The sequence below is a fragment of the Lissotriton vulgaris genome, chromosome 4_1, assembly GCF_964263255.1.
Source record: "Lissotriton vulgaris chromosome 4_1, aLisVul1.2, whole genome shotgun sequence".
In the NCBI taxonomy this organism is placed as follows: domain Eukaryota; kingdom Metazoa; phylum Chordata; class Amphibia; order Caudata; family Salamandridae; genus Lissotriton; species Lissotriton vulgaris.
Window position 1 is genome coordinate 1,929,318,865 of NC_141691.1, and position 72,089 is coordinate 1,929,390,953.

Here is a 72,089-nt window from a genome sequence, read left to right on the forward strand (position 1 = left end):
TATCCAATCAGATCAAGGAGAGGTGAGCCCATTCCTTTAGTTCTTGTTGCAATTGGTGGAGAAGTGGAGGGTGGTTGCCTTGTATAAGTTGTTTATCTGAGGAGTGATTTTGATTTCCAAGTATATGAACTCCTTGGGCACCAACCTTAAGGGAGTAATAGAAGCCAAACGGTTTGGTCAGAATGACTGTAAATCCTGCCATTGGCTCGAATTCCTGAAGTTCGGTAACGCTGATCAGTTGGGATTTATCAAAGGGGAGCAGACTCACAATAATCTTAGATGAGTGGTCCACCTAATGGAAAAAGCTACCAAGAAAAAGATTCCTGCAGAACTAGTGGCCTTAGACATAGAGAAGGTGTTCGACCGAGGAGACTGGTCATTCCTCTTCTCCACTTTGTTGGAATTTATGTTTGGGGATACATTGGTTACACAGATCCAATCCAACTATGCCCACACTCACTTCAGAGTCCTGATTAAGGGACGGTCTCTGATTATTTCTCTCAAGAGCGGGGTAGACACCAGTGGTGCCCCCCTTTTATTTGCCCCAAGCATCGAACCCATGGCTGCCAGAACCAAAGCATCCCCCCTTATCCAAGGGATTCTCTTTTGATCAGTCAACCACAACATTTCGGTTTTTGTGGTTGACATCGTCTTGAGCCTCACCTCATCTCAAACTTCACTGTTAGCCCTTCAAACAAAGTTTGTAAAATACTCTTTTTGAGCAATAGAAGAAAACAAATCAAATCTCTTCATATTTTGTTCCATGCTTCACCAAATTCTGTAACTGCCCTTTTAGATTTTACCACTGCAAGCTATTGCAAACTTCATATATGTCCCAGATTTCCCGATCCATTAAAAAAAAAAAGTAATTTGTTGAAACCATGTGTTTGCAAGATAAACCACACATGTCCTACACTATTAAATGCCTTAATGTTTTTCACTGAAAACTAAGTCTAATATAAGACATAAGGTCTCCTAGGCCATTAATCTCTCTGTTTCTCCTCTATTGAGAGGTCAGGGTAGACTTGCTTTCTTAAATCTAAACACCATTGCTTCAGTCATTGTAGGTGCCTGATGTCGGCAAGAATGATGTTGCGGTCAGTTTAGACAATCTCTGATGCCCTTTCCTGCAATCCATATCTGTGATTGTAAGAACATGGGGTATTAGTTTGGTGGCTGCAAGTCAACCTCAGATAGTATGTCTGAAAAGTGTGTCAAGTTAAACACACAATTTCAATACCTTTAACCTGAGCTCGACCCCTTTGACGGTGCAGACAGGCTTAATTTAGGAACATGAGCAAACTAAAAAAGAAATGACAAAACACAGCACAATAGGAATCCCGCAACCTATTTCTGGAAAAGAAGAAAGATGTGTAAGAAAACTGACAGCCAAAAATTACAATGCAATAAGGAGAACCAGATATAAGAATGGTTGGTGCAAAAAGCATTACAACAAATAAGAGGTAGACAAAAACCAGTGTTTTCTCAGTTGTCTGTGACTTAGGTGTTATTTCAGACTAACTGTCATGGCTTGGAAGTAGGATAGACGAAGCAAACTCTCTGTTCAAAAGTTCGTACCTTTTGTCTTTGTAACGTTCTAATCTAGGACCCTGATCGATACTGTGACCTTATGCCCCTATACGGCTATAAATCCATTTATTCCCTATATTGGCATAACCGATCAAATGCAATATTCAGAAACTCGTCTCTGGCCTCACACGAACAGAGCCACATTTCAGAATCGCTTCCTCTGCCACTTCCTTTGCAGCTAATTAGTGCAATGACATAGCAGAAGTTACTATCTAAGATTCCTAGATTAACACTCCGAGTTCTTCAACAAGATACAAACTCAGCAACCTGGGAAAGCCCCGCTTGCTATTTTTTGATTAGTAATAGAACTCTAATGAGCACTGATAGACGATCACTTCCTAGTGACATCTTTATTGACGTCTTATGTCCAAAAACTTACGTCAAACAAGGCACCTTTCAGGTATAAATATTACCAACGTTGCCTTAAGCAAATGCTGAAGTTGCTGCTGTTATGCTGATGATACCATTGCTGCTATCACTACTGCTATCGCTGCTAACGAGCAAACAAATGGTGTGGTGAACTTAGGAGCTGAACAGCCGTCCCCCTGCAAGAGCCCAGCAGATGCAAGCTGCCCGCGGACGCTGCCCCTCCTCCTCCTCGACGCGCTGAGAGAGACGCTGCCTTTTCTCCTGCAGAGAAATCCAGCTCCAGCGTTTCCAGCCTACTCTTGCGAGTGACTGGGATATCGAGTTCCCTGAAGGAGATACCAGACCTCCAGCATTCTATCCCAGAGGTATGGTGTTGACTAAACCCTTAGAGAGAATTCTTGAAGCAAACCTTGGCAAAACCAACTTAACTAAAGCTACTTACTTACTCCCCTCCCAAGTATTAGGCTTAGGTCAGGTACACTGGGATAGGCGTAGTTAGAAGCACCAGTATTTTAGCCTAATGTATATATGAATGTATATATGTTTTATTCATTTTAAACCATTGTATGGCTAAGAAACCATATCAATGCTTTTACAGTATTATTTCGTAATACTCATCTTACTGTACGTACTTTTTATAATAACAAGTCTTGCAATTGTGGCAATTCATTTCTCTTGTACGAGAAGAAAGACTGTTCAATAAATGTTACCCTTTATTGAAAACGCCCGTCTCTCTATTCTCTACATAATGTGAAAGTAATCTGCACAACAACTGACTGAGTAAAATAACTGTCTATTGTTCACACGACTCTAGAGATTGACTCTTATCTGAGGAGCAAAGTTGTCATGTTGCACGGTTGTTGGAAAACTGAATCCCTTCTTGGCTGTGCCAGGGAAGCTGATCACTTCCTATTCAGTTAAGAAAGTTTCCAGTGACCTCTGAGCTAGTTGGTAACAAACCCAATTAAGTTTAGCATAGTCAGTAGAGGCCTGGAAGATCCGCACTTCTACGTCGATACTACTGTTTATGTTATTCCAATGCGCAGGGCCTATTGGGAAAATAGGAACTACACTACATGGGGCCCAAACGTTTGGTAAGGCGATAAACTAACGCAAGATGTTAGAGTAACTCAGTCGTGCATTTTTCACACAGACCCCTTTCTCCCGTAAATACTCCAATAGACGTCTGGAGTGGGTGAAAGGTTAAAATCCGCCCGACCTTAGTAGGAAGAGATTCCTATGTAAAGCTCTGGTTTATTCAACGTTGAAGGATACAGTGTTCCAAAATATTCTGCACCTAATCTTTGTCTCCTTGTAGACCTGCTCTGCAAAACCTGCATTTATAAAAGGTCAGTAGAAAACAACGGAACTGATGCCGCAGCTGATGCGACTCAGCAGGGTCCCGACGGGACTTCTGAACCAGGTGCAATTATCATCCCAGCACATTTAAGAAAATCTATAACGTTAAAACCTATAGAAAATGGACTGACCACACAAGGTGGCACAGTCGTCTTCGTGATAGAGGCACACGAATATCGGCAGACAGAGGTATTCTATTCATGGATAAAATTTCCAGCGGCAAACGCCGCAACACACGAGTTCCACTATTACAAAATAGGGGATCCACCGGAAGAGTACGCTCCTTTCGAGGAGATTGAAATCCCATTAAAATACCAAGAACACTTACTTTGGTTTAAAGGCGCCCTAAAACATAATGATCATATTACCAGGCTCGGTCCACTAGGTAGACCAGGAGCAACGTGGCCGGTTCTATCCAGCTACACACCACATCCGGACATTTCAAACATGTCAAAAGAAGAACTCTTAGTTAACATAAGAGAATTAACAAAAGCATATCGGGAGTTAGTAAAATTATTTATTAATAATTCAAACACTCCTAAGAAGAGCTGGGAAGGAAATAAACAATCCACTCCCAAGGAAAAAGTTTTCCAGTCCAGAGGAAGGTCTCCTCGACGGAGGGAAAGAAGTCCGACTCGAGAACACCAGTCTCCACAGAGGGAGCCCTCTGAGAAAAGATATAGCCTTAGAAATAGGGATAATTTGAAAAAACCTGATAGATATCAAAGTATTGATACACGTCCCTCTCGATCTTTTTCTCAGAAATCGGAAAGAAGAGGACGGTCAGACTCAGGAGAGCACACCAAGTCCAAAGACAAGGAACCTGCTCAGAGTAAAAAATCTCAATTTCCCAAAAAGAAGGTAGCCAGTATTAGAGTAATCAACCATGCCGAGAATACTGAGGACACAGTTGAAAAACGGGGAGTGGGCACAGACAATACTAGACAGTGCAGCAGAAATCAGTATAGCCCGCAAGATCTTGATGAGTCATCTGGAGACAGTGGACACGAATGAATACATTCAGGTTGAAACTACCGACACCAGACTTAGCGAGCCCCATTAGATATTCGAAATAACATTGCGTATAGAGGGTGATAAGACTAGGAAAATAAAGGGTCTATTTTGGGATAAACTCTCAAAAGGCTATGATATTCTGTTAGCTGAAAAAGATTGGCCCCCAGAGTTTGTCAGGGAGTGCCCTCGTGGCGAAGAAATAATTATGCCTGCCTTCTCGAATCACATTCCGATTCACAAAAAATATACTTATGCTAGGAAATGTGCAGTAGCCCAGGCACCAGCATTATATAAAAATCATATAGGATGGGATGAGGAATCTCCTCCTCACAAAATCCAGTTAAAAAGTGAACCGACTGCACAAAGGCAGTATCGCATTAAGCAAGAAGCTAAGAAACAAGTCAGGGAGATTTTAGATCAACTTGAATACCAGGGGGTGATTGAAACATGCACCTCTCAAATGAACAATCCTTTGTTTCCTGTCTCCAAACCAGACAATTCATATTGTCTAGTTTTGGACTACAGACACCTTAATGCATGTTGCAAAACTTTTGCAGTACAAAATTCGCATAGTGCTGCACTAATGAACAACATAGTGAGGAAAAATATAAAACGACATTAGACATATCTAATGGTTTCTTTTGTCAAAACATTGCACCAGAAAGCAGATATTTGACCGCTTTCTCCGTAATGGGGTCTCAGAAAAATTTCTGTAGGCTCCCACAGGGGTTCAAGAACAGCCCAGGACTATTCTCAGCTAGAGTAACAGAGTTACTACAAATATATGATGATGAGGCATTATCTTATGTAGATGATATCTATCTCACAGACGACGGCTTGGAGACTCACTTGAAAAGAATGAACATCATTATACTTGGGTTCGCAGCAGAGGGTTACAAATTCAACTTTAAAAAGTCCCGAATTGCCCATCTGACAGTATTATTTTTAGGATACGAATTATCAAGTGAAGGAAAAAGCCTAGCGGACAACTTCTTAGAGAAGTGCGCTGTACTCCAAGCTCCAAAAACGCTGAAGAATTTACAATCGATTCTAGGCTTTCTGAATTTTGGTAGAACTTACATTCTAAATTACGCAGAGAGGGTCAAACCTCTCTACGAACTAATTAAACCTGATTTTAAACAAATCACCTGGACTCAAAAACACACAGAAATTTTGAGATCACTGCAAACAGATATGTTAGCAAAAACAAAATTAGATACACGTGACAACACACGCAATCTTATAATCCGAGTCATCCCAGGAAGATGCGGATTCACGTACCTGACCTCTAATGAGGGAGAAAAGGTACCAATAGCTTACAAATAAGCATGGGCGAATTTTGCGAATCTGGCGTTCACGAATTTTGCGAATTTGCGAACTCGCAATCTGCAAAATTACTTATCGGGTCGCACGTTTCGCGAACTTGTTGTTTGTACGTGTCCAGCCTGTTTCTTCATCACTGCCACCCTCTGTCACCACTGCCACTCTCTGGTTCACCCATGCTACCCTCTGGCTCACCCATGGCACCCTTTGTTTCATCACAGCACCCTCTGGTTGACCAGTGTACATTATTGTGGCAAACCATAGCACACCTTCCCTGCCTCAAGTGACCTGAATGAATTTGGGACTGATTAATGTGTCACATAATTTTAGCTGGCACCTGCTTCCTTAGTGCTTCCTGATTAATGATGTGCTTGAACTTTTGCACCTGCTAAGTGCTTTAAGCTTTGCAAAATTAGTAAACAACACCTGCCCTGCCCCACCTGACAATAATGAATTAGGGGCTAATTAATGTGTCACTGAATTTGAAGTTCCAGCCTGGCACCTGCTTGTCTGCACCCTTAGCTGTAAATCAGGACCTTTGTGGCATACAGTAAGGGTCAGAGCAGGGTCACACAATAGTTGCAAGTAGGCAACCGAATTCTGGAGGGCCCCCTCAGGAAGCACTACAGGGAATGGTTACAAATCATGAGATTGACCTTTTGCACCTGCTCATTGGTTTTGCTTTTGCAAAAATCGTTTCTCGGTAATTTTGCGCTATTCGCGAGGCTCGGCGTCGTGCGAAACCGACCGCGGAAGCCGCCAATACGTGCGAATGAGCTTTATATTTTTTGCGACGTGTTATTGCGCGATGTTTTTTGCAGTATTTGCGAGCCGCTTGCAGCGCAACACACAAATTTACCCCAAGGTCGAGTACGGGCGCGGCCATTTTGTTTGCGTGACGTATTTCCATTTCCGCCCGCTATGTATAATCTCGCGAAGTAAGCGCATTGCGTGTACAAGTTCGCGCAAGATCGCGAGGAAAATCGCGTGCGAACTTACTTTCGCGCTCGTGAACGGGCGGCCATCTTGTTTTTCATTCATTTCCTGTGTCTGGGCATGGTGTTTATCCTCTTGCTATCTTTGCCATCCTTTGCTTGTTTTCAGTTTTTTTCGAACGCTTTTGCTTCTTATCTATCCCTCTCTTTTCCTAGCTGTATATTTTTGTCTTTTCTGCTATTTTTGTTTACTTTTAAACTACTTTTTTAAACTCTTTTCTTTTCTTCTTCCCTATCCTATTCCTTCTTAATTTTCTACTTCCAACCTTACCTGCCCAGACCATGGTGAAGCCAGGCGCCGTGAAGCTGCCCAGGCACTTGAGGGCCGCAGCGGCGGCGGGGAGGAGGAGTCCTGGACCCCGTGCCAGGACAGCATGCGGGCGATTGAGGGGGGAACAGGTGACGCGACGGGAGATCTTTAGCCCGGAGGAAGTGGGCGCGCTGGTCTTCTTCGTCCAGCGCCGCCTGCCCAGGACCATCGCGGCAGGCGGCAGGATCGCGGCCAGCTACAACATCCGGGAGCGCCAGAAGCGGTGGCAGAAGGTGTGCTGGAGGGACTACAGTGCGCACTACTGAGTTTAAATTATAAGCATTCAAACAAAACTTTTCAAATTAATCAGCTATGTATTTAATACATTTTCATATGTTTAGGCCATCAATAGGATCAAATGTTCATTGAATCAATTCATGTTCAACTTTCAATATACTTTTTTTGAAATATTTCATGAACCACCACCCAATGCATTTCGGGACGCTCTTGTCCCTTCGTCAGAGGTTCCAGTTGTCAACTCGTCAAGATGTGAGGGACTCTATCTTAACAAAGGAAAGACGAACGTCGTGGTTCAGCAACCATAAAAATATTAAATGTAGACGACTCTCTATCTAGACGACCCTGTATAACCCTTCTACGTGAGGTCGAATAATCCTCTGTGCCTATTTTCAATCCGAGCAGCTCCGAACTAACCCGCCTTGCTGTTTCAACGATGCCTGAAAATGTATTAAATACATAGCTGATTAATTTGAAAAGTTTTGTTTGAATGCTTATAATTTAAACTCAGTAGTGCGCACTGTAGTCCTAGCAGCCCATGTGGGGTTAGGCCTTATTTCAAAGTTTATTGTAAATGCTTGGCCGGCATTAATACAGAACAGCACACATATCGCAAATATCTAGAGTAATTTGTAGAAACATGTGCGACATTCATCCACATTTATACAGAATTTGTGCTGGGCCATGTCCCAACTCTCCGGGGTCCAGCGCACCTACAGCCAGGCCACCCACCGCTGGACGGACCTCCTGGACCGGGAGCGTGACCTGCTGGACCAGCTCGGCTTGGAGATCCCCGGGCTTGGTGAGTAGTAGTCGCTATTTCATCACTCACTACTATGTTTTCTCCTGCTCTGTGTTGTTGTATTGCAAATATTTGTTTTTTACATGGAGCAAGCCAATAATGCTGCTGACGATTACATTGTAGCTAAATTATATTTCAAAATCTTCTGTGCATTTCAGGTGCACTGCTCTCCTTCTCAGTGGCGTTGCTACTATGCTTATTTGTTTTCTATTTTGTGGTCTCATTGGCCTGAGTAACTATTATGTATGAGGGTACTTTACAGAACTGCGTAATGCTAGACACTAGGGGGCAGATTACATTTACAAGCTCCTTGCGCCACGTTTACGTTGCCTTGCGTGACGCAACAGCGGCGTAAACGTGGCGCATCCCTGCGAGTCATTTACAGCGTGACGCATCTAGGGAGATGCGTCACGTTATAAAGCCATGGGCCTGTGCCACAATGGGTGCGTTCCTAGTACGCAGGATGGGCGGTCCGGCGGCTGTGCGCCTCGCAAAAGTGCCTGGGTGAAATCTACAAGATTTAACGCAGGCACTTCTGCGACGCTGCTACGTCAATTCAATTCCTTATGCCTGCTTGAAGCAGGCGTAAGGACTGACACAGCATGTTAAGTATTGGGTGGCCCTGAGCATTACTGGAGTTGCATTGCGTTGGCGACGTGACTCCAGCGATGCGCCGCTCTTACGTGACGAGATGCGTCACGCAAGTGCCTACCCTTGCGCCAGGGCGCACCGCATTGTAAATGATGCGCTTCTGCCGTGTCGCAAGGGTAGTTTTGCGTGACGCATTTGATCTGGCGCATCTCTGGAGATGCGCCAGAACGCGTAAGTAAGTATGCCCCTAAGGGGCAGATTTGCAATTACCGTCGCATCCCTGCAAAGTAGCAGGGATGCGCCAGTAATTGTGCGGCCCGCTACCACCACCAAACATGGTGCGCCGTATTTGCAATGCGGAGCACCATGGGCCCAAAACTTCACCGAAGCTTTACTGCTGGAGTTGCGTCGCAACGATGGCGCAGCTCCAGCAATGCTCTGGGGTACCCTATCTCCCCAATGCTGGGTCAAGCCGTACGTCTGCTTCAAGCAGGTGCAGGGTTTGTGTGACGCATCATTGTCCTAAAGGTGACTGATTGAAATTTTGTAGATTTCCCTCAGCCACTTTTAGGATGTGTTCCAGTGCAGGAATGCCCTCCCTTGCGCCGGAACGCCCCCTGATGGCGCAGGGCTTTATAACGGGATGCATCTCCCAAATGCGTCACGTTGTTATATTATTATACGCCGCACCATGGCGCCTCTTTTGTTCAGCTGCTGCGTCACAAAAGTCACGCAAGAACGGAGCAAAAGAGCCCCAAGGGGCTTAAATCTGCCCCTTCCTTTGTACCCCTGACAATAAGAAAAATAGTGGCGGTGGATTGATAGTTTGACTATTTAAATGACTAGTTATGTTGCAGGCAACTGTTAGTGTTGTCACTGATCTGACTGAAATCACAATGGAGTTTGTCTGTCACTTTGCGTCTTGCCTGCGGACTGCTGCCTGCCAGTCCTAGGTGAACCTTTCAGTACTTTGTTTAGTGAGTTACGTGACTTTCGAAGTCGCAGGTCCGCAAATCAATGAAAACTAACCCTAATCAATATAATTTCGCGGAAATATTTTGTTATTGTTATTTTGAAATGTTTGATTTGGTTGACATTGACAAGCAACAATCATCCATGTTTTTTGTTCTTTCTTTCATGTTGTACGTCAGCTCCCCCCAGGGGCGAGGGGACACAGGAGCAGCAGGCGGCGGCGGATGCTGTTGAACAGGGCCAGGATCGGGCAGGCGAGGGCTCCTTTGCTGGCCCCAGTAAGTTTTCATTTTAGACTAGTACCTATTTTTCCTAGCGTTCCTCATTTGATTTTTTCAAAATCGTCTTTGATCTTCTTGTAGACTGTATCTAAATTCTTATCCTGCCTCTACTATGACTCCCTGTGGTATTACTAGATTATTCTTATTAGTCTGTCTGTGTAGCTAACTAAGATTACACGGTTGGCGAAACTCCCATTCTAGTCAGCAATAGCTCTATCAACTTAGTGCAGTCCTCTGGGATTGTCCATAATGTCTTTTGAAGTGTTCTATCTGCTTTGAAAATTCCCAACTATAAAATGTGAATGACCATCAAGAAAGAATAAGATACTACCTTTTAGTTTGGATAGGAGGACAATCCATACCACTACTGTTGCGGGGAAAATTCTTCTGCAGAAACAGAACTATGGACAATACATAGTGCAATGCTCATCAATTATAATAGGCGCTGTTAGAGTTTCCACATACCTCTGTGATAACAGACTTTGAACCCCCAATGTCCTTACTGACTGACTACATAGTGTGGCACAGTCATTTACCTCCCGAATTCATCGATGATTGATCCCCAATGATGATTATCCAACGCAGCTCAAGAGTACGGAGTCAGAGTCAAGAAGTGTCAGAGGCACGGACTCATGCTTGTAAAAATTGCAAAACCTTTCGCTCAGTCACTCTAGTCTGGACCAAAAAACACAGAGTCTATTTAAGTTTAAAAGCTTTATTAAAAGTAAACACATTTATTAAAATGAAGTCATAATAAAACTAAACGTTTAACTGATATTGGAAAAATGGTTAGTGCTGACGATTAATTGAAGACATTTCTTGTGGTCGAGCCGAGCTCTCACCTGGTTTCAACTTGATCTTGTTGTTAGAAGTCCATCTTCTGTCTGTGTGGAGAAAAATGGTGTGTGTTAAAAAGCCAGCCTTCATCAGTTGTGCCAAAAAGTGCAGCAAGACCCTGGAAAAAGGGACATTTTTTTTTACTTTAGAGTAGACAGTCACAAATTACATTGTTTTCACATGTCTTCATTCCTAGACCAAATACTAGTGAGTGGTTTATTCTAACATTCTTAAATGTACTTTGTAGGTGGAACATCTGGTGGCGGGGCCAGCGCGGAGGTGGTGGTGCTCGACACAGAGGCGGAGGGCACTTCTTCAGGGTAGGAGGCGGCGGCTGTAGTGCGGCTGTGAGAGTTGAGACGGTGGTGGTGGCGGGCAGAGGTAAGCTCTTATATATTCCTTACTTATTGAGATTGAAGACGTGGCTGGGAAGGAAAGAATATGAGATGCATGGCTGGGTGAATGATGAAGCAATGATGGGTGGAAGGACAACAGCCTGGGTGGGTGACACAGAAACTGTATGTGTCCATATACTTTGAATAGATGGATGCCTGGATCATGCTACTATCTGACTCTTAGATAGCATATGTGTATCTAGAGCAGGGGTACTCATAGTACGGCCCGCGGGCCGGTGGCGGCCCGGCAAGCCTTCCTTGGCGGTGCGCAGACCTTGCAGACAATCACTGCTCCCCCGGCCCCCACAGAGCAGAGGCTTTGTTGTATTTCACCTGTTAGCGCCCCTGCATCTCCACTCTGACAATCACTGCTCCCCCGGCCCCCACAGAGCAGAGTGGAGATGCAGGGCCACAAAGAGGTGAAATAGAACAAAGCCTCTGCTCTGTGGGGCCGGGCGAGCAGTGATTGTCAGGGTGGAGATGCAGGGGAGCTACAACAAACAAAGCCTCAATAATATGTTAATGGTCTTTTAAAGACCTGTTAAGTACTTTGGTGTGGCTGTCTGTGTGTGCGCGTTGAGGAAGCTGTCTCAGCCGGGGCTGAAGGCTGACACAGACAGACACACACACAGTGAGATGACAGAGGGGGAGGGAGAGGGAGGGCAGGAGGGAGAGAGAGATGGAGAGGGAGGGCAGGAGGGAGAGCAGGAGGGAGAGAGATGTATGTAAATGCTGGGTCTGGTGGCTCAGTGGATGAAGGCATTTGCTGCAGGGACCTGTGTGCAACCTCATGGTCACAAGTTTTTGTTTTGCTTTAGCCCCGCCCCCTCTGACTCCGCCCCCACCAGTGCAGCCCTCGGCCACAAACTACACTGGAAATTTAGCCCCCGAGAGAAAGTTTGTGAGTACCCATGATCTAGAGAGAGTAGACGGTCAGTGGATGAACTAAGTGTAACTTTGAAGAGCATGTAACACTGCACCCGCACGTCCGTTCCAGTGTAGGAAAGGCAAGGAAAAGAAGTTGTAATTTTGTCCAAATACTACCATCAATAGTAGCAGTAGTTTGTATTGCAAGCACAGCATAGATCCGGTTATTACGGTGGCCACTCCCTACCTCTCTTAATAAGTTTAGTAGTACTCAGTCATTCATGTGTGGATGTATCACTGGTCACTCAATAAAAAGCAAAGCACCTAAAGTCATCCCATATGTAAGCAAAAACATACCATGTGAAGTGATAGATAATCAGATTATTTATCTTCTTCATTTTCCATTTCTAGTACTCATTTGCACTGTAATGTGAAAGTTAAATTAATTAAGCAGTAGCCCTTGTAACAGAGTATTCTCAGTGCCACCCGCAATAGAAAAGTAAGAGCTTCACCACCTGCATGTACTGGACCGGTACCGTAACGCAAGTCTAGGTCACTCATCATGGCGTGCGTCTCTTTTTCTCGGATGCAAGTTCACTGCGCTGGCATTATGCCGGCTTGCAGAAGATAACGTACCAATTTTCCTAAACAAGAGACAAAAAGAAGAATAAGACTGGATTACTTTCATAGTCGACTCCAATGGAAGTCCATAGTGCTCGTAGAATTTGTTCCTTAAACTCCCACTAATGTTAGAGCAAGGATGAAGAAGTGGGAGGTTAGATAGATACTGGCCTCAATAGTTATGTAATGCGCTTGCAAGTTGCTAGTTGTACTGTAAAACAAATTTCTGCTGAATGATAGAGTTAATCTTAAAGAGCATTGGTTACAGACTATGTCTTTCTTTCTTCATATAGATGCTCCTTCCAAACCAACAAGGAGGAAGGAGCTGGCTAGAGCGGCCCGGCAACGGAGGATCGATGCCACTGTTGCTGAATATCGGCAGCTGGTGGCCCTGGAGGACGACAAAAGTGCGCAGTCGACCACGACAACAACGTCGGCTGCATCGGCCTCCCTGCCCCCACGGGCTGCCACCCAGCACAGTGCTCCAGCCAGACCGAGCCGGGCTGCCAAAGCCAAACGCCGACGCCGAGCAGCAAGGACAACAGCTGCCTCTCACAGCCATTGCAACTGCAAGGCACGCCTGCGCCGCAGTACCCTGAGGGTGTCCCGCCTTCAGCAGGAGCTCCACCACTTTACCAACGTGTTGGAGGGGCTCCGCTTAGAGCACGCCTTGCTCCGCGAGGAGTTTGATGCCCTGGCCCAAAAAGTCAACAGCATCCACCCATAGTGTCCCTTGCCCCTTTTTTAGAAACTTTTGGGGGGTGGGAATCGGGAGTTGGGTTTGGGACTTTTAAAGGACAACCGTTGGGGTTAGGGAGGGTCTTGTGGGAGATTATTTTGTTAGGGATATAAATATACTTTTTCAAACTTTATCTGAGCATACCTGTTTTTTACTGCTTTTGAGTCTGGTGGGTGGGGGTTTAACAGTAAGTTTGTTTTCCTGAATAGTCCTAGGACTTTAGTAGTACTATCGTCAATCTCTCGTCTCTCCTAATACTCCATTATACTACCTCCAACCAAACGCTTATCTTACCTGTAATTTGTGTTTGAAAGTAGGGCTAGGCCCAGGGCTGGCTCCACGGGAAACAGGGAATAAGGTTGGCAATCCAGGGCGGATGAAATTTCATCCTCATTGTGGTGGTACTAGTGGTGTGACACAGTGGCAGTTGCATGCCTATGGAAAAAAAGAAAATGAAACCTGGTTTGTCCTTACTGTAGCATTACAATGGTACGATAGAGAATATAGCAGGTGACAGTACACTAGACTACAACAGTGCCACAATGTAGCCTAACAAATGGTAAAGTATTTATAGTATAACTTGTACTTGCGTAGGATTTCTTTGACATTGGCTAATACTACAAGAAATAGTACTGAAGCTGAGTAAGTCTAGAATATATCCTCGGATTCCTTCACGAGCCTGTTGCTATGACCTTATCCTCCCCAGCAAGTGTGTGGAATTATTGATGTCAGTTAGTCACACATCAAGCAAAACCACACAACCCGGGGGAAGAGGGTTAGGGTTTGTAAAATGGATAGGAATGGGGGTTTCTTTTTGGGTAGGTTTTGTTGAGAGAAAAAAAAAAGCACAGCATGGACAAACAATTGAACATAGAGAAATTTTTAGTTACAAAGCTAACCATAAATCTTTTACGTGACATAAAGGAAGTGCATGCACTACTGAATGCATTGTTACAGAAAAGTAAGTAGTACTTTCGACAACCGTGAATGCCAGAATGCGACAGTACAGGGCTACATTAAATTAGGTTAAAAAAATAATCGAAGTAAAACATATAGAATGGCTGTAGGGATCAATTTAGAAGCAGAGAGAGATCCAAGAAATGCAGTCACACACACTCATTGAATAAAATAATGGATACTGTATCTGTATTGTTGTAGTTGTCCTGTTGAATTTGGTAAGTAAGTTGCATGCAGCAAACAATTCCTCTTATTAGCGGCACTCCTCCATTCGAGCTGACGCTTCGTCCATCAATGTTGGTGACCAGAAGACACCCTGTACACTGCCTGCCTGGTGGATGCTGAATTGCGGCTCGCTAATGTGAAGCCTGACTCCATCCTTTTTTCCCCATTGCAGACTGAAACCCGGCCTGTAATTATTGAACGAAAAACAGCACAGATAAATAAATATAAGGTATGTACGCTGTCTAGTGCAAAAAGTCACACTTTGATTTTCCTAATAGACAGTGCAACATTTTTGAAAGTGCGTACTCTGTCTGAGTCACTTTTTCAAGGATAAATAAGTATGGGCGAATTAATTTAGCGGATCTTTCCCCTCAAGCTAGGTGTACTGTAAACTGTGTTTTAGAGCTAAACTAGACCTTACCAGCAGTGCTTCCACCCAGACCCTTACTAAAGCCAGTTGCAAAAATGTAGAAGACCCCCAATCAGATCTCAAAAAACGAGGCCTAGAAGAAAACTGGTGACAAAACGTACTTCGAAAGTAAAAGTAGGCCCAAATACCCCCTTACCCACTGTGGATTGTATTCAAACCACTTGCAAGCAAGCAAAAGTATCCATAGCCAGCATCGCTCCAAAACTCGAAAACCCCCCCACCCAAACACATGCAATAGAAATACTGCTAACCCTAACGAGCCCTAAGTTAAGAATAGTGGCAGAGGCTTTCTTTAACTATGCCAAATCCCCCCTTTCCTACCATTGATTTTCTTCAAATGACTTGCAACCAAAATTACACATTCTCACGAGTGCTCTAAGACCCCAGAACTCAGTTGCAAAAATCTAGAACACCCCAAAACACATGCAATCCTGCTGCTAGGGCTAACCCTAACGAACCCTAAGTTACAAAAAGTGCCAAAAGGCTTTTCCTTATGGATTTTGTCCCAACCACTTCTATCCGGTATTAGACCTTCCCAGGAATGCCCCAAGAGCCGCCAACCCACCCGCCAAAAAGCACAACACCCCCAAACAGCCCAAAAGCAAAATCTCCTACTTACAATATTTCTCGGCCTTCGGTCCAAACGCGCTGTGTAGCTTGGCCATAACTCCGGTTTACCACCACAGATTTCCTGAAAAGCAAATGCAATCAAGATTAGAGTGTCCCAGCAGTGCTCCCAGACCCCGAAACCCACCCACAAACACCAGGAAGCCCCCCAAACAGGCCCCCGAAAACGCTACATTGAGCAAAATGTCAGAAATAGCACAAAAAAAATCCTTATGGATTTTGTCCCAACCACTTCTATCCGGTATTAGACCTTCCCAGGAATGCCCCAAGACCCGCCAACCCACCCGCCAAAAAGCACAACACCCCCAAACAGCCCAAAAGCAAAATCTCATACTTACAATATTTCTCGGCCTTCGGTCCAAACGCGCTGTGTAGCTAGGCCATAACTCCGGTTTACCACCACAGATTTCCTGAAAAGCAAATGCAATCAAGATTAGAGTGTCCCAGCACAAACCCCCACAAAGAGCACCTCAAAGGCAAGCAAGTCAGCAAAAACACAAAAAAAATTCCGCCTCGGATATGGTCCAAACCACTTTTATCCGGTATTAGAGCTTCCCAGCAAAGGCCCCAGAGCCGTCAACTCACCCGCAAAGAAGTAGAACACCCCCACAAGTGCTGAGTCTTTCTTCATTGGGCGTAAACCAGCCCTCTGCTTTGATGGAAATAGGAGTCTGGAGGAGGAGGATAGAGGAGCATGTTCTTCTGAACTTGTGAACCTGAGGAATGCAGACTGCGGCACCTTCAAATCAATAAGCAAATAAGTGAAGACAGTTCTGCTGATGGGCTTGTTTTTGTGATTAGGTGATTAAAGTTTGAATTATATTAACTGTGCACAACAAAGAAAGACAGACACACAGGAATAAAAGTGAATAAGGACGAAAAAGAAAGTTATTGATTCATTGTCTCATTTTCAGGGCTCGGTGTCACGGTCCACGAATAAGAATACGGCTTCGTCATCATACTCTGCGAATTCAGACAGGGTGAGCTCAGTGTCACCTGACAGAGAAGAAATTCCCTCATCTAGGTTGCTGTCCACCTCGTCTTCATCCGGCGTGCTTCCTCGTACTCTGTAATCTGGTGGTATGAGGTGCTGATTCATCTTGATCATTGTTAACCTCTCCACATTTTTGGGCGAGAGGCGGCTCCGTTTGGAAGTTACAATGCCACCAGCAGCACTAAAAACACGTTCAGAAGACACGCTTGCGAGTGGGCAAGACAAGTAGTTTAAAGCCAGGTTGGAGAGCTGTGGCCACAATTCTTTTTTCCCATGCCAATACGCCAATGGGTCAGCATTAACATAGACCTCTGTTGAGTCATTCAGATAGTCCTTCACCATCGACTCAAGGTGCTCCTCCAAGGTTCCTCCACTTTGCTTAGCTGTTGCTGTGACCTTTTGAGAACCAAACCCAAGCCAAGCTAGCCAATCCTCTTCAGCCTACAATGTTACTGTTGTGTCTGGTGGTGCAGATGATCCCGTTGCCGGTGTCTTTAACGGCTGAGAGGTCACTTGTGCCGCAGCCACAGGTGCAGAAGTGGATTGTTGTGACTGGGGATGGCCTGCTGATGCTGATGTACTGCCTTTTCCTTCAATTTTCTGCCGTTCTCTTTCAAACCTCTTGGCTGAGGAGGCTAGCCACTGTTTGTACTTTGTAACATCTTCATCAGCAAAAGGAAAGAATGCTTGGCCTGCCAGCGCCTTTTTGTAGCGTGGATCCAGAATAGTAGCACAAATGTAATGCTGGTGTGAGTGGATCATTTTAAGACGTTCATCACCTTGTAGGCGCTCTAATAATTTCTCCGCCAGAACAAAAGGGTCTTGGTTTTTTTCATCTTTTTGAAACACAGAACACACCTCCTTCAGTTGGTGCTCCAGCATGTACAACAATGGGATAGCTTTTCCCAAATTACAGTCCTCCTTGCTGACTGCACGCGTGAAGAACTCAAAAGGACGAAGCATGCGTGTCAGGCTTTTAACTATGTCCCATTGCGCCGCACCCATCCTCAGGTCCTCCTTCTGAGCTGTACCCTGTGTTAAGAAATCGTGATCGAGTACCGTATACTGCTCATACAGACGCTCAAGCATGTAGAAGGTTGAGTTCTAACGTGTTGCCACCTCCTGGATTAGTGCTTTCACTGGCATTCGATGTTCATATAGCAGGCTCCTCAGATGCTTCCGGGCCTTAAAAGAATGGCTGAAATGGTTGCACATTTTTCGGCAGGTGTCCACTACCCTGTACGCTGCACTGTCTTTATCACTCAAGAATTTTTTGACAACCAGGTTTATACAGTGCGCCAAACACGGCACTCTGAAATAGTCAACCAGCTCCATGGCCTTAACTACATTGGCGCCATTATCCGTGGAAACATAACCAATCTGGCGTTTTTTGGGGGACAGCCAGTCAAGGACCTTTGTGTTAAACACATCCAAAATGTTTTCTGCTGTGTGACGTTTCTCCAAACCAAACATGGCTAGTGTTACATGTTTCCGAGCAGCTTTAAAAACTTGGTCCGGATCAACACCTGCGTTTAGCTTTGCTTTAACCCCTGAAAAAGGGACCCAGTGTGCAGTGATGCACATGTAATCAGCGCCTGCGCCACTGGTCCACATGTCTGTTGTCAGATGTATAGTGTGAACAGCACTCTTCTGCAATGCTGCCCCAATCACCTCCAGAACATCTTCATGTAGTGCTGGAACCGCAACTCAGGCAAAATAGAACCGGCTAGGAACCTTCCATTTAGGGCAGAGCGCTGCCACTAATTCTAGAAAACCAACCCCTTCTACAAAAGAAAAAGGGAGAAGGTCCAGAGCTAGCATTTTAGCCAGGTTAGTGTTGTACAGACGCGTCAGTGGGTGGTTGCGTTCATATTGCGCTTCTGTAAACAACATCTTTTTAATGTTGCCCTGGACCAAGGATTTACGGGATGATGATGATGATATCTTCGACCCAGTTACGCTCGCTGATGAACTTTTTCGCATTGGTGTTGGTGTATCACTCTCTCCCACACTCTTAGTGTGGCTCACATGGGGTGTGCTGCTGACAGGGGTACTGGGAGTAAGTGAAGTGTTCGACACGTCTTCTTCCTCCTCGTCATCATCAGATGAAACATCATTACGTGCAATTCGGGCTTCCTTGATCGCCTGTAGGTGCGCAAACCATTGGACAGCGTGCTTTCTTTCAAGATGACCTCTCTGGCCTCCGGTACCATAGTTGGAACCAAACTTACCACGACTAACTGCAAACTTACAAATGCTACAAATGGCGAGGTTTTTCCTTTTTTGTGGAAACACTAAAGAAGTCCCAAACTGCGGACTTGAAATGTCTTTGGGGGCCGTAGGAGGCGGCGATACTGGTGGTGGTGGTCCTGCTGCTAATGCCAGATGAAGTGGAGGATTTGGATTGCCAAACTTCAGTACGTTTTGCACTTTCACCACCACTAATTGAGGTCGAGGTGGATGGAGGTCCATTCTGGCGACTAAGAAATATGGAAGCGGTAGGTGTTGGTGTACTAGTTAACTCCAATGATTGTGGTGTTTCTTCCATTGCCTCCTCGTCGACATTATCATCACGCGCAGCAGCTTCTCGGGCTAGGGTCAATATGTCTTTTTGCTGCATGCCCGCTGGGGCTGCAGTGACCTTTATGATGACTGGCTCGTCGTCGTGAGAGGCTTCATCAGCAGCAGTATCCGTCACTTCTTGTTGAGCCTCATCACACTCCATCGCTATGAGTTTTTCGACGACCTTCCTTTTACGCTTAGGTACCTTTGTCAGATCATGGTGTGCCTCACTCTCAGACGGCCGTGATGGTTCCCAATCTTCATCCAGATCATCAGAAGGAGGTGGGCTTGAAGAAGATGTAGACACCCCCCTTGATCTTTTCCTTGCTAGGGATGTGGAAGACAGTGAATGATCATCAGGAGGAGTGGCTTCCTCAAATGATACCTCGGTTTGATTGTAGGCATGGGCGGAAAATCCGTTCCGCTCGCGGATTTTGCGGATTTTCGGGAAATCCGCAATCCGCGAGATTTGCGAATTTCCTGCAAAATCCGCAAATCCGCGAGCAGCGGATTTTGCTCGCACTGCTCGCACTGTTCGCGTGAGTTCGCGCCCCGCGAATAAGTGCGAAATTGCAGAAATACGATCTAAGCAAAACTGAAAGTAACTACTTACCAGGTTCAAAAGTTCAGGCACATCATTAGTAGCCATTTCCTGTAGTGCTTCCTGAGGGGCCCCTCCAGAGTTCAGTTGCCAGTTGAAACTATTATGTGACCCTGCTCTGAACCTCAGAATAGTTACACATATGCCACAAAGGTCATGAATTACAGCTAAGGGAGACAAGCAGGAGCCAGGCTGGAAGTTAAAATCCAATAATCAGCCCCTAATTCATTATTGTCAGTTGGGGCAGGGCAGGTGTTGTAACTAATTTTGCAACAATGAAAGCACTTAGCAAGTGCAAAAGATCACTAATCAGGGCGCACTAAGGAAGCAGGTGCCAGCTAAAAAAATATTCTGTGACACATTAATCAGCCCCAAATTAATTCAGGTCACTTGAGGCAGGGAAGGTGTGCTTTGCTTTGCCGAAAATAATGTACACTGGACAACCAGAGGGTGTGGTGATGAAACAGAGGGTGGCATGGGTGGGCCAGAGGGTGGCATGAGTAGTCAGAGAGTGGCAGTGGTGACAGAGAGTGGCAGTGATGAAGAAGAGTGTCCCAAACAGGTTGGACACGTAGAAACAACAAGTTCGCAAAACTTGCGACCCGACAGGTAAGTTCGCAAATTGCGAAATTGTAAAAACCCTCGCGAACTGGCAGAAACACGGGCGAACACAAAAAAAAAAAAAATCCGCAAATTTGCGGGAATTCGCGGATTTTGCGGATTGCGAGTTCGCAAATCCGCAAATTCGCGGATTGCCAATCCGCAAAATCCGCTCATGCCTAGGATTTGATTGTTGATTTCCTGATGTGCCACTACTTCGGGAGGAACAACTATTGTGGGCACTTGTGACCCTCCATGCCCCTCTGCTTGCGCATCTCCTTGCGCTGCCTCTCCTTCCACATGTACTTGGGCTTGTACTTGCACATGTGGTTGTTGTTGCGGCTGTGGTTGTTCAACACTTGTCAGATGAGTTACAACAACCGGTGTTGATTCAGGGACATTGCTGCTACTTTCTTGCGATGAGCCAACATCACTGGTCGATGGTGATTGAAGAAGTACACTGACTGCCTGTGCAGCACTCAAGGGCTTTGACTTAAGTTGGCGTGGTGGTGGTGGTGGAGGCACTGAGCCCAATGGAGTGGGGGTGCTGCTCCCAGCTTGGTCCCCAGCAGATCCCGCAGCTGCTGCAGGCGTACTTTTTTTTTTACTCCCAAAAAACGCGGCGGCCGGCACACCAGCCTCCTTGGTAACTTGCTTCTTCTGCTCCTTACTGGCAACTTTCTTGCTTGAGGAGCTACGGAGAATTTGTTTTGGGGCCATCTTCTTCAGAGCAGGTCAGAACAGCAGGCTGCAGTTGCACGAGTTGCAGAGTTGTCTGTGGCCAGACGTGACGTCGCGTGACGTTATGCTGCACACACACACCGCTGCAGGACTTCTTCCTGGCACTGGTGATTCTCTTGAGTCTTGTGCACCTAAAAGCAATGGAAGACAGAGGAACATCAGTTCAGTTATACACCCCAAAAAACAAAAATCACAGAAAAATCAGCACAATCCCAAGCCATCCAGCCCCTCCATGATGTTTAAATTCAGGACAACCTACAGAAAGACTAGGCCCATGCACCACTCACTACCTCTGGGCATAATGGATGAAAGCTAGGCAAAATAGGTGCAGGCCTGAGAACACTGCCTGCATTCAAAATGGCCCCCTCCCTCACAGCACATGGCCAGGGCCTGTAGCAGCACTCAAAATGGCCCCCAACCACATGGCCTGTCTACAACAGGCCAAAAAAACGAAAATCACAGAAAAATCAGCACAATCCCAAGCCATTCAGCCCCTCCATGATGTTTAAATTCAAGACAACCCACAGAAAGACTAGGCCCATGCACCACTCACTACCCCTGGTGAAAAGGCCACAACAGGCCAAAAAAACCAAAATCACAGAAAAATCAGCACAATCCCAAGCCATCCAGCCCCTCCATGATGTTTAAATTCAAGACAACCCACAGAAAGACTAGGCCCATGCACCACTCACTACCCCTGGTGAAAAGGCCACAACAGGCCAAAAAAACGAAAATCAGAGAAAAATCAGCACAATCCCAAGCCATCCAGCCCCTCCATGATGTTTAAATTCAAGACAACCCACAGAAAGACTAGGCCCATGCACCACTCACTACCCCTGGGCATAATGGATGAAAGCTAGGCAAAATGGGTGCAGGCCTGAGAACACTGCCTGCATTCAAAATGGCCCCCTCCCTCCCAGCACATTGCCGGGCCTGTAGCAGCACTCAAAATGGCCCCCAACCACATGGCCTGTCCACAACAAGCCAAAAAAACGAAAATCACAGAAAAATCAGCACAATCCCAAGCCATCCAGCCCCTCCATGATGTTTAAATTCAAGAAAACCCACAGAAAGACTAGGCCCATGCAACACTCACTACCCCTGGTGAAAAGGCCACAACAGGCCAAAAAAACAAAAATCACAGGAAAATCAGCACAATCCCAAGCCATCCAGCCCCTCCGTGATGTTTAAATTCAAGAAAACCCACAGAAAGGCTAGGCCCATGCAACACTCACTACCCCTGGTGAAAAGGCCACAACAGGCCAAAAAAACAAAAATCATAGAAAAATCAGCACAATCCCAAGCCATCCAGCCCCTCCATGATGTTTAAATTCAAAACACCCCACAGAAAGACTCAGTGCACCCACCACTGAGTACCCCTGGGCAAAAGGCCCCAAAACAGCCCAAAAATCGAAAATTCCAAAATTGTAGTTGCAGCAACTGTAATGCCCCAAACAAACTCACTTGTGAAATTTCTAATCCAAAAGTGATCCAAAGAAAGTCAAAAAGGCCTCAAATCCAAATATCCAGCAGCATCCACAAAAAGTAATCCTTCCAGATCCAAATGAAAAGTGACCAGGAGATGGACAAAGCACTGGGAGGAGCCTGCTGGACAGGAACAGGAAGTTGAAGACTGTGGGGCACTTCCTTCCTCCCACCCCCCCTCCCCCTCCCCAAAATGAACTCCTCGCAAAAAAAGTGCAGGCAAATGTCAACCTGAGGAGTTATTCAGATAAAAATCATCATTTCCAGAAGGTTTATGCTGCTTGCTGGTGGATTTCTTGTGCAGAATTGCAAATTTTGTATTTTCGCGAGTGCGAGATTGTTGCTGCTCGCCGCATCTACAAGCTCGCAATTGCGAAGTACCGCGATACGTGATCACGGCGTACTCGCGTTGACAAACTCTCGCTGTGCAAGTTGGCAAGCCGCGAATACGTAATTGCGCTCGCCAAAATCCCGCTGGATCCCGCAGCAAGATCCAAAATGGCGCAGCACTCGCAAAATATCAAGAAAAACAACTCGGCAAACACTGAGTAAACACCGTGCGCCGCAAAATTGTATCACCAAGAAAAAAAAATCCGCTGCGTGCGAATTTGCGGATTTTTGGTAAATTCGCGAGCGTTCGCAGATTGCGAATTTACCGAAAATCCGCAAAATCCGCGAGCGGAACGGATTTTCCGCCCATGCTTACTTACAAATCACATTTGTACACAAAGGCTGAAATAAAATTCAGTTCAACTGAGAAAATTCTAACTGCGGTTCAGACTGCTGTAGCAAAAGAAAGGCCCCTAGCTCAAGGTAAAGGAATAATAATCGTTACACCTATACCGGCTTTAGAAGCAGTAACTAAAGCAAGCATTCCTAATGCTAAAGCTTTGCATCCGAGATGGATCCAGTGGGTTAACTCTCTTGCTGCAACAGACGTAGTTTACGAATTTGATCCTAACTTAAAGACACAGGAATATTTACAATATGAATATGAATGTCCTCTGCCAATTGAAATCCTGCCTCTCGAAGAATACGGAAGTATTATATATACTGACGGATCAGCACAATCCGCAGTTGGGGGCAAAAAAGCTTACACTGCTGCGTGCGCGATTGTTAAAGGTCGTTGGCACAAAGGAAAATTTAGACCAATGGTCACTGAAACACAATCTCTAGGAGATTGCTCAGCTCAACAAGCTGAATTGGTAGCATTTAAGATGGCGCTAGAAAATACTGATCGCGAATTCCCCACACTAATAGTGTGTGATTCTTATTATTGCGTACAATCTTATAATGAATACTTGCAGAATTGGGTAGAAAATGGTTTCAAAGATGCAAAAGGTGGCACAATAAAGCATAAAATGCTTTGGGAACAAGTAGTTCTTTTACAGAAAGAACTACAAAAGACTCATGTGATACACACTCTGAGTCATCAACGTGATGGCGTTCACGTTGCAGGGAATTCATTGGCTGATGAAGCCGCGAAGGCAGCTGTGCAAATGGCTTCCGTAGCTGCGATTACTCGGTCACAAACAAAAATAGACAGCGATATTCCACAAGCTGTCAGTGCGTCAGTAAAGAACGATAAGAAAACACTCCCAAAAGGCTTTCCAGAAAAGTACTTATACTTAACAGACTTAACAGATACGAATAATGTTCCTTTTGCTCGACTCCCTGGAGTGGGGGATAGAGTAATTCCAAACATGGAACACAGGTTAGGACTAATCAAAGCGGCACACGAAGGGTTTGCTTCTGCACACGCTGGCGTTTCCGCAACAATATCACTATTAAAACAGAGATATTGGTGGCCTCGCATGAGAATACAAACTAAAAAGTATGTATTGGAGTGCGAAATATGCCAAAGGATACAAGTATCAACAGTAAAACGACCAGCGCAGACTCCCCTTCTCATCTCGGATAAACCATTTGCATGTGTTTACCTGGACCACTGTGGTCCCCTGCAAAGGGACGGCAACTATAGATACATCATGGTCGCAGTGGATTCCTGTACGAGGTTCATATGGATGTGGCCCCAGCGCTCGGCTGACGCCAGAACGATTATAAAAGATCTGCGAGTCTTTATCGGCACATACGCAATTGCCATGTTCCATTCTGACCAGGGTCCTGCTTTCAGCTCGCGAGCTTATATAAGGAGGCCATGGCCAGCATGGGAGTTGGGTTGCGGTATTCTTGTCCGTCACACCCCGAAGGGAACAGTGTGGTTGAAAGAAAAAACCGGGACATAAAGCGATCTATAACAGCAAAGGTATTAGGTTCGGGTGCTGGGTGGGTCAAACATTTAATAAGTGTCCAAATCAGTCTTAATAATTTGCCAAGAAATTCTCTAAAAGGTTTCAGCCCATACGAACTATTGTTCGGAACTAGAATGCAAGTTCAGGACCTAGATAGTCAGGTATCAGTGGTACAAGATAAGAAAACAGACTTTGACATCAAAGATCGTTTGGCTGTTTTACAGGACTTGAATGAAACAAGAAAATCCTTAAGCAACATAAAGTTAAAGCAACAGCCAGCTACCACTGACGAGGCACCACAAGCAACAGCCCCAGCAAGGCCTGTCTGGATTCCAAAGATTGGGGATCTAGTCAGAGAAAAAATAGCGGTGAAGAATGAATTTGGGCCTTCTTACAGAAAAGCAGTACCTGTCTTGGCAGTCACCGGAACAAGATCAGTAGTACTACTGCCCCTTGCTGGTAAAAAGGAGAACAGAGTTGTATCAATCGACCTGGTAAAACCACAAGCATGTGGCCTATAATCAACAGTAGGCCCAGTGGACTCCCAAGAAACAACAGAATACCCAAACTTGCAACAATCCAAGAGGTTCAAACTGAAAGACTAATCACATTCAATCAGCCTGCAGTGCACAGAGAGGGACTATGCAATAATGCCATGGAACTCGTGCCTCTTCAAACACAGATTGAAACAGTTCGTCAAGAAACACCAGTCTACAATGTTGTGGCATCTGAATGTGCTACCGAAAGACAAATTGAAAGAACAATCCCAACAATTGACAGAACTGCCTCTGGTTATTTCATAAACTTCAACAACTTTTCCGAGGATCTAAGTAACCCCGAAGTGATGCCAGAAATAAAAAAGACTTTTAAAGAAAAAGCAACTGAACTCTTTCATCAACTGAAGGAAATGTACCTAATTTCTCCATGGTTAGAGTTCTGGTTCAGTCTAGGTGTATTTTTCCTCCTGCTTTGGCTCATCATGGTACTTTGTTTGGGAAAATTCATTGAGGGAAATATATAGTACAATGGACATAGCAAGTCAGAACATCAACCTCTTCCTCAAACCACACAGATCATCCCACGTGAAGAAAAGAGAACTGTCAACAGTAAATGTCAAAGCCATTCCAATACCTGGTGGAGTAGTATGGGAGAAAACTGACTATGAGATCTATGGTCCGGTCGAGATCCTGAAGTATCCTCATCAACTGAAGGTTTCCTTAAGTGACTTTGTAAAACCTAGTACATTCTCTGATGATTGGGACTTTGACAGTATTAATAATATGATGTCTGATTTAGTAATGTCAGCTAGATTCACAGAACATGATTATTTACAAGGTTCGTCTAGTTATGAACAGATGTTCTGTTTTACACATTATGGCGATCATTATTTGCATAAATCTGCACAGCCTAGAAATGTTTTTAAGTATAATCAATGGGAACATTGTGCTACACCACCTAAAAGCAGTTCTAAAACATTCTTTGAGAAATTCAAGTACTTCTCAGGGTTTAACACCAGTGATCCAGAAACGTTTTATTACAAACTGTTAGATAAAACAGGAATGAAAACAATGCTGACAAACACTAAATTGATATACTCAGAAGCATTTTATGATAAAATGAAGACATTTGGTTTTGATTATTGGAAAAATAACATTGAAACAAAAACTATCTGGGGTACGAAAGATTGGCAGGTACAAGGCCTAGAAGCATTATTCAGAACCTGCATGATACCAGAACAAATGATGTTTTTAAATGACACAATTCATCAAACATCCTGTCTTGGCCTAGCTAAGATCAAAGACCTAAACAAACCGTCTATTCCGAAGCCAATTCCTGAGAATGCAACAACAGATATTGAGATAGACGTAACTAAAATTTTACATTTTAACAGAACACATCCTGATTGGAAAAAGTGGTTAATCTGGCCTACTGACACAAACAACTGTCAAGATAGATTCCTGAATAAAACACAGGGGTTAAAAATGACCAGACAAGACCCTAGATACTCCCAGAGGCAACATCCAGGGATAGTAACAACATACAGTGTAGGGAAACTCTGCCTCGAATGGCTAGGATCATCCACACTGGCTGAAATTAAGCAACACTTGTCTTTACTTAAAGAGGGTGCTGATTTGCGCGATTTTATTAGGGGACCACGCAAACAGCGTAAGAAACGCTTCATAGCGGCCAGCACCTATGCTGCATACAACGAGGCTTGGAAAGTCACACAAATTGAAACAGCTGAAAAAATACGAGAAATTGATCGTATTAATTTGGAAAAATCACTTTCTGTAGTGGACAATGGGTTAATGACTCTGTCCTCCAGAATATATTTGTTGGACAATATTGTATCATCTGCCTTTGACATAAAAGACAGAGACTTGCTAATGTTACAGCATGGCAAGTCACAATTACGTTCTATTGTACAATTAGGCTGGACGCTGCAAAATCTTCGTTCAGGCTATGTGCCTTGGCGTTTAATCAACACAACGTCATTGTTTTCCATTTTCAACCTTACTGATAAACAAATCAGCTTGGCACAGAAAGGAGCAGACTATACAATCCTGAGCATCGAAAAACTTGAGAGATTACCATTGACAATGTCAGAAAGTCCTGTCATTGAATGGATAATACACGGAATTATCACAATTCCGATAACAACTTTCCGATTTAAAAAGTGCCTTGAATACATACCTACTGGCCAGTATGAACGATTGGGTAAAGGATATGTTAAGTCAGCATGGAAATTACCATACACACATTCATGCTATAGTGACAGCGACAAAAATGTATTTCTTAGTGGTGAAAACTGTAAACGTTCACTAAGCGGTATACTTTTGTGCCAGGGTATTAATTTACACGGAGCCTGTGAAGGTAATTCTAACAACCTTTCATGCCACCAGCTTGTCACACCTGCAACGCAGATAGAGCCTTTCTTTACGCAACTCGCAAATGGGAGTTACATTCTAAGAACGGATCACAGATGTTGTGGCCTTTTGCCAGGAAAAGCGTATCTCGTAAGAGTAACTTCCATGGTCAAATGCTGTATGCAAGCATTGTTTCCGAGCGGCCCTGGAGACATAGAGACTCTCATCTGGCCTCGTCTGCATTTCTCTTCTATACGAATTGATACTTTAAGCAAAATAAAGTCTGTGCTTTTGCAGACAACAGTGCCCATCACATCATCAAAAGAGACGTATGATCTCCTAGTTGCAAGGACAGCTATGGAGGTTCATGACCTTTTATCAACAAATTGCCCCGTGCATTTCGTATAAATGCTTAGCCAACTCCTTAACATGTCTAGTGCCACAGGCATCCCAGACATATTTAAGACCATTTTTACGGAACTGCTAACACCGTTTAAAGCCATTCTGGGAATCATTCCCAATTTTGTCCATTCAGTCTTTGGCGGCATACCCCTATTTTTGGGACTTGTAGCAGGGATTTTATTTTTGACCCTCCTGCTCCGATATGGCAAGCCACAGCTCAGACATGACTCCTATGAGGATGGAAGAAACAATCCTAGCAATCCGCTACCGGGACAGAATAACTAGAGTCCTTGGATTGGCCAGGCTGAGAGATCTAAACATGACCTGGTTCCTTTCATTCAGACCGATATGGCAATCCTGCATCTTACCTGTACTTCGATGTATGCTATGCGGAGATGAGTGCGTGTTGGACATCTGTCTTTCACTTCCATCAGCAGTACCAATGGATATCGATACTTTGCTCAGTCCGATAACGGCTCACACATTGTGTTGTCCCCAGCGGCTACCAATCCTGATGACGGCATTCGTTGAGACTTCTGTACTACGACTAGGTGGTAACAGTGGAGCGAGTGACAAAAGCAACATCACCCAGGTACGACCTTCTGTGAGCATTGCTGATGCAGACAGCAATCATTCTCACACCTGCCAAGTTACAGCACTATCGAATTTGGTCGAACTGTCACCTGATTTTGTAGACCAATTCTTTGAGAGCCTGTCTGATATGATGTTCTCACCCGAACAGAAACAATAACTTTAGAGAAGCATTCCGACACACAGCGTTCCCATGAACTCTGAATTCGGCCTTCAGTTTTGAACAACAAAAACTGCTAAAAGCGTTGGAACTCTATTTTCCCCGTTCAGCAAGAATTCTTTTGAATTGAACACTTTTTAAAATTTACCTTTTTTGGCACAAAATATTCTTTGCTTAAAGTAGACCTATTCATAGAGAACAGAAGCTCCGACTTTTATTTTTAGATAAATCTAGAGACATAATAACTTTACACCAGCCTCTAACACATTTTACTGCAATGCATTTATATGTGATGAAATTATCTCGCTCTTCTTTTCTGTATTCAGAGATTTTTCATGTGTAATTCTTTTTGCATAATCGTTAATTGATTACATATGCTATGATTTTTGAATGATTTCTATGCTTCAAAAACGTACAGTACCTATATTTTCAAGTATTACAAATACGCCTATTTCAAATGCATATATGTATTTTGGGGTGGGCAATGTTACACATGCATCTTATTGCACTAGTTTTAGTAATTTGATGGACATGAATTCGTGGAGTGGGTGTAGCGTTTTAATCTAGGACCCTGATCGATACTGTGACCTTATGCCCCTATACGGCTATAAATCCATTTATTCCCTATATTGGAATAACCGATCAAATGCAATATTCAGAAACTCGTCTCTGGCCTCACACGAACAGAGCCACATTTCAGAATCGCTTCCTCTGCTACTTCCTTTGCAGCTAATTAGAGCAATGACATAGCAGAAGTTACTATCTAAGATTCCTAGATTAACACTCCGAGTTCTTCAACAAGATAAAAACTCAGCAACCTGGGAAAGCCCCGCTTGCTATGTTTTGATTAGTAATAGAACTCTAATGAGCACTGATAGACGATCACTTCCTAGTGACATCTTTATTGACGTCTTATGTCCAAAAACGTACGTCAAACAAGGCACCTTTCAGGTATAAATATTACCAACGTTGCCTTAAGCAAATGCTGAAGTTGCTGCTGTTATGCTGATGATACCATCGCTGCTATCACTACTGCTATCGCTGCTAACGAGCGAACAAATGGTGTGGTGAACTTAGGAGCTGAACAGCCGTCCCCCTTCAAGAGCCCAGCAGATGCAAGCTGCCCGCGGACGCTGCCCCTCCTCCTCCTCGACGCGCTGACAGCGACGCTGCCTTTTCTCCTGCAGAGAAATCCAGCTCCAGCGTTTCCAGCCTACTCTTGCTAGTGACTGGGATATCGAGTTCCCTGAAGGAGATACCAGACCTCCAGCATTCTATCCCAGAGGTATGGTGTTGACCAAACCCTTAGAGAGAATTCTTGACGCAAACCTTGGCAAAACCAACTTAACTAAAGCTACTTACTTACTCCCCTCCCAAGTATTAGGCTTAGGTCAGGTACACTGGGGTAGGCGTAGTTAGAAGCACCAGTTGAGTATTTTAGCCTAATGTATATATGAATGCATATATGTTTTATTCATTTTAATCCATTGTATGGCTAAGAAACCATATCAATGCTTTTACAGTATTATTTCGTAACACTCATCTTACTGTACGTACTTTTTATAATAACAAGTCTTGCAATTGTGGCAATTCATTTCTCTTGTACGAGAAGAAAGACTGTTCAATAAATGTTACCCTTTATTGAAAACGCCCGTCTCTCTATTCTCTACATATTGTGAAAGTAATCTGCACAACAACTGACTGAGTAAAATAACTGTCTATTGTTCACACGACTCTAGAGATTGACTCTTATCTGAGGAGCAAAGTTGTCATGTTGCACGGTTGTTGGAAAACTGAATCCCTTCTTGGCTGTGCCAGGGAAGCTGATCACTTCCTATTCAGTCAAGAAAGTTTTCATTCGAATCGCCATGAGGATTGAAGCACGGAGGAGCAGGGAGGCCGCATCTTAAACTGAAGACTGCTTCATCATATCAAGAAGGTGAAGACTTGGATAAAGAGATTGTTGCCCTTTGAACTATATCTTCAAGGTCTATCTAATAACATAAAAAGGTCCAATGAGAAAGAGGACTTAATCCTGCTATTTACGGTGGCTCCTCCGTGCACACAGAGGCTTCATTCCATCGACAGTGAAGCCTGTGAAATATCAATAACACGAGACATACAATCCTGTATGGAAGGAAATTTAAACCCCTTTTTACACATTTAATCAGATATTGAGTCAAATTGTAGCAAAAGTCCTGAAGAAGGTGTGAAGATTTAATAAACACCGAAACGCCGCGTCGACTGTTTTGTTCACTTTTGACTGAATACATATTCACTGACTGTTTTGTTCACTTTTGACTGAATACATATTCACTGCCTCACCACCGCTGGTGGTTTTTAAATCCTAATGTTTTTATTATGTTTTAGAATGTAACCCATGTTGGGAGGGAATAAATTTTATAATTCTTTTTGTAATCGACTGAAATTGGTTTATTGAGTATACTTTCGCATGACCTTGTGTGAATGTCCATTTTTTGCCTTGCCTGTACAGGTTTTTTATTTAGTGAAATAGTATAGGGAGAACTATCCATATATCTCCTACCCCGCTTAGCATTATTTGTTTGGCCACTCTAGCCTACTACTGTCTTAACAGGGACTCTTGGTTTGCTGATACTAATACCCCCTTCCCTGGCATATACCTCAGGGGTACCTCCTTTTTTTAACTCTCATGATATACCAGGCCAGCTTCTCACACCTCACATTAGATGTCCTCCCAATAGAGTGCCCTACAACGACATGGCAACTTTAGGAAACCCTATTGCAGTTCCCGAGGTCGTAACACAATTACACAGGAAATTCAAAACTTACTAGAATTCAATAACACTACTGTTTCCACACTCTGGGTGGCCCTGAAGTCTATTATAAGGGGAAAGTTCATAATGTTCTCAGTATCAGATAATAAGATTTACAAAGAAAAATGGGGATTGGCTAGTCAGTCAGGACAGGGTACTAGAGCGAATACATTGTCGGACCGGGACCCCAAGGATACGGCACCAGCTACACGCCATGCTTACCTAACTCTTGGGTATAGGCTCAGACAGGGCTGAATATGCAACACCCAGATTGAAGCGTTCCTTCTATGGAGGGAGAGATAAGTGCAGACACGTATTAGCCAATAAATTAAGGGCCCAATATCAGCTGTCAAGCATTCACTCTCTGAGAGCATCCGACAGTGGTGAGGTCCTGGGCGATAAATCCATAGCCTCAAGATTTAAAGATCTTTATGCGAGGCAAGACCTCGACCAGCAATGCCCTGCCTCATATTTGCAGGGAATTAAGATGACCCAACACTCCCCAATGTAGGCGGCTTCATTGGACTTCCCTAATAAGCTGAAAGAGGTCATGTCTGTTGTGGCTCGTCAAAAACCATTAAAGTCTCCGGGGGCGGACGGCTTCCCTGCAGTGTTTTATAAAACTTTCTGCCAGGCCTTGGCTCCCATCCTCACCAGGTTGTTTAACTCATTCTCAGGCCCGGAATCTATCCCATCTTGACTGTTGATGGCTCCCAATGTAGTTTTTCTGAAACCTGGAAAGGATAAACAGCACGGCAGCTCATACTGTCCTATATCCCTTTCAAATGTGGATATTAAGCTTTTTACAAGAATACTTGCAGTGCGACTAGGCCCTCAGATGCCTGGCCTCATCAGTCCAGACCAAGCTGGATTGAAACTCAAAGGCAATGCAGTGACAATACGAAACACATACCACACTTATAGACAAAGATACTCACTCAGGCATGGAGACTCTGTTGCTAACATTTGATGCTGAGAAGGCGTTCAACCGAGGGCACTGGCCATATTTAGAACTGACCCTCTCCCACTTTGGATCCAGTGACCGTTTTAGATCATGGATTTTGAGCTGCTATAGCTCACCCATTGCAACAGAAAAGGTTAATAGCTTAGTATCGACACCTTTCAGCATTAGCAGGGGCACTAGACAGGAGTGCCCTTTGTCACCCTTGTTGTTATCTCTTTACATGGACCCCAAGGCCTAGCTGGTCCAAAACAAATTCTGATATCTCTGGAATCGCCTTTGGTGGGGAACAGCACTCCATTAGCTTATACACCGACTACATTTTGGTTTCACTAGCTAACCCAAGTAAGACCCTACCCACTTTTTTAGATGAACTGACCACTTTCGGCTCTGCAGTTGGATTCTGGTCAATGTCAGTAAATCCCAGGCCCTCACCTTATCAGTACTTCTGTTGACATTAGCCCAACTTAAGGCTCGATACCCCATACAATGGACCCAAACGTCAATCCCATACCTGGGAATTCAACTTGCCTCTTCATTCCACCAACATATTACACTGAACTACAGTTCCCTACTCCACTGTATCAGGGAGGAGTTAGCAAGTTGGAAACAGATTGCCATTCATGGCTGGGCCGAGTCCCAGCTCTTAAAATTGCTGGCTTACTGAGAGTCCTGCAAATCTTCCAGACGCTACGCGTGACACCACCAAAAAGGATGATATCCACATTGCAAAAAAATATAAATCAATTTTTCTGGATGAGTAATAGACCCCGAAAGTGAAGAGGCTTGAGTTATCAACATCTGACGTGGGAGGCCTAGGTGTACCCAATCTTCAGCACTACTTTTGAGTGGTGCAACTGTGCTACCTTCTAGAGTGGAATAGAGATCAATTGGAAAAACACTGGTTGTTCCAAGACAGGGCGGTAGCAGGGCTTCCCCTATGGATAGTTCCCTTCTTAAAGAAACCACATAGACCAAAGAGTCTGCAGGTGTCCCCTATCACCACGACAATGAAGGAGGTCTGGGTACAGGTGGGGACCCTTCGGGGCCTTACGTTATTTCCCTCATCTCTGACACCTCTGTTTGATAACACTGACTTCTCCCCAGGCACACAACCAGGGGCATTTAGAATTTGGCCTCAGACGCAATGTCATTCAGCGGGTAAAATCTTCAATGATGATGGGATAATCCCCTTCACTCCACTACGTCAACAATGCAGCCTATCGGAGACTAGAGAATGCATTATTTGCAACTGTGACATTGGCTTTTGCATCCTTCCAACCACCTTACAGTGCACAGACAGTTTACGCTCTACAAAAAGTGGTTGGTGACTAAAACTATAGATAAGAAGCTCATCTCTGAGCTATTCACCTTTTTCACCCTTGAGGAAGCTTGGGGGGTGTCTCAGGTATTTAGCAGTCCGCCCCCCCACCCCCAGTTAACCAATTCAATTTTGTTCTGGGACTTGCTGCTCCCTCCACCACTGAGACAGAATCCGGGAGGGCTAAAGTGTATATTGGGATCAAAAAGGCACCTCCTCTGTAGGTTTCTTTTATCACTAAGCTATAATATAATAAGCCTCCTCCTGGTCCCTTTCAAGAAAGTGAAGTTACTTGAAACTCCTCAGATTTCCTTCTTGGGTTACAAAGGGTCATATATCTAACCAGACCATCATGCAAAGCCCAACTCATTGTCTCTACTCCAGTTTTGGTATTTAACACCACCATAAAGTGAAGCACTTACCAGGCTAGCTTCAGCAGGCTAATAATAATTAGCCTACTACAGCTTCAGGCTGTCAAAGTATATTTTCAAAACCTGTTCTTGCATAATATACCAAAACATGGCACCTTTGAATTTGATTTTTAATATATATTAATGATAGTGTTTAAATTAATTTTGTAACTTTTTCTGAACCAAAGATACAAACATTTCTTTTAATTGTACTTTAACATTTCTTATGGAACAAGTTCTATATAGTGAAATAGTGTTTGTGGACTAGTCACTGATCATGCCAATCCTAATTTCTTACAAATTCCCATTTTAAACACTGGACTTCTTAACTTATAGCATGCAAGGCATGCATAGGGATGGCCTACATAATGGTTAAAAGTAGGGTTCTGACTTGTCAAATAAGATTATTTTGAGAGGTCGGCCTTCAGTTTTAAAAGCTTCAAGAGTTAGGCTACACAGGTATGACTGAAGACATATTTTCCTTCCCAGCCTAGTGGATGACACAATGTGTGTTGTGGTCCAGAAGCTGAATGTATCTGCCATGCACTTGATGTATTTATACCACTATATAGTAGGGCTTTACAGGTAAGCTAAGTGTGCAAGACGGGGATTACCCATTGGTATCATGCTTTAGATGTCAGAGCATGTTCACTGGTGTAAGAAATTGGGTTATTGGTTGAGGGGAATGGTAACCCTTGTCTAGCAGCAAGCACTATGCTTGCCATGGTGAACTACAAAACAATACTAAATTAACATATGCTTAACCCTCTGGTAGCGTGTAACAAAAGCAGTCAGGCTTACTTTAGAAGCAATATGTAAAGTATTTAAGCAGCACCCAAACACTAATAAAATGAGAACACTAATAAAATGAGAAAACAACACAAGAAAATTCCCACGCTAATTTAGAAAAAGAGTGGATTTTATTACATATAATTATAACAGAATCACAAAAATCCAATCGTTGAAAGTAGGATAGCTCCTAAAAGGAGAAACAGCCAGTCACAATCATCTGGTCATGATAGACTGGGGAAAAGTCACAAGTTAAGGCCAACCGTCTTGGAGCACGGGCCAATAAAGGGACCAGGTAACTCCAGCAAAAAAATTTTTTTTTTAACGTTTAGCTCAAAGAGTTCACAGTGGAAGAGGCTACAAGGAGCAAGGAGCGCATTCCTGATGGTCGTCACTGGAGCCCAAAGTGTAGGCCTTGCTCCATGAACAATTGTTATGGATAGTCGCGTTGGAGGTCTGTCATTGCTGTAGGGTGGTATGCAGATTTCACATTGCTGGTCATCGCTGGTGGTCGCTGTAGCACAAAGAGTCAGGTATGCCAGGTCTTCGTGTTGGCAGTCATCGTGGGCACCAATGTCTTAGCGTGAATCAGCCCATTTGCAATCACTAGGAGACCAAAACTTTAGGGTTTCTCCTTTTCTTCTAGAGGAGTGCACGGTGATGCAAGTGAAGGGTTCAGGACCCGAAGAGGCACAGTTTGAGGATCAGGAACTCAATTTAGCAGAGGCCAGCAGGGCTTAGGTAGCAGGTCAGCTGAGCAGTTGCAAGGAGGCCTCTGGAGCTTGTTGGATCACTGTAGCTCAGAACAGGAGTTCAGTCAACTGCCCCTTGGAGTCACTCAGGTGAGCCTGGGATGAAAAAACGAGGTCCAGTCATACTTCCCAGTGGCAGGGCAGGCTCAAGCAGCAGGTAAGTTATCTGGAGATCAAGTCAGGGTTCAAGCAGCTGGGCAGTCCTCTGAGGAACAAGTCAGCTCTTCTCTGTAGCCCACAGGTCCAGGAGTCTACTGAAGAGATGGTTCTGGAGGTCCAAGAATTATATCTGATGCCAGCCTCTGAAATGGGGCTGACATCCTGAATTCCCCCATACCTGGTTCTGCAAAGTATCCTCCTTCCCCTGCAAGGGCTCCAAGTAGTCCAGGGTGACAACAGCCTAGTGACAAGTTCCTTTCTGAGTGTAATGTAATGTAATGTAATGTAACCAGATTTATAAAGCGCATGGCATTCCAGCGCTAAAAATGAGCCACGCTCACAAGAGGGAGTGGACGGCAAAGGATCACTGGGGGAAGAGGAACATTTTCATGAGCTTCCGAAACCGCAAATGACATGGTTCGGCTCGCAGCTTCCAGGGAAGAGCATTCCACAGAGTAGCAGCGTTCACAGAGAATCGGCGGCCTCCTGTGCGTGCCTTCTTTACTCTCGGAATTCTGGCCAGACACTTGTGATCGGAACGCAGGGACCTATTGGCCTTGTAAGGCAGGACTAAACTCTTCAAAATAGAAGGTCCCTTACCTTGTAGTAGTTTGTGGGCGATGCACAAGGATTTAAACTTTATCCTTTCACGGATAGGAAGCCAGTGGAGCGATTTGAGTGCCGGTTTAGCTGAAGCCCTAGCCAAGGTGCCAGTAAGCAACCTGGCTGCGGCATTCTGAGTCTGTTGCAGTTTATTAACGGTGGCTTCGGGGGCACCCAAGAAGAGGGCATTGCTGTAATCCAATCTGGACAGAATAAGTCCTTGGATTAACAGCTTCCTTGAGGGCGGAGGGAGGAGAGTAAGGACTTTACGAGCCGAACGGAGTAGGCCGAAACAGACTCCTGCCGTTTTTTTTGCTTGGGTTTTGAACGAGAGATCCTGTTCCAACCAGACCCCTAAACTTTTAATCTCGTTTTTTGGGCGGGGAAGAGCTCCCAGACAGGTAGGCCAAATGGCTACAGGTATAGAAGTCACCTTATGCCCTAATAGCATAATTTCTGTTTTGGACCCGTTTAGTTTGAGGGAAGACTCACTCATCCAGGCATGTATTTTCGTCAGGCAAGAGTGAAGACTATCAGGACATTGGTCCACTTGGGAGAGTGAGACGACAAGTTGAGTGGCATCTCCATAACTCACTATTTTGAACCCAAACGGGGCCACCACATTCTCCAGGGGGGACATGTACACATTGAACAATGTGGGGCTAAAGGACGAGCCCTGAGGTACGCCACACTGGAGGGGGATTAAGGCAGATCGTGAGTTGCCTTCCCAGACTTGGAAGGTGTGATTAGTCAGGAACGATGTTAGCCAGACCAAGGCAGACCCCGCAACTCCCACATCGGATGGGCGCTGAATTAAGACACTGTGATTAACCGTGTCGAAGGCTGTGTTTTGATCCAGGAGGATCACTGCCACTGATCCTCCTGAATCCAGGATGCACCTCGCCTCCTCGATGACTGGGAGGAGGGCAGTGTCAGTGCCCTGGCCTGGACGGAAACCTGTTTGAGAACTCCGCAGTAGCTCATTAGATTCCAGAAAGTGGGAAAGTTGATGATTCACCATTTTTTCTGTGATCTTACTGAGTCCTGGAAGTAGTGAGATCGGCCGAATATTGGCCAAGTCCAACGGGTCGAGCTGCAGTTTTTTCAGAAGGGCCTTTACAATGGCCCCCTTCCAACTGAGTGGGCCAATGCCTTGAAAAAGAGAAGCATTGATTAGCTCAGTTGCCGGGGTAGCAATGGTGGTAGCAATCCGTTTAAGGATCCACATAGGAACCGGATCATTAGGAGAGCCACTTTTCATGGCGGCCAAAACTTTTAGGAATTCTTCCACTGAGACTGGGTCAAACGCATCAAGCTGAGGGCCAGGAACCAGGGACCGGTTACAGACATCTGCTGCGCAGTTAGATTGAGGCAGAGTAATTAAAATGTTTTGAATTTTAGAATCGAAGTAATTCGCCAGCTCATTACATTTAGCTCCTGAAATATCTGGAGCCAGGGGAGGGTCAGGCACCTTCAGTAATTCTTTGACAATCTGAAAGGTTTCTCTGGTGGAATTCGAGGAACTTCTAATCCTTTCTTCAAAGAATACTGTCTTAGCATTTCGGGGAGCGGCTTTGAATGCTCTAATAGCTGAGCGATATGCATCTTTGTTGGACCTGTCCCAGTCTTTCCTCCAGATGCGCTCGAGCTTTTTGCAACTTTTCCTCAAAACTCTAAGCTCGGGCGTATACCAGGAGGCAGAGTATACTCTCCCCTTCTTTTTCTCCATTCTTTTCTTAGGCAGAACTAGATCAAGTGAGCTAACAAGCCAATTCTTGAAATTTTTGTCTGCTACCACGGGATCCGGATCATATGAAGGGATGGATTGTTCAAGTTTATGAGTCCAGTTTTCAACAGAGAGCTTGGACCAAGCCATCTCTAAAATACGTACACTGGGGGTTTGCGGCGTTTCGGTCCCGACTTGCCAAGTGAAGGGGACCAAAAAGTGATCGGACCAGGGGAGAGGAAGGGAGGGGCCAGGTTCAAATGACAAGATGTTAGAAAAGACCGGTTCGAGGAGATGGCCTTTTTTATGCGTGGCACCCGTGTTAACTAGTCCCAGCTCATAAGATCTAAAATCGAGCTGGAGATCCGCCGCTACTTTATCCTGGGGATCATTAAAGTGCAAGTTAAGGTCTCCCAGTCTGGTAAAATTGGGAGCGGAGGAGGCCAGGACAGTCACTGTTTCCACAAGAGAACTCACAAAGTGGCTAGAACAACCCAGGGGGCGATACACGAGCAGGCCTACAAAGGAGATGGTAGGAGATAGTAGTAGGGAGAAGTGGCAGCTTTCGCAGTCAGAGATGCCGCTATCCTTCGTCCTGCAGACAAATTGATCTCTATATAGTATAGCCACGCCACCCCCTATGCCAGTGGGCCTGTTCTGAAAGTGGATCAAGAACCCTGGGGGGAGCGCACGTATGATATCTGCTTCTGAGTTTGATGTTAACCACATTTCCGTAAGGAACAGGATGTCTAATTTGAGGTCCTGTAACATAAAATTGATCTCAAGAGAGTGTTTGGGGAGGGATCTACAGTTCAAGAGAGCCATGCGCAAATGGGTGCTAGCTGGAGTTTCATGTTTCTTTCCCTGCAGAGTGGGACTGCAGAGATTACAATGGGTATACAAGTCTTCTGGCTTATGCATATAATGACAATCCAGGTTCTTTATTGGTCTAAATGAAAGAAGATCCCATCGTGAGTAGCTAATACGGTCACTTGCAGAATGGGGCATAGATTTTGGCCCTGGGCCCGGGCGGGTACGGACGGGCACAGACGGGCTTGCCTCTGGCGTGCCTCCGGCACACCCGCTGCGCCCGCCCGCTGCGCGGGCGGGAGGAGCGGTTCATGAAATAGAGCAGAGGTAGTACGTCAGGAACACTAGCCCGCCAACCTGCGTCTCCTCGCAATATGGTGCCTGTTCAACTGCGCCTGAGGATCACTCCCACAGCCAGTCCGAGCACCAATCGGCTCCTGGCAGAAGGGAGAACCCCTAAGAAGGCGACTAAAGTGTGTGAGGAGCAATAAGCGCAATTTAAAAACAACGCAAAAGTTAGCCCAAAAACGGACCGTGAATTAGAAGCACAGCAGTACAGAGAATAAACAAATAAAAAAGAGCACCACGCTTTCCTTCCTCCCGGCTTTTCGCCTCAGGAGCTACTAACTCTAGGCCGAGGCAGTTCTTTAAAAAGTAAGTGGTACAGGGAACAGTCCTGCCCCACCACTCTGGTATCACCCAGACCCCCAGTGTCTATCTGTCTGGAAGGAATGCACAAAGACCAATTGCAAAGTAATTCACAGTCATGTGACCCAGGACACAGACTCCAGGCACAAAATGGTTGGAACAAGAAAATGCCAACTTTCTAAAAGTGTAATTTTTAGAATTGCGGCTCAAAATCCAACTTTACCATTAAAGAGGGTTTTAAATTACAATCCATTTGAGTTCAAACTTGATATGCCTATCTGTTTAAAATCAAAAGTTAGCACATATTAACTGTAATTAGATAACCCAGTGCTATCTTATGGAAGTGATAGGCCTTACACTAATGACAAATGAATTTGAGAGTTTTCTGTCATGGCTGCCGGACTGGGAGCGTGTGAACTACAGGAATGGCCGCAGCATGGGGGACACATGCGCAGCAGCAGTCCAGACAGGTCAAAGCGCAGCTGTCCCCGCACAGCAAAACTTTGCATTCCAGTCTTTTCGGGTTGAGGCTCACCTTCTGGATCTTCATCACTTCCGGGGTGTCGGGAGTCTCTATGGCATCCTGCTTCCGCATTGTACGGCCGCTCGTCATAGTACACTATCCTCTCTGGTGTTCCTGGTTGTGGCGCCTTTGGCGTTCTGCCTTCATAAGACACGGTTCTTTGCCCTGGCCCTCTCTCCTCCTCAGTGTTCCTGATTTCGGCGCGCACCTTCTCTCTCCGGATTTCTTTCCTCTTTATTTACTGTGCACTCCTGCAAGACGAAAGAGACAAACAGAAATCTGCTTTAGTTCCACACAACGGTATTGGCGCTTTGCGCTTTGCGTCATAGTCATAGTACACTATCCTCCCTGGTGTTCCTGGTTGAGGCGCCTTCGGCGTTCTGCCTTCATAAGACACGGTTCTTTGCCCTGGCCCTCTCTCCTCCTCAGTGTTCCTGATTTCGGCACGCACCTTCTCCCTCCGGGCATATTATCAAGAACAGCGTTAAACATTATTGCCAGTTTAGCGGCAGAAAACGGCCGCTAAAGCGGCGATAATGGGTTTGATAATATGCCCTAGAGAATTCCAATAGAAGTCCATGTTCTGGTGTGAACATGGGCTTCTATTGGAATTCTCCCGGGCATATTATTAAGCCCATTATCGCCGCTTTAGCGGCAGGTTTCTGCAGCTAAACCGGCGATAATTGTAATGCCGTCCTTGATAATATGCCCCATAGTTCCTCTACTACATACTTACCTAAAGGTGTTGTGCCTAGTTTTTACCTAGTCCTAACGCAGCCTGGGGTTCGACGTGTGTCCTTATCCTTCCTTGTTTTGTTTCCCTTCTTCCCTAAGTTACTATTGTCACTTTGACCTCGTTGGGTGCAATAGGTGTTTTGGAGAACTTGTGGACCTTCCTTCAAGTCCATGACATTCCTGCCGAAACGTAGGTGAGACCTTGACAGACACGAAGTCAAAATAGAGAGGAACTTTTTCTCTTCCGCCCGGACGTCATGGAGATGAGTCAGGTGTCTCTAGCTGATTTAGCCCACATGTTGGGTAACCTTCAGAAGGAAACCAAAGCCCTGTCAGCACGGTAGATTCAATGCAGAGGGGTATGAGATCTGACTATGGGGTAGTTTTAGAACTGGAATTTCTGGTTGGCTAAGGCTTACGCCAAAGTCAGGCAGAAACCACCATTCTAATAGGGCAAGGGAGTCACACGCCAAGATAACCCCTGCTCACCCCCTTGGTAGCTTGGCATGAGCAGACAGGCTTATCCCGGAGGCAATGTGTAGAGCATTTGCGCACGCACACAACAGCAACAACATCCTAGGCACACCACAAAAGAAACTCCACACAATGGTATATAAAAATAACTTTTGTATTGTCAAAACACATTAGATAGTATCACACAATATACATTGTGCCAACTGGCACGGGCAATATTCACAAGGGATTATTTACACCAGGACAGGGCCACGTGGGCTACTGTCAGAATCAGGACTTAGTAGAACTAGCCCTTAGAATAACTGTCACACCAAATAACAATTATAGATCACAACCAGTAACCACTGGTAACAGGTAGGTACACACTACGCAATACTAATAACCATAGGCATAAATCACGCATGGACACATAACCTCTCTAGTATAAACTATACTAGGCAAAACAAACTTCTAAACATGAGCACCTTTAGAAGTATAACACAAGTATGAAGGCAAAGCACATTACGCAACAATCACATTTAGGCCTAAACAGTGTAACTACAGTAGGCAATCTCCTCACTATTCTAAACACATTAGACTCTGCCTCCTAAGAATAAATCACATTTAGGGGCTTAGATCACAGTGAGGTAAAATCTCACTAACACCAACCTCTATAGGTAAAACCATCTCTAGAGGTATCACATACAGGGTGCGTAAAACATACTAGATGCATTACATTTCCTAGCACCACATCACTTCTAGCACATAAATCACATTAGGCAATTATCATCACAAACCTAACAGGTAATCACATTGCGCAACAATCACCTTAGGGCCTTGCGCCCTATCCACATACCAGCCCCCCTGGCCAGCTGGCCATCTCAAGAAGGGGCTCAAATGCCCTGTGTCCAGAATGTCAGGGCGCGCTGCCAACGCAGCGCCAGTCAGGGGTGCGCCACCGGCGCAAACCTAAACGTTGCAGCTGCCCACTACTTGCTGGGCAGCTGAGAACAACAACAGGGCCTAAACATTGCAGCTGGCACTAAGTGCTGCGCATATGTAGAAGGCATGGCACCTCTGTGCCATCTCCGTCCCTCACAGGGACTCTCTCTCAAATGGCGCCTAGACGGTGCAGCTGCCCACTAATTGCTGGGCATCTGGGAAACAACAAAACTGCGACAGGGCCCTCACTGACCCTAGAAACCATACTGCGCCAAATGCTGGGGCCATACAGGCTCTGGAAATAAAATATGCCACTAGGAGCACTCCAGCTCCTAAATGAATTGTGCGCCGAGTCAGAGCTACACAGGCTCTCTAAACAAATACAAAGTGCCCCCAAAACTGGAGCTCTCTGGCTCTAAAACAAATGTGTCCCAAGTCCCTCGTGGGGACTCTGCAAATCAATGGGGAACTCGTGGGAGCAAAACGGCCCTAAAACAATTATGTCACCATAGGCTGGAGACACGTAGGCCCTGACATCAATGGCCCAGTCGGAGCCACACAGGCTCACAAACAGTTAAAAATACAGGCTATAACTGGCGGAGCTGCCCGCTGCCATCCGGGGCCGCTCTCAGTGTTCAGCCTCACTGTGCCTCGATCCAACACTAACACTCGTTCATACGGCACCCCAGCCCTTGATTACTCACCGGGCTACTCAGGGGTGTTCCTCCTCGTGAGACGACTTCTCACGGCGACGCCAGCTTCCCCTCGTCACGCCTGCTCCGGCCGCACTTCCTCCTTCACCCGGGCCCCCTCCTGGGACCCGGGGCTTCACCGCCATGCTGGGGGAGGCGGGGTAGGCTCCCGTCTTTCCCGCTCACCTGCATTGCCTTCCTCGAAGTCAGCCAATTGCAGCGCGGCTTCTCGACGAGCCCTCAGCAATGGTCCAATAGGAACGCGGCACCTCGATCCGGCCTCCAGCGAAGAGCCAACCCCAACGTGAGCCTGGTGATGACGCGGCGGCCCGGGGACCAATCCCAGCGCGGCGGCCCCGGGCCAAGCTGAGGAGTTGCTGAGGGGGCTCGTTCTCTTTGAGCCAATCAGGGCGCAGCTCCTTTGATTTCTTCTCCGCGGGGTCTTCAGGCAGTTTCAGGCCCCGGGCAGCGGCGGTGATGGGCGGCACAGTGGTTTTAGGGTGCAGGTCGTGGACAGACCGCCCACAAGGCCACAAGATCGTTTGGGGTGATTCTTTACGCAGGGAGGCACAACGATCCTCCTGTCACCCTCAAGCATGTGCCGATGAGCACATCGATCTTCTCACACGGCCAGCAGTTAGAACCACGCACCGAGGACAACCACAGCACGATCTTTACGGCGTCTTGGAGTTTCTTACAGACACAGCACACAGCAAAGTCTTGAGGTCAAGCAGGCAGGGGTCACAGCACACAGCAAAGTCCCCTTCTTCTCTCCTTCAGTTGAGCAGCAAAGCAGGTCAGCCCCAGAGCACACAGCAAGGGCAGTCTTCCTCAGTTTCTTTAGCTGTTCTTCTTCTGGCAGAGGTTCCTCTTGATTGTAGAAATCTTTCAGCATCCAGGGGCTGGGCAGGGCCCAGGGAGTCAAGGTTTCCCCTGGGCCCCAGCAGCAGCACGCCCCTGGTAGTTTCAAGTTGGAAAACAAGAACATCTTCAGGGTGTCACAGCACCCTTTTTATACAGCAAAATCCTTTGTCTAGCAGGGTGTAGGCAATGTGAGAACCAGCTACAACTAATTATGGGGAACTCCCTTTCACTGGCCAGGCTAGGGACATCAGACGCACCACAGGGGGTGGAGACAGCATTGTGGAGGGAAAACCCAGCCCTATTCAGGTCCCAGGTGTACCACTCCCTCACATCAGCATGCTAATCTCTCTATTCACCACCGGGGCAGACCCATCCTGACTCCTGGAGCCAGGATCAAAAGCCAGCTCCAGCCAATCACACGCCAGACACAAATTACACAAACATGCCAACTCCTAGAAGTGGCACTTCCACACTAGACACAATCATGCCGCATACATCATTGCACAGCATTCAATCTCATGAGTTTGCACATACCAAACTTGACCCTACACTCCCCACACATCAGGAACTACCATGGTCACACATATTTCCCATGCATTCCTATGGGAGGGCAGGTCACTCTCACCACATACACAGCGCACGCTCTTTACACTGTACCACAGTGAAAAAGTGCACAGAGACCTAAAATCACCAACACCAGGTTACAGAAACAGGCTAGACAAAAGCAAAAAGTTTCAGGGTGAACCTGCCAAAAAGGGCCAGGTCCAACAGGTAGGAACTAAGGGCCAGATGTGGGTAGCCCTTTACCGATCGGAATCGTCCAAAAATACCAATTTTCGGCCGTTTCCCATCGGTAAAGGGCTATGGAGATGTAGGGGCACATATTCGGTAATTTTACCGAATCGTTATTATTACCGAATCGGTAAATTTACCGATTCGGTAATATTTACCGATTCGGTAAAATTACCGAAAATGCAATGTGGGTAGCCAATTTTCCATTGGCACATGGCTTTCAGAAACGGTATTTTACCATGGAATACAAATCCATGGTAAAATACTGATTCCTGTGTACATGCACATCTGTGCATGTACACATGTGCCATGTGACAGACAGACGTGCCCTTAGGGCATGTCTGTGTGCCACATTGCACACATGCCCATTTTGGGGGTGCTAGAGGGTGTCAAAGTGACACCCCCTGCACCCTTGACAAATTCGGTATTTACCGATTCGGTAAATACCGAATCGGTGTTTGAATTGCATCCTATGGGCTTCAAGGCCCATAGGATTCAATAGCAAATACCGATTCGGTATTTACCAAATCGGTAAATACCGAATTTCAAGGTATCGGTAAAAAATCCAGATGTTGGTACCTACATCCCATTTACCGATTTTGAAATGCCGAATCGGTAAAATTCGGTATTTCAAAATTGGTAAATGGGATTTACCTACATCTGGCCCTGAGAAACCTGGTACAAGTTTCCTATTAATACAAGTTACCCTCCTGAGCATTTTGTGGGAGATCCTACTAAGTTTTCAGCCTTCATCAGTCAGTGCCAGCTTCTCTTCATGTGTAAAGCTGCTTGCTTTCCAACAGATCAAGCAAAGGTGGCATTTGTGATATCCTATCTAGGGAAGTCCGCTGCTAATTGGACCATCCCTCTAATAGAAAGGAATGATCCTCCTGCTTCAGGACTATAACACCTTCAAAAGAGAACTTAGGAAGTTATTAGACAGACATACATTCACGCAGTCGGTAGACACTGAACTTTTGAATGTAAAACAGGAAACTAAAGATTTAACCACATGCAATTCCACATTTAATAGATTGGTAGTTGAGGCCGGAAGACTAGAGGAGAAGCGTAGCACCTTGTTTTACAGGGGTTTGAGAGAAGATTTAAAAGATATGTTGGCACAAGTGGTTGACCCTCCTGAGTCATGTACTGCCCTTATTGACCTAGAGGTCAAATTGGACCACAGAATCAGTAAGAGAAAGAGAGAAAGGGGCAGGTCAGACAGGCACGTTTTTTTCTTATAGGAAAAGAAAGTCTGATCCCGAAAGAGCCGTTGAAGAACCTGAACCAATGCAAATAGGGACTATAAGAGGGCCCCTTAGTGAAGAAGAGCGCCAGAGAAGGCGAGATGAGAAGTTGTGCTTGTACTGTGGTAAGCAGGGTCATTTCCTTAGAGACTGTCCTGTAAAGCCTAAACGACAAGGCATTCAGAAAACTAGTGAGCCCGGAGTCTCATGAGACAAGGTCTTCGGGTAATTCAGGATTGATTGTCTCAAACAGAGATTTCAGCAACTTTGCCACGTCATTTCTTTCTCTCCTCGCATTTGATCTGGGGGCACCAGGTTACAGATGTGCAAATAATGGTGGATTCTGGCGCTTCAGGTAACATCATGGACTCACAATGGGTACAGAGCAAAAAAATTCCTTGGGTGACAAAACCCAGTTGGGAGGAAGTTACAACTATTGATGGTAGCAACTTAAAGTCTGGTCCAATTACACATGCTACTATTGATTTAACATTAATCATTGAGGAAATACCTCAGGAACCCATTGCATTTGATCTCATACCGTCCCCTCAGTGTCCAGCTATTTTAGGGCTGCCCTGGTTATGTCAACATAGTCCAGATATTGATTGGAATATGATGACGTTAACATTTAATCATGACAATTGTATGGAACATATTATTCATGACACAAGTAATCCAGGGAAAGTCATTGCTCTCACTTGTACAGAAGAATCTGCATTACCTTTTGTTTATCGGGGTCTCAAGGAAATATTTGAGGGGAAAAAGGCTTTTAGCCGTCTGCCTCACAGGGCCTATGACTGTCGGATAGATCTGCTGCCTGGAGCTCACATCCCCTGTAGTAGGATATACTCCTTAACAGAAAAGGAGAATGTGTATTTGCTAGAATATCTGGTTGAAATGTTGAGAATTGAGTTTATCCATCTCTCCTGATCACCAGCCTCATCGTCTCTTTTTTTTCTACTGAAAAGAGAGGGAGGTGTTAGATGTTGTATAGACTATAGTGCATTAAATACCATCAAGAATTGGTATCCTCCACCACTGATATCATATCCTCCCTCCTTTATCTTTTATACTGAGAGCATGTGAACTACAGGAATGGCCGCCGCACGGGGGATGCATGCACAGCAGCAAATCAGACATGTCAAAGTGCAGCTGTCCCCACATGGCAACGCTTCGCATTCCAGTCCTTTTGGGTTGGGGCTTACTGTTAGATCTGGGGGTCTCTAGTTGGCAATGGTATTCACCTTTGTCCAAATAGGGACCCTTATTTCTAAGTCAGGATAAGGGGATTACACTCCTTAATAACCCAGACTCACCCCCTTGGTAGCTTGGCGCGAGCAGACAGGCTTATCTCAGAGGCAGTGTGTTAAACATTTGTGAATATACACAGTAGTACAGTGAAAACACTACAGATGGACATAGCACAGGTTTTATAAAAATAAGTATTCTTTATATAGACTTAAACACAAGACCACAAACGACAAAAATCCACAATACTACACTTAAGATTGCCTTAAAGATGATCAAAGTTACTTAGTTCAAGTTGATAATGAATGAAGTTCTCAGCAAAGTACCTGGATGGGTAACGCAAAGTAAACAAAAGGCTCGCAAAAGGGGAGATGCGTTGGTTACGTGATCTGGGGGAGATGATGCGTCATGCCTCAATGCTTGCCAGAGTAGGGGATGCATTGTGATCCTTACCGGTGCGGAGGTGATGGCACCTTGATGCAATGAGATGATCTGGTTGCGATGCAAGAAGATGGCGCCCTTGATGCGACGATGCGATGACGCTGCGACGATGATGCGTAGGTGCCCTAGCAGCTTTGCGACGACTCTGTACTTTGGAGCCACGACAGGCCCTGCGACACGCTTCTCCGGTGATGCGATGGCGGCTCTCTCGATGGCGTCACGCTTCTCCGATAATGCGACAGCAGGCAGCTTCGATGTTCACACGCTTCCAGAGAGATGCGGTGAAGGCTCGCTTCTCCGGCGATGCAACAATTTCAACTGCGGCTGCGATACGCTTCCTCTCGATGTGTCGCGCTTCCAGCTCCAAGCGGTATGCAAATGTCTGGAGTTGAGAACTCCCAGCAAGTAAACTTTTGTCCCTGAGACTTCAGCAGGAGGCAAGCACAGTTCAAGCCCTTGGAGAGTATTCTGAAGATGATGAAAGTCCTTGAAAAGTTCCTTTCCTTGGCAATGAGGCAACCACTGCAGGCCAACCCAGCAAACAGCACACTGGTAGAGGGGCAGTCAAACTCCTGCAGCTTCCTTGGTTCTTCTCCTTGGCAAAAGGTTTCTTGTTCCAGAAGTGATCTAAAGTTCTTGGGACTGGGTACCAATGTTTATACCCCAAAATCCTTTGTTCTCTGAAGGCAGAGAGACTCTGCCTAGTCCAAACCAGTTACTGAGCACCTTGTTTACATGACTCCTCCCTTCCATTCACTGTGAAGGACAGAGACATCAGCCGCCCCACAGAAAGTAGAACCAGCACAGGGGAGGGAAGGCACTGCTCTGGAGCACTTTGTTGACAAGATTCCTTCTCTCCTTTCACAGTGCAGGGCAGAGACATCAGACAAGTCACAGGAGGTGGAGCCAGCATTGTAGAGGCAAGGCCCATCCATATTCAGGTCCCAGGTGCTCCTCCCTCCCATTTAGATGCATATCTCTCTATTCACCACTGAGCTGCCCCAGCCTGTCTCCTGGAATCCCCCAGCTCTGTCACTCACAAACCCAGTCAAGGAATACACAGCCTAGCCTGGACAGTTAGGTAAGAAAATACCTACTTTTTAAAAGTGGTAATTTAAAACCAACTTTACTAAAAGATGTATTTTATCATTTTGAGTCCAGGCATACCAAATTCGAAGTTCTACCATGTTCCCTGAGTCAGTTAGGATTATAAGAATGTAATAATTGGACACTGCTAAATTTAATCAAATTTTGTTAAACAATGCCCCTGCGCAGGATTCCATTTCTCTTGCCTCTTTGAATAGTATTTATAATTGGATTGCTTTCACGGCCAATGCATGCCTGCCATTGTCGGCTAAAAAATGTAATGACCATTGCCCCCCTGCCCCATGGTTTACGGAGCAGTTAAAAATCGAAAAAAGCAAGTGTAAAGCGGTGGAAAGAAGTTGGAGAAGGAACTATGCTCCAGAAGCCAGACAGATGTATAAAGCTGCACTGAAAAAATATGATGCATTGTGTAAAAAGGCACGTGCTGACAATCTTTCGTCATCTATTTCGGGGGCAAAAAATTGCTTGTGGACTCTGTGTTCCATGGTTAAAAAGCTGGCAGGTGCTGGGACTGAACCTAGTCCGCCTGTTCTTGATGAACTTCAATGTGATTCCCTAGCCAAGTTCTTCCTAAACAAAGTTGAACAAATTTATCAGAAACTAGGGGGAATTAATGTGTCAACCCCAGCCCTCCAGAACACTGCCCAGATGTATTCCGGGTCAGAAGTCTCGCGGTTAAAAATGGAGCAGTGGAATTTTTTGGATATGGGTTCCCTAATAAAAATTTCAACTAGTATTAAATCGGGTTCTCCTTGTGATCTGCTTCCAGCCACAGTGCTTCTTCAGATGGATCAACCTGCTCTTGAAGTAGTGATGGGGCTACTAAAGGCTTCTCTTGGAGAAGCACAGATGCCCACGGTCTGGAAACATGCAATGGTCCTACCTCTGTTGAAAAAGCCTAATGCAGATCCGACCATGCCATCTAATTTTAGACCCATTTCCCTGCTCCCGACTTTCTCGAAGGTCTTGGAGAAACACATTAATGGACAGTTATCCTTGTTCGTGGAAGCGTCTCAATTTCTGCACAACTCGCAATCAGGGTTTAGAGTAGGTTTCTCCATGGAGACCACTTTGTTAGGCGATACTGAGATGCTCCGCCAGCGCTTGGACGCCGGCGACACAGTTGCCCTTATTTTATTAAATCTATGTGCCGCTTTTGATACGGTTTCTGATACCGTATTACTTGAATCTTTACAGGCACTAGGTACTGCTGGGACGGCGCTTGGTTGGGTATCTTCCTTTTTAGCGGAAAGAACATTCCAGGTGTTCTCCACCAGGACCTCGTCAAAGTCTTATTCTTCCCTGTATGGTGTGCTACATGGCTCTATTTTGAGCCCGTTGTTTTTCAATATTTATGTGCAACCATTAGCAATTATTGCGGAAGCGGCAGGGCTTGCATTATTTTCCTATGCTGATGATACACAAATCATCTTTTCATTATCAGCTGGGGGGAAACAGGACCCTTCTAATCTGCAACTAGGCTTGCGCAGCATTGCAGCTTGGATGCAACTAAATTTGCTCAAGCTTAACGGGGAAAAGACGGAAGTACTCATTTTTGGGAAAGAGTTTGAACTTAGGGGCCCCCAACATTGGCCAGCTGAAATGGGACCTTTACCCACACCCTCCTCTCAGGCACGCAATCTAGGCTTTATTATTGACAATAAATTGTCAATGAATCAACAGGCAGTTCAGACAGCAGCCACCTGTTTTACCATCTTAAAATGGCAAAAAAAAATTATCTGGATGCTCCCTGTAGACACCCAAATGACAGTAGTCCAGGCTCTAATAACATCTCGCCTGGACTACGGCAATATTCTCTTTCTGGGGTCTAAAAGAGAGGTACTTCGTAAGCTTCAGGTGGTGCAAAATTGTGCTGCTAGATTGCTCTGTGGCCTTCCCAGAATGTCCAACATGGGAAATGCCCTGAGAGAACTGCATTGGCTTAAGGTAGAACATCGCATACAATTTAAAGCCTTATGCTATATGTTCATAATAAAGATCGGCTCTGCCCCCAAATATTTACAAGATCTGGTTCATGAGTACCACCCTTGACACCTGCTTCGTTCGTCATCAGGAGAAATCCCGAGGTTTAAACTGTCAAGAATGGGAGGTCGCTCCTTCACTCTTCTTGGGCCAACCTTATAGAATTCCTTACTTGATGGGATGAGGAGGGAGAAGCTGTTTCCTGTCTTCCGGAAACAATTAAAAACCTGTTTTTTTAACCTACATTGCTAATTCCGATATTCTCCTAGCTTCTGTTATGGCCTGCGCTGGGAAATCCTTGTTGGGTAGCTGTGCGCATTACAAAATAAAATAACATAACATAATCTAACTGCCCATTCTAGCCTATGGAGAAAAGTTAGGCTTGCAATAGTGAAAAACGAAAATGGCTGTAATTCACTAATAGGACATGCTAAACACATCAGAGCATGTCCTACCTTATACTTACAATCTACCCTGCCCTTGGGCCTACCATAGAGGTGTCTAATATGAAGCAAAGGAAAGGTTTGGGGACTGGCAAGTGGGTGCACTTGGCCAAGTCGACTTCGCAGTACTAGACTGCACACAGGTCTTGCAATGGCAAGCCTGAGACACACTTTACAAGCTGCTTCTGTGGGTGGCACAACCAGTGCTGCAAGCCCACCAGCAGCATTCGATTTACAAGCCTTGGGCACTCAGTGTGCACGGTACTAGGGGCTGACAGGTGAATTAAATAACACAATCATGTAATCACCAATTAATACATCAATTTAACATAGGGAGCACTTGCACTGTGGCACTGATTAGCAGTGGCAAGGTGCCATAAGCATAAAACCAGCATAAACATATCAAAACAGAGGAGGCAATCCATCAAAATAGAAGGGAGACTCACGCCAATGAGGTCAGGTCTAACATGTGTCCCCTCCAGCTGAATGTGAGGAGAACTACCCTTCCCCTTGGGAGTTCTCTTCACTAAGGCGGAAATATCTGGACAGACCATCAGCGTTGGCGTGTTCTGTACCAGCGCGATGTTCTACCGTAAAGTCCATACCCTGTGGGGAAATGGACCACCTCAACAACTTTGGGTTCTCACCCCTCATCTGCATCAGCCATCTGAGGGGTCTGAGGTCGGTCTGAACCAGGAAATGAGTCTCAAACAAGTATGGTCTCAACTTCTTCAGTACCCAGACCACAGCAAATGCCTCACGCTCAATTGCACTCCACCTCTGTTCCCGTGGAAGTAACCTCCTACTGATGAAGGCTACAGGTTGGTCTAGGCCCTCTTCATTATTCTGTGATAGAACAACCCCTACACCATGCTCAGAAGTGTCTGTCTGACCAATGAATTCTTTCGAGAAGTTGGGCGCCTGAAGCACAGGTGCTGTGCACATGGCAATCTTCAGGGCGTCAAAAGCCTTCTGACAGGTGAAAGTCCAGTTCACTTTCTTGGGGTGCTTCCTGGAAGTCAGCTCAGTCAAGGGTGCAATAATGTCGCCATACCACTTGACAAACCTCCTGTAGTACCCCATGAGTCCTAAAAAGGCTCTCACCTGTGTCTGAGTCTTTGGGGGTTCCCATGCCAGGATGGTATCAATCTTGGGTTGTAGGGGTGCCACCTGGCCGCTTCCTACCTGGTGACCTAAGTACACCAGGGAGACCTGTCCAATCTGGCACTGACTCGCCTTGATCATGAGGCCTGCCTTGCGCAGTGCCATCAACGCTTCCCAGAGGTGGTGCAGATATTCTTCCCAACTGGCGCTGAACACTGCAATGTCATCCAGGTAGGCAGCACTAAACTCCTCCAGTCCAGCCAACACCTGGTTGACCAACCTCTGAAAGGTTGCAGGGGCATTCTTCATCCCAAAGGGCATAATCCAGAATTGGTAGTGCCAATCTGGTGTGGAGAATGCTGACCTCTCCTTAGCCCAATCAGTCAAGGCGATCTGCCAGTACCCAGACATCAAATCAAATGGGCTGAAGTACAGTGAGGCCCCTAACCGATCAATGAGTTCATCAGCTCTGGGGATGGGGTGTGCGTCAGTCCTGGTGACTGAATTGAGCCATCTGTAGTCCACACAGAACCGGAGTCCAGATGTGGCACCCGGCATGGCAGCCTTTGGGACCAAGACCATTGGACTGGCCCAAGGACTGTTTGAGGACTCAATTACCCCTAAAACAAACATTTTGGATATTTCCTCCTTAATGTAAGCCCTAACCTTGTCAGTCACTCTGTAAGCCTTGTGCTTCACAGGAAGACTGTCTCCAGTATCCACATCATGGATGCACCACTCTGTGACACCTGGAACCAAGGAAAATAGATCAGAGAATTTCCCCAACAGTTGGTGACAATCTTGCTGCTGATCAGGGGTCAGTGTGGTAGAGAGGCTGATACCATCCACTGACCCATCCTGCTCTGTTGCAGACAAGAGGTCAGGAAGAGGCTCGGTCGCCTCCTCCATTCCATCATATGTCGCTAGGAACATGTCCACTTCGGACCTTTCTAAGTGGGGCTTCAGGCGGTTAACATGCTGGACCCGCAAGGGGTTCCTGGGAGACCGCAAGCTCACCAGATAGGTGACCTCACTCTTGCGCTCCACTACCTCATATGGACTGGTCCATCTGTCCTGGAGCGCACAAGGCTCCACAGGGGCCATGACCCAAACTTTCTGTCCAGGCTGAAGCTCAAGCAGAGTGGCATTCTGATCCTACCACTGCTTCATGTCTTCCTGGCTGGCTTCCAGATTCGCCTGAGCGAGATCTCTGAATCGCAGTGTCTGGTTCCTGAAGGCCAGCATGTAACTATATACATCCTGGGGAGATTTCCTGGGAGATTGCTCCCAGCCTTCCGTGACCAAAATCAAAGGTCCTCTTACCGGATGTCCATACAAAAGCTCAAAAGGCATGAACCCTAGGGACTTTTGTGGTACCTCACGGTAGGCAAACAGAAGGCATGGCAAGAGGACGTCCCACTTTTGCCTCATTTGATCCTCAAGACCCATGATCATGCCTTTGAGGGTCCAGTTGAATCTTTCAACCAGCCCATTAACTTGTGGGTGGTAAGGAGTGGTTAAGGTACAGGTCACACCACACTCCTTCCGCAGAGACTTCACATAATTAGACATGAAGTTTGTACCTCGGTCAGACACCACCTCTCTGGGGAACGCCACACGGGAGAAGATCCCCATCAGTGCATGTCCCACCACGGGGGCAGTCACTGTCCTGAGCGGAATGGCTTCCGGGTACCGGGTAGCATGGTCCACCAAGAGTTGGATAAACCTGTTGCCCATGGCTGTCTTCGGGTTCAGTGTCCCCACAATGTCAATGCCCACCCGTTCAAAGGGGGTACGGACTACAGGGAAAGGTTGGAGAGGGGCCTTGTGCCTCCCGCTTTTCCCACTTGCCTGGCAAGTTTCACAGGTACTACAATGAGTATCTGAACTCTTCCTTATCTGGGGCCTGTAAAGGTGGGAGACAAGCCTTTGAAAGGTCTTGTTCTGCCCCAGATAACCAGCTAAAGGAACATCATGAGCCAAACCCAGTAGGAAGGCTCTGAAGCGCTGGGGTACCACCAGCACACGGGCTGAACCAGGCTCAGCAACCTTAGGCTCGCTATACAGGAGACTGCTCTCCCAGTAGATCCAATGTGATCCAGACTGCTCACCTGCTCCCTGGTTTGTGGCCTGTTGCCTCAGACCCACAAAAGAAGGGCACTTCTGCTGCTCTTCAGAAAATTCCTCACTGGAGGGACCCCCTTCTTGCTGTCAATGGGTCAGCTCAGTTAGGTTCCCCAGTTCAGAAACTTGCTCCCCTGTAGGTTCCAGGGCATCCCCCTCAAGTCTGCCTCCTCCTGGAACAATAGGGGCTGTTTTCCCGCACCCCCTACCTCTTCTCTTTAAGGCAGGTCCCTGGGCCATACTTTCAGTCTCCATGGTCTCTTGAGCACCCTTAGCTGCCATAGACCGAGTGGTCACACATGCCCACTCAAGCAGACCCAACATCTCTAAATGTGCCTTCTTCTCCACCTTAACCCAAGGGAAGCTTTCCAAATCATTGCCAAACAGACAATCAACAGGCATGGATGGCCTCACAGCTACTTGAAGAGTACCAGAGAACCCCCCCACTTCAATGAAACTTGAGCCACTTTGCAATGGCTCTGTGTTGTCTGCGGAAACAACTGGGAAGAATGCATTGGGGACCACCTACTCTTCAGACACCAAGTGACACTTGACAGCTGTCAGACTGGCTTCGGTGTCTCTGAGAGCCTCCACTCTATGGCCATTGATGGTCGCCCATTGCCTGTATTTTTTAGTGTTATCAGGCAGCTGAGTTATTAGGACCATCTCAAAGTCTCCTAATGAGACAAGGGACATTTCTGCAGGACCCCACCCACCTTGGGCACCCATCTCCTCCCCACCCAGGCCTACACTGGCCATCTGACAGGGTGGTTCACAGGGTGGCACATACTGACCCTTTTGGAGACACTGGGATCATACCAATGGTGTCCCACCTGCTTACACTGAAAGCAGGTAACAGGCCCCCTATAAACAGGTTTACCTGTCGGGGGTCCTGACTTCTTCTCAGGGGGAGGCTGGGAACCCTTACCTTGGTCCCCTTGGGAATTACTTAGCGGCCCTTTATGGAACTCCCTCTGTTTACCCTTGCCCCCCCCCTTTTGCTGGGGACCCTGCCCATCTTTGGCGGAGTCTCCCACAAGACCCTTGTGGATCCTGGTACTGCAGCGCTCCGCCTTTTCAGCAAGCTTTCTAGGGTTAGTCAACTTGCTATCAATAAGGTGCTGCCGTAGCTCTGGAAAACAACTAGCAGACAAATGCTCCCTAGCAATCCTATCATAGAGAGCTTGAAAATTATCAACATTGCTACACCTCACCCAACCATCCATAACTCTGCAAAAGAAAGACACATATTCTACCCAAGTGGTTCCCTCCATCTTCTTATAATTCATGAACCTCTGTCTATAGAGTTCTGGAGTTAAACCATACCTTGTCATCAGTGCTTCTTTCACGTGTCCATAAGACATCCTATGGTCACCGGGAAGGTCTAACAAAGTATCCCTACCTTCAGTTAAAAAGCGGCCCACGACCCCGCTCCCCAATCCTTCTCAGGGACCCGGTGGGCCAACATTGCTATCTCAAAGGTTGCAAACCACTGCCCAATATCTTCACTTTTGTGGAAATCTTTGAAGTCATCCTTGGGAATATGTACCTTGCCTTCTGAAGGCACAGATGGTGCACAGCCACCAGAGGGATTGATTTGTAAGCCCTTGACCTTGATTTCTAACTCCCTCAACATCCTCTAATGTTCCATTCTCATTCTATCTCTTTCCAAAGACAACCTGTTACTCTCTGTTTCCCTCTGACTCTCCATCTTAAGCTTAGTCAACTCCAGCTTGAGTGCCCTATTTCTCTCCCTGTCTTCCAACTCTCTGGGGGACATGTTTTTGGAAGAGATACTGTTGCTAGGTGGAGAGAGTCCTCCTCTCCTAGCTGAAAACACTGGCCTCTCAATGGGCCCATCTGCATCCACAACTTGCTCCCCAAGATCAGGGGTATTTCTTGCTTCTACCTAGACCCTCAGCGCCTTCTGTTAGTCAAACATTTTAGAGATGCCTGATGTAGCAACTTTAAATTTCCTACAAAGATGTTTGAGCTGTTTCACAGTGTAGGTATCCAACCTCTCTTCCTCAAATTCAAGATCCATAGATGCAAACCATGCTGGTTTACTCATGGAATTGGGAGTTTTCAGGAAAAACTAACACTCCAAGGAAAAATATTTTTTTTAAAAGTATGTGGTCGCGTTTGGCCTGAACTCACTAGTAGTGTACACCAATCACTGTATATGAAACACAAATGCAAAGCCAAAATCTTCACCGCTGACCACCAATGTTAGATCTGGGGGTCTATAGTTGGCAATGGTATTCACCTTTGTCCAAATAGGGACCCTTACTTCTAAGTCAGGATAAGGGTATTACACTCCTTATTAACCCCTGCTAAAGCCCTTGGTAGCTTGGCACAAGCAGACAGGCCTATCTCAGAGGCAGTGTGATAAGCAATTGTGAATATACACAGTAATACAGTGAAAACACTACAGAAGGACACAACACAGGTTTTATAAAAATAAGTATTCTTTATATAGACTTAAACACAAGACCACAAACGACAAAAGTCCACAATACTACACTTAAGATTGCTTTAAAGATGATCAAAGTTACTTAGTTCAAGTTGATGATGAATGGTACAAAGTTCTCAACAAAGAACCTTATTGCGTAATGCAAAGTAAACAAAAAGCTTGTAAAAAGGGAGATGCATCAGTTCTGTGATCCGGGGCAGATGATGTGTCGTGCCTCAATGCTTGGGCAGAATAGGGGGTGCGTCGTGATCCTTACCGATGCGGAGGTGATGCGTATATTCTTGGCCTGCGGGCCCGTTGCGGTGCGCAAGATGGCGCCTTGATGTGATGCGATGATCCCGTTGCGATGCGAGAAGATGGCGCCCTTGATGCGACGATGCGACGATGCGATGATGTTGCGATGATGATGCATGGGCGCCCTAGCAGCCTTGCGACGACTCTGTACTTTGGAGCTGCGACAGGCCCTGTGACATGCATCTCCAGTGATGCAATGGCTACTCTCTCGATGGCGTCACGCTTCTCCGATGATGCGACAGCTGGCAGCTTAGATGTACACACACTTCCAGGGAGATGTAGCGAAGGTTCGCTTTTCCGGCGATGCGACTATTTCAGCTGCGGCGGCGACATGCTTCCTCTCAATGCGTCGCGCTTCCAGCTCCCAGTGACACGCAAATGTCTGGAGTTGAGAATTCCCAGCAAGGAAATTCAGGGGGGAGCAGGAGATTAAGTCTTTTATCCCTGAGACTTTAGCAGGAGACAAGCACAGTTCAAGCCCTTGGAGAATATTCTGAAGATGATGAAGTCCTTAAAAAGTTCCTTCTCCTTTCCTTGGCAATGGGACTGGGTGCCAATATTTATACCCCAAAATCCTTTGTTCTCTACCCGTTCCTGAGCACTTTGTTTACATGACTCATGCCTTCCATTCACTGTGCAGGGCAGAGCGATCATACATCATAGGGAGCACTATCACTGTGAAACTGATTAGCAGTGGCACAGTGCCCAAAGCAAATAACCAGCAAAAACATATCAAAACAGAGGAGGCAATCCGTCAAAATGGAAGGGAGACTCACGCCAATGATGTCAGGTCTAACACTTACCTTCCGGGTCTCCATCCCTTCCGGGGTTTTGGGAGTCTTTTCGGTGTCCTGCTTCCGGGTTGTACGGCTCCTCATCCTGGTACTTTCTCCTCCCCGGTGTTCCTGGTTGCCGCGCCTTTGGCGTTCTGCCTTCGTAAGATACAGTTCTTTGTCTTGGCGCTCTCTCCTCCTCAGTGTTTCTGATTTCGGCGTGCACCTTCTCCCTCTGGATTTCTTTCCTCTTGCACTCCTGCAAGACAGAAGAGACAAACAGAAAGCTGCTTTACTTCCACACAACGGTATTAGTGCTTTGCGCTGTTATTTATTTTTCATTTAACTCACCCCATTATACTTTTCTGATCAGGCTATTCTGGCGCTGTGGACATCCGTTCCTTCTCTTGCTCCTCGGAATATTTTAACCTGAGTAGGAAGAAAGAAAAAGATATTCGTTTATTGCCTGAATTCTAAAGCTATTTCATTTTTTTGCAATTAAACACTTTTTTTTGTTATGAAGATTGTCTAACTGGTGTTTGGAAGGATAAGGTGGGTTTTAACTTAAGGTCTTTGATTATCCATTCCCTTTCTTTAGTCTCCCCCAACAGTTCCTTATTGTTTTTCCCCCCAGAATAAGATCCTTCCTTGATAACCATAGACATTTAAAATACTACGATGAAGGGGAACATTTAGGTATTTAACTACCCAATAGAGAGAATTAGAGACATAGGGGCATATTATCAAGGGGGTTTATCTCCGCTTTTTTGGCTTTAAAAGCCAAGAAAGCGGAGATAATTTTATCTCCCTATTACCTAGCTGTCGCTAACACCAGTTAGCGACAGCTAGTAGGAGATAGCGACCATCTTCGGCCCCGCTTTGCATGTCAGTGATACTTATCACTAATGACATGCAAAGTGGGCGTGCCAAGATGTTAGCGACTGGAAACAGTCGGTAACATCGCTATCTCCTATTACCAACTTTTGGAGATATTCGCGCTAAGCGAGAATATCTCCAAAAGCTAACACCTGCCCTGAGCAGTTCTTAGCCATGTTATCCAATAGTAGGTGGATAACATGGCTAAGAGCATTTGCTCGATAATGCATGAATATCGCTAACTTTACAGCGATATTCATGCATTTCGGCCGATTTTTATCGCTTAGGACATAAACCTTGATAATATCAAGGCTCCTAAGCGATAAAAATCGGCGATGCTCGGCGATATAATTTCGGCCGCTAACCAAGCTGAGCGATATTTTTCGCTCATGCTTGGTAATATGCCCCATAGTTTCTTTACTACATACTTACCTGTTTAATATTATTTTCTCTTGTCTAGAGATGTTATGCCTTGTTTTTGCCTGGTCCTAACGCATCCTGGGGTTCGACATGTGTCCTTATCCTTCCTTGTTTTGTTTCCCTTCTTTACCATTGTCACTTTGACCTCGTTGGGTGCAATAGGTGATTTGGCGAAGTGGTGGCCCTTCCTTCATGTCCATGAGGTTCCTTCAGAAACATAGGTGAGACCTTGATAATTTCCACCATAAGGAAATGTACAATTTAAAAACACATGTTCTACCTTTTAAACACAATACTCCCTGTCCTATGGGCTGTTTAGAGCCTACCTTAGGAATGTCTTATAGGGAGGTATGGCCTTGCAAAAATTTCGGTCATCGCCTCTAAGATTTGGCGATCGAATCTCATTTACCGCTTCATTCAAAAAGGAAGTAAAAATATTACTAATGAACATATTTTTGCCCTAAAATACTTTGATTCTATTGTTTACTTACCTGCCCTCCATTCGATGCCCTGATTGAACACTACATTGTTGTGCAACTGTGAACTCCATCTATAGTATACCATCCTATTACCATGTATGTCACAAATGTTCTTTTCCTACAAATGTATCCTACCTACTCTTTAATTTGAAGCACTCTGATACCTTCTATGGTCATGTGCGCACTATACACAATTGTATCAATAAAAAAATTTTTTTTTTAATGTTTCAAACTCGCAGGTTTTAAACCTGCGCTACTGGGTGCAATGGCAGGCGTGATACATGTTTGAAAGTGCTGCTTAGGTGTGGAACAATGAGTGCTGCAGGCCCACTAGTAGCATGTAATTTACAGTCCCTGGGTACCTGTGTTTCTATATAGCAGGGATATAGAAGTACATATGTGCCAATTAGGTATAGGCCAATTTGACCATGTTTTAGGTACACGGCGCAAGAACTTTATCACTGACTAACAGTGGTAATGTGCAAAGTCCTTATGCCAACAACAACGAAAATCAGAAAACGGGAGTGGAGAAGGAACAAAGTTGGGGAGAAGGCCACACCAAGAGTGACAAGTCTAACAACTGGGGACTGGACAGCATTATTTCAATCTGTAGGGTTCAGAAATCAGCAAGGCCAGTCTGCAAATATGATAAAGGCCAGCATGCAAAAAGAAGCATTTTCTAATGCTGATGATATTGTGTTTCTCCACTGGAGAGTAACGGATGATAGGATAGATATTTGAATTTTCTTGTGTGTTTGGGACTGGTGCAGGTAAGAGCGGTGGGGTGGGGCAGGGGGCATGGTGGGGGGGAAGTCGACAGACGACGGGATAGGGAAAATAAAATAAAGAAATAAAACCACTTACCTTGCACTCGTCGCATTCCTGAGTCGGCGATGCAGCGAGCACAATGTAATTGGTTTTATTTTTTATTCATTTTATTTTCCCTATCCCATCATCTGTCGACCTCCCTCAACCCCTGCTTCACCCCGTCCCCACTGCCTCACAGCTCTTACCTGTGCCGGCCGCGCCTGCTGCAGAGACAATGTTGAAGGCTTCCATCCCACAATGAAGGATTGTTTTGGAACATTTTGCAGTAGTACGGCAACTTAAGAATCTTAACTGTTTACTTCTGAAAATAAGTAATGCCATCTTTTGTATGTGGTCCCAAATGCAATCCAAAGTGCAGTCCAGGAACACATAGATACCAAACAGCCCTTTAAAAAAAAGCTACAAAATTCAAATACAATACATGTTATAGAACCGACACAAAAATGCAGCCCTTGTCAGGCATAATAAGTAGTTTGATGAGATTTATAAGCCTGTTAGATAATTTCCTCTCTATAAATAACTGCACTTAATTTGTTCACATTCTCTGGCTGTCACACTCTCTAACCAAAGACATTTATGTGTTTGATAAATCCTGCTAAATACTGCATGTGAGGTCCCAGTGTCTATTTCCCTTAAGAATAGCACCTGGCTGTGAAATATAATTGCTGTCATTCTAGAGGAGGTAACCATAAAATAAATATCTTGAACATTGCTATATTTTTCTCGGTGCATTGCTAGCCACAAATGACTAAAAGCTGAGCGGGGATAGTGTGGCGTTTCTGTGCATTATACTAATATGATCCTTGATATGATGAGCATCAAAAGCTGTTTTGACAGTTCAGTACAGATTCTGTCTCACTATTGCTATGAAAAATACTCGTCCAGGAATAATGTCAGGATTTACAATTTCATCACTTTATTTAGAGAAGAAATTGTCCACAGACCACAGCTCTAACCAGCATGTCATCAGTGAACTAGTGTGATTGGAGCAGGATCATGTGTGCCAATTTCTGTGGGACACTAGGGCTCAAACCTCAGCAATATTTCAGCTGAGGGGCTGAATGAAATACATCAAAGCTTGAGATCTGCATCCAAACAGAGCCACCAGAGGTGAGTGATTCTGTGACATGGCCTCCTCTTTTTGTCCATACTCATCCACGTCCCTGGGTCTCGCCCTGTGGTGTGCAACATCTTTTGTAGCAATGTTTGTAGTTTTAGAAGAGTATGAAAGTCTATTAGCCCTGTAATTACAATAGAAACTTTAGAATTTCCCAAGCCCCTTCATTAATTCACTGATTGTCCCTGAATTGCTTCCAATTACATTTGAACCTAAATTGATAGCTTGGTGGGCGATTAGCGCATGTACGATCCAGCGAAGCGCTGAGGAATTGTGTCTATAGAATTGCAAAGACATTTTTAAAATTGTAAACGTGATTACGACGTTTTTAAAACTTTTGCTGTTTTATTTTGTATCTGCCACTGCACTCTGATTTCCTGTGTTTACCCTCACCCCTACTCCCTACCTGCCGTGGGAAGTCCCGTTTGCAGCGGAGGGAAACAAGGGTACTTTCGGGCCGCTCACTCGATCCAGCCGCCATCTTAGGCCTGGTGGTGTCAGCTGGGGACGCGCTCTAGCTATTCTTGACATCCAGGCAAGAGCCTATTTAGGTAGATACGAGCAGTGAGCTCCATTGATAGCTTGGTGAGCGATTAGCGCATATACGATCCAGCGAAGCGCTGAGGAATTGTGTCTATAGAATTGCAAAGACATTTTTAAAATTGTAAACGTGATTACAACGTTTTTAAAACTTTTGCTGTTTTATTTTGTATCTGCCACTGCACTCTGATTTCCTGTGTTTACCCTCACCCCTACTCCCTACCCGCCGCGGGAAGTCCCGTTTGCAGCGGAGGGAAACAAGGGTACTTTCGGGCCGCCCACTCGATCCAGCCGCCATCTTAGGCCTGGTGGTGTCAGCTGGGGACGCGCTCTAGCTATTCTTGACATCCGGGCAAGAGCCTATTTAGACCATCACTTGCTAGGATGCGCAGCGGACTTGCGCAGCGGGCGCGCGCCGAAGACGCGCCAAAGACAAGCCCGTCAGCGCCCGTCCACGCCAGTTCCGCGCCTCCCGCCAGAGACCCTGATCAACTTGGGAAAGAATATATACACTACTCAAGAGATGATCTGCTTAAATTGGAATGCACCAAATAAATTGTAAGGTATTTACTGCTTCACGCAAATCAGGCACCTTTCATTGCTCGTGTGGGTTTTCCATTCCCAACCTCAAAAACGTTCCCCTACCCCTAGGCGGCACCTCCCAGCAAATTAAGGTAGTGCAGCTTAATGTGAGGTCTTTACAGAAACATCACCTGGAAGTCAATGAGATTATCCGCAATTATGCGTTAGATATCCTTTTCCTCACAGAAACTTGGCTCCAAAATGATACGATCTCTGTCATTAATCTAGACACTCCTGAAGGGTATTCCACATACACTCTGAATAGGCATGCGAGAGGAGGAGGGATAGCTATGATTGCTAGGTCACATTTTACATGCCTTTTTACTAAGTGGGACATTCAAGGTTATGAACATCAAGATAAACGCACAGTTTACTCTTGTAGGCATGCTGATCGATAGGCCCCCGGGACCCTTGAGCAACTTTATAAAATCTCTTCTTGAAAATATATGCTCTTGGATTACGGGCACTGCTAACTTCAATAACATGGGGGATCTAAATATCCACTTTGATCTGGCCGTCCATAGCAAGATAAACACACTGATAGCGGATTTGAACGCTTTTCAGCTACAACAACTGATTAGCAGCCCTACACATAGAGGTGGACCCCATTTTTACGACCCTGGCTAATGCGACCACAGAGAGCCCATTTCCCATGACCTGGACAGATCACTTTTTAGGGATCATGACAGTAGTGATCGAGGGGACCCATAATAGGGTAGATGGGCTGTGGGTATTAAAAAGATCGTGGAGGAAGCTCCATTTGGAGGACCTCCATGCTCTTCTTACAGTTGCTCCTCCTGCAGTAATTGGGAACGATCAGGATTATGAGAGCTTCTGGAACTGGGTTAACCAGGCTCTGGATAAACTGATTCCAGCCAAATGGACCAAGACCCGCTTACAGCAATCTAGCCCATGGTACAATGAGGAGCTTGTCTCCCTGAAAAAAGAATGTAAACTTGCGGAACGAAATGGAGAAAAGTGTATGATGCCGAACTCAAAATCCTTTATATGAAAGCACAAAAAAACTACCATCGCACTATTTGTAGAGTACGTGCCACCTACGATGCAAACGAATTTAGGTGTAGTCAGAACACCTCTAAAACCATTTTCAAAATACTAAAAGAACTCAGCACTAAACAAACAGTCCAAAAACCTATTTTGTCACCCTCCTTATGCGAGAACCTTGCATCTTTTTACATGGAGAAAATAGAAAAAATCTACAAAGCCTTTCCCACACTGCCCTCCTATGTTTCCTCAGATACTATTGCGACCCCCATACTAGCTGATATTCCTGCACTCAGTAAGGAGAAGTTCCTCCATCTATGTAACCAAGTCAAATCAGGTTCACCAGCAGACCCCCTAAAACCAGACTACTTTAGAACCGCGAATAGGACACTGCTTGGGCCCCTTAGGGATATTATCAACTCATCCTTTTCCACTGCCATCATTCCCGCCAGATGGAAACAAGCTTGGGTCACGCCCATTATAAAAAAGCCCACATTAGATCCTACTCTACCTGAGAATTTTAGGCCAATTTCATTACTTCCCTGGCCTGCCAAGGTGGCAGAGTCATATGTCAACACTATCCTGACTAAATTCTTGACAGCCAACTCCATCCTGGATAATTCTCAACATGGCTTCCGGGCGGGCCACAGTACGGAAACGGCCCTCTTAAGTGTGATGGAAAATCTCAGGACTATCCTGGACTCCGGCGATACGGCAGCACTGATTCTTTTAGATCTCAGTGCAGCCTTCGATACGGTTTCACACGAGGTGCTGTTGTTCAGACTGCAGGAGATTGGAGTTACAGGTCAGGCCCTGAATTGGTTCAACTCTTTTCTATCAGGAAGGACATTCAGAGTATCTACTCCCCCATTTATTTCCAAAGAATGTCCCATCAGACAGGGGGTTCCCCAGGGGTCGGCGCTCAGCCCCACTCTATTCAACATTTATGTTCGACCATTGGCTGAGGTCGCCAGGAGAGGGGGGCTGTCGCTTGTATCCTATGCCGACGACACCCAGCTGGTGGTGGCCTTGAGGGACGGAAATGGGATGAGCGCAAAGAACTTTAAACAATGCCTCATTGACATCACCACTTGGATGACCTCTAACTATCTACAGCTTAATGCTGGTAAAACTGAGGTACTGTTGGAGGCAAAGAAGTAAGTACCTGGGACGCCAAATGGTGGCCTGAAGCTCTTGGCAATCTACCAGATCCCAAAAACCATGTAAAAAACCTAGGAGTTTGGATTGACTCTGCCTTGAATTATACCCAACAGACAAAAAAGGTTGCAGCCACCTGCTTTGGGATTTTACGAAATCTCAGGCCAATCCTAAAGTTCTTTGACCCAAAAACCCGGCAGATAGTGGTTCAGTCTGCCATCCTTTCTCGGCTGGACTACGCGAGTTCCTTGCTCTTTGGAGCAAATCTGGCGGAGAAAACAAGGCTGCAACGCGTCTAAAATGCGGCAGCCAGAGCGCTGACCGGTATCCCCCGACACCAGTCAGTGGCAAGCACCTTAATTAAACTGCACTGGCTTCCGGTGGAGAAGAGGATCCACTTCAAGACCTTATGCATGGCGTTTAAAATTTTGAAAATTGCATCACCGCCCATGCTTACTCCCCTTCTATCACCTTACTTACCCAGACGCACCCTCCGCTCAGAAGGCCAGAACTTGGCAAATGTCCCCCGCATTAAGCTAGCCCGGATGGGTGGTCGCTCCTTCCGTTATCTTGCGGCCAAGCTTTGGAATGCCTTACCTCCCCCAATCCGTGGCCTGAACGATCTTCTATCTTTTAGAAAGGCATTGAAAACCCACCTCTTCTGCTAAACTGGTATTGTTATGTTCATTGCGAGTTCCATCTGCAGCTACACCTTTTGTCTTTAAAGCGCCGGGACGACCCTTTGCTGGGGCAGCCGAGCGCTATACAAGCTCTTTTAACATAACATAACGTAACATAACATAACCCTTCATCATATATATGTACTGTTTCATTCACAGCAATATGAAAATCAGCTTTGAAAAGGTAATTTGTTTTGACTTCTGAACAGCTTTTATCAGGCTTCACAAATAGTTAAGACAGTTAAAACAGGGGCAGCAGACATACACGCTTTTCTAATACAACATAACACAAGTGGACTGGAAAGAGGGGAATATGAGTGTCATAGTATATGAGTGAAAGTGTGTGAGACTGAAAGTAACTCAGTCTGAGTATGTAAGATAGTGTATAGGAGTAGGCGTCTTATGCTTGTGAGAGTTTTACTGGCCTCCATGGCTTGTGGAGGAAGGCACCAATGGCATTTGTTTGGGAGTGTTGCACAAGGCAAAATAAAGATACTTGTGTAGTGGAAAAAGATCCTTTTCGGAATCAGATGTCGCGCCAACATTATGGTGGGTGCACCCACGGCAGATTGCCTACCGTACAGATAAAAAGTTAGTTTAAGGACACCTATAGTGTATAGAGGCATCCATAGGACGATTCTGGCACTGGCATGCTGGGGGTAATTCTTATTGTAAGGGCGATCCCATGACAAAATTGTCACCCTGTGAAGCTGGAGATAATATGGACACCTATGGAGACATTTGGGTTGAACCCAAGGCATATTTTAAAAAAAACATTGAATCAGTTCCTTGGGGTTGGGTCAGTTTTCCTTGGCACGCCATGAAAATACTGGAATCTTTCATAAGTTCCTTGTCAGAACTTATGACTATGAATGTGAAAAACGTTTGATTAGACAAATGTTCTAGGGGAAGCAACTCTAAACCTTCTTAGACGGTGTCTGGCTCAGTTACTTTGCTTGCTTGCTTGCTTGAATCTGGAGTGAGTATTCGGCTCGAAGACCATCAGCCACCACCATGGAGCACAAGTAGCAGGGAGCAGACAGGGACAGGATGGGTGCAGCAGGGGCAGTAAGAAGACATTTCACAATGACATTTTACAGTATTATCCATTCATAAATTCGATATAATTGATCAAACTGAACAATTGGATATAGCAACTACACACCCCTTTTACCCAAAGTTCTGCCCAATTTACCCTATCTATAGTCAGGGTCAATCGACCAGGGCTGCACCGATAACTGTGTGAACCTATCTCCCGTGGGCAGCACAATAGACACAAAAACAGGAGTCATTTGGAAGCACTATCAGCCTGATTCCTCAAGCTGAATTCCGCTCGCAAAGAGCCAGATTCTGAGAATCTGGCCCTTTGCAAGTGCGATTTTTGCATTTGGGATTCATCATCCCAAATGCAAAAATCGGTAATAGCGAATTCGCTATTTTGCGAGGAATTACATTTAAGGAATCTCTATTTGAGATTCCTAAAAATGCAATTCATCATCCTTTTTTAAATTGCGAATTCGCAATTTCGGCCCGCTATTTACCGCGAGGTCAAACCTCGTGGTAAATAGCGTAAACTTAGAAAAATGCTTTTAAAAGCATTTTTCTAAGTTGCATGTTGCACACACACATGTCCTTTGGACATGTGTGTGCACAACACCTGTTTAAAATTGCATTGAAGGGGTGCTACAGGGTGTCCTTTAAGGAATACTCCCCATTCATTCCTATGGGCCTTATGGAAGGGGAGTTATTCCTTATTTGCGATTAGCAATTTGCTAATCGCAAATAAGGAATATGTAGGAATCGCAGAGTCTGTAATAGCGATTCCTTATGAATCGCTATTAGAGACTCGCTAAACGGGTCTTTCATGAATCAGGCTGAAAGTTAATAAAAGTAGTGTGCAATGGTGTGGAATTAAATACAATGACAATCTCATGTATTCAAAAAAGATCTGGCACGAAAACAACTTTGAGCTTAACTAGCCAAACTCTACACTCACAATATGACACCTTTCAGAATTGCCTAACTGAGAATCCAACCTGAATGACTCCTCCAAGTCAAACAAGTGCAACCCAGTCAACAAAAATATTATGAGCGACATGAACACAATCATCAACCATTGGGACAAGCCGTAGGGCTTGTTTACATGAATACACATGTGGTTACAGGGTATGAGGGCTGGTAATCCACACATTAAAACTAGCAATGTGATTTTGTTTTAGTACGTAGAAACGCACTTTATCATTTTGAAACCGTGCAAATAGCAACAGTTACCATTTTTTAACTTAGGACGTCATTCAAAGTTGTGTAGAAACATTATGCAGTATTAGGATTATTCTGCATGGTGTAATACCTAGGTGTAGTATTACCTCATCACTGTGAGTTCTGTTGCTCAGAGTAGGGGTAATCTCAGAAAATCAATGTTTGCACATCACTTTTTTGCCTTCTTTTCCTTAAATTACAAATGGTTTACCCGTGCACTTTTAATTGAATTGTGATTGGGTATTACGGCATGAGGAATTGGCACATTGGGTATTTCTACATGGTGTAGGGAGGTATATTGTCACATTACGTGTGTTAGCCTCGAGGTGTGAATTATTTGAGAATAATGCAGACAAACACAAATTGGGTCCATTTGTATTTAAATCATTATTCCTAAAGACGTACAGGAAAGGCTCTTTTTTTGTCAAATCTGTTTTTATTAGTATTTTAGAGTTACACTTTACATTACAAACATCACTTATAAAAGCTCAGTGGCAGAGGCACGTCAGTCATAGATGCATTAGCACATTGTTATATTATGTAACAAGTATTCAAGTTTTGTAATGAATAAGACTTTCAATGCTCGCCCAGAGTTGTCGGAAGTTGGAACTGTAGTACGCCTGCCCTGATGCGGACTCCGGGGATATCCATGAGAACCGGTGTGCTGACCTCTCAATGGTCTGTGTAGTTCAGGGCTGACCCTCCTTCCTGAGCTTGCAAACAGATGGTGCATATACAAAACAAAAAACATTAACTGCGGCAGCAAAAACCCTCTCATACCTCTCATTCTGTCTCCCCCTCCTCCTTTCCGGCCCAAACCCGCCGCTCCTTCCTCCCCGGCACGTGCACCCCTCATCTATGGCTGCACTGGTGTGATTGTCTTTGTGTCCTATTGGATCATAAGTTGAACATATCAAACTACCCCGGCAGGAGTACGGCCTGTGGTATGCACCTACCCTCGTGTGTGCCTCCCATCTCCACTGCGCCACCTGTGCCTCCCTCCCTGTCCATCTGTGGTAATGCATCAAGTATTTGCTCCCAGCGTGTCGCTATGGGTTCCTTCTGGAGCCCTGTCGTTTCCTCCCTGCGTATGGCGTCCCACTCTGCCCTGGCCCATGCCTGGAATGAGGAAGTCCATGCCTGTGCACATGGCGGGTTATGCACCTTTCACCTCCTTGTGAAGAGGTGCTTAGCCCAGCCCAGGACAGCTCCATTGCATGTGTAGGAATCCCACCCTTAGCTTATTACATCTGGGGCAGAGCACATCGTCGCAGCAGAAGTATTTATTAATCAACTCAGGCGTGAGGTAGGCCCTGTGAACAATAAAAAGCTGTATCTGGCGAAATCGCATGTTTCTGGGGTCTTTAAGGACCCTTTCCCGCTCCTTGTCTGTTAGTGGCTGCCCAAGGTCTAGCTCCCATTTGCCTCTAAGGGGATCCAAGCTAATCGCCATGTGTTCCCTTGATGATGCCGCAAACCCGCGGACCAAGTGTCTGCCCCTCCCCATGATGTGGAGATACCGCATGGTTAAATGCTGCCCGGGCTCTGTTGCTATGTCTCCCCATCTGGCAGTCAGCTTCACTATCAGTGAGCAGTACATTAAGAACCCCCCGGGGGAAGGCCCTCCTCTGCTACCAGCGTCTTCTATGCCGTGAGCTCCCCATCCCTATACAGATCACCGAGTGTGTGTATGTCGGCCTCCGCCACTACGAGAGCATGGAAGATGTGAGCACCATTTCACCACTAGGTGAGCCCTCCAATGGTATAGCAGGCGCATAAGGAACCTGTTGGATCCGGCCCTTTTGGCAGGTTCACCCCGAGACTTTTTGCTTTTTCCTAGCCTGTTTCTGGAACCTGGTGGTGGTGATTTTTGGCCTCTGCGTAAGCATGAGCGAATTTTGCGGATCTCGCGTTCGCGAATTTTGCGGATTTGCGGATTCGCAATCCGCAAAATCCGCGAATTCCCGCGAATTTGCCGATTTTTTTTTTGTGTTCGCCCGTGTTTCTGCCAGTTCGCGAGGGTTTTGTACACTTTCGCAAATTGCGAACTTACCTGTCGGGTCGCAAGTTTCGCGAACTTGTTGTTTCTACGTGTCCAGCCTGTTTGGGACACTCTTCTTCATCACTGCCACTCTCTGTCACCACTGCCACTCTCTGACTACTCATGCCACCCTCTGGCCCACCCATGCCACCCTCTGTTTCATCACCACACCCTCTGGTTGTCCAGTGTACATTATTTTCGGCAAAGCAAAGCACACCTTCCCTGCCTCAAGTGACCTGAATTAATTTGGGGCTGATTAATGTGTCACAGAATATTTTTTTAGCTGGCACCTGCTTCCTTAGTGCGCCCTGATTAGTGATCTTTTGCACTTGCTAAGTGCTTTCATTGTTGCAAAATTAGTTACAACACCTGCCCTGCCCCAACTGACAATAATGAATTAGGGGCTGATTAATGGATTTTAACTTCCAGCCTGGCTCCTGCTTGTCTCCCTTAGCTGTAATTCAGGACCTTTGTGGCATATTTGTAACTATTCTGAGGTTCAGAGCAGGGTCACATAATAGTTTCAACTGGCAACTGAACTCTGGAGGGGCCCCTCAGGAAGCACTACAGGAAATGGCTACTAATGATGAGCCTGAACTTTTGAACCTGGTAAGTAGTTACTTTCAGTTTTGCTAAGATCGTATTTCTGCAATTTTGCACTTATTCGCGGGGCGCGAACTCACGCGAACAGTGCGAGCAGTGCGAGCAAAATCCGCTGCTCGCGGATTTGCGGATTTTGCGGGAGATTCGCAAATCTCGCGGATTGCGGATTTCCCGAAAATCCGCAAAATCCGCGAGCGGAACGGATTTTCCGCCCATGCCTACCTCTGCGCACTTTTTCACTGTGGTACAGTGTAAAGTGCGTGAGCTCGCTGTGTATGTGTGGTGAGTGACCTGCCCTCCCATAGGAATGAATGGGGAATATATATGCCCATGTTAGTTCCTGATGTGTGGGGAGTGCAGGGTCGAGTTTGGTATGTTTGAACTCGTGAGATGGAATGCTGCGTAATGATATATGCGGCATGATTGTGTCTAGTGTAGAAGTGCCACATTTAGATGTTGGCATATTTGTGTAATTTGTGTCTGGCTTGTTATTGGCTGAGGCTGGCTGGTGAGCCTGGTGAGCCTGGCTCCAAGAGTCTGGGAGGGTCTGCCCCGGTGGTGAATGGAGTGTTTAGCATGCTTATGTGAGGGGAGGAGTGAGCCTGGGCCTGCTTGTGGATTGATCGTCTGGTTTGAGGGTCCTGAATGAGGCTGGGTTTTCCCCACACAATGCTGGCTCCACCCCCTGGGGTGCGTCTGATGTCCCTAGCCTGGCCAGTGAAAGGAATTCCCTATAACCAGTACTAATCCAATCACTCTGTCAATACGCAAGCACTTATAAATTCACCATACACTCTCCTTCCAGTACTCTAATCATACAGTCACTACCCATGTACCCATGCAATCACCCACACACTAACATATGCAGTGCTACAATCACCAACACACTGCTCAGTCACACGTTCATATTCCAAGGTACTAACCATGCACTCCATCAATCACAATGTCACTCTCTGTGCACTCCTCCAAACACCCACCCACTACCATGTCCTAATCCAATCACTCCGCCAATACCCACACACTTACAAATTCACTATGCATGCTCTTTGCAGTACTCTAATCATCCAGTCACTACCCATGTACTCATGTAACCCTTGCACAGCTACAATCACATGGGCACTATCCATGCAGTCCTGTAACCACATAGACACTGCTCATTCACACTCTTTTAATCACTCAAACACCACTTATATACTAATTCAATCACCCAAGTATTATCCATCCAGTCATGCTATAACTCAGGGATTACAGATACACCTGTACAATCATGTAGGCAGTACTCATGCACTCATACAATTACCATGCGCTACCCATGCACTCTTTGAATCAATCATGCTCAACGCATATACTCCAGCATTAATGCAGACATTAGCATGCAGTTATTACTCTTTTTAAACCAGATAATGTAGTTCTGAAAAAAACTCTGTTTATTCTTTGTTCTTTTTTAATTTGTTTTGTGTTTTTTTTAAACTATGTTGTAATTTATTTTGGTG